The sequence below is a fragment of the Delphinus delphis genome, chromosome 1, assembly GCF_949987515.2.
Source record: "Delphinus delphis chromosome 1, mDelDel1.2, whole genome shotgun sequence".
NCBI lineage: Eukaryota > Metazoa > Chordata > Mammalia > Artiodactyla > Delphinidae > Delphinus > Delphinus delphis.
The window spans coordinates 33,230,117-33,300,455 of record NC_082683.1 but is presented as its reverse complement, the minus strand read 5'-3'; the positions used below and the strand labels follow the sequence as shown (position 1 = coordinate 33,300,455).

General features: G+C 55.8%; 1 protein-coding gene across 1 annotated transcript; it reads right to left on the bottom strand.

Annotated features, from left to right (window-relative positions):
- Positions 1 to 33,702: 33,702 nt before the first annotated feature.
- FOXO6 (forkhead box O6) lies at positions 33,703 to 54,319 on the bottom strand. Its single transcript, XM_060004093.1, has 2 exons — positions 53,497 to 54,319; positions 33,703 to 35,293 (listed from the first exon to the last, which is right to left on the bottom strand). Exons 1-2 carry the CDS (start codon positions 53,908 to 53,910, stop codon positions 34,028 to 34,030), a joined length of 1,680 nt encoding a protein of 559 aa, XP_059860076.1. The 5' UTR covers positions 53,911 to 54,319; the 3' UTR covers positions 33,703 to 34,027.
- Positions 54,320 to 70,339: the final 16,020 nt, after the last annotated feature.

The window sequence follows — 70,339 nt, the reverse complement described above, 5'->3', positions numbered from 1 at the left end:
CACCTCAGCCATAAATCTGTGGCTGCAGGGCTGGCCTGGCCCCTGGCAGGCTGCAGGGGGCAACTCCAGGGAGCGGTAGAACGTGCCACCCAGAGAAGTCTCTTCCCCAGCCTGCCCTGTGGCTGCAGTGCTGGCCTGGCCCCTGGCAGGCTGCAGGGGGCAACTCCAGGGAGCGTTAGAATGTGCCACCCAGAGAAGTCTCTTCCCCAGCCTGCCCTGTGGCTGCCTCTTGGGGGAGATCTAAGAACCAGGCCTCCCTTACCACCAGCTAAGGCCGCGCTTCACCAGGTTACTCTGGGGTTCCAGGACCTGTGGCCATACAAGGGGCATCCGGCCCAAAGCCCCTTCCCCAGGGCCTGTTCCCTGCCTGTGTCACCTTGTCGCCTCGGGTCTCAGCAGAGTCAGTCCGAGGCAGTGTGTGGGTTGATGGACGGGGGGCCGCTCCAGGCTCCATGCCTTCCAAGGCAGGCCCATGTCTTTGTGGAGATAGATGCCTGACGTCAAGGCCAGCCCTCTCCCACTCTGGCCCCATGAACACTGCAAAACCCCCGACCTTTCACTTACAGTGTAATGAGATGAGAGAAGCCAGCACTGAGCCAGGCACCCAGTAGGAGCCCGTCCACCGAGGCCAGTTCCTTCCATTCCCCCTCTGTCCCCCCGCTGGCACTAGGCACAGAGTCAGGCTGGCCAGGAGACTTCTGCATGCTTTTCCGGGGACACTGGGCCCTTGGCCGGAAGCGCCCTGCCTGGGCTTCAAGAGGTGGGTCCAGGGAGCTGAAAAGAGAGAGAGCCCGAAGGGACATGGGGTGGGATGGGGATGGGGGTGGGGCTACATGGAGTGGGGGGACACGCATGCCAGCCATGTGTCTAGGTAGTTTCCTGGGTGAACTTTCTACCAGCATCGCACCCCGCAGCTCCCGCTCCGTGTGTGGGCCTCTGGGGGCTCCTGGATTCCCCTTCCACCACTTGGCCTCCCTGCCCCCATACAGGCACCCCCTCCAAAGTGAGCTCAGGCCCTTTCTGGCGACACGACATTGTGCAAGTCACAGGGCTGTGCATGGGACTGATGTAAGATAAAGGAGCATCTGAGCTGCAGTTCTGTTCTGGAGACCGGTGAGGTCTTGGGACTCAGACTGTGTGTGAGAGACTGTGAGAGAGCATGGGAGGGTGTGGCCAGGCCAGCTGAGGGCGGGTAGATGTGAGTATGCACGTGTGTGCGTGTGTGCTCACATGTGTGTCTCTGTGCACACACACAACACACATGTGCTGTGTGCATTGCTCATGTGTATGCTCACACGGGTGTGCGTGTGTACACACAGGCATGTACAGTAGTGTGTGCACATGTGCTTGTGTACGTGTCATATGAGTACACCATGTGTGTGCTCTGTGCACATGTGTGTGAGTGCACGCATATATGTGTGGGTATGCACAGACATGTGGGGCTGCAGCAGGCAGGTCTCCCTGGCTCCCCTGAATCCCTCTGCGCTTTGATTCCTTGCCTCCTTTTCCCACCATCCCTCTTCCTCAGCATCCTCCACTCCTTGCTTCCTTCCGACCCAGAGGCCCAGCTGCCCGGTATCCAGACAGCAGCCACGATCACGCCGTGCGCTCACAAGGACCCTCTAATCCTCTTAGCTCTCACTTAACCCCCCTGCCCCCAGGTGGAAGCAGCCCCTTCCCACACTCAGCTGGCCTGGGGGCAACACGGCAGAGGCCAATGGACTCCCAAGCTGGCCCTCAGCAGGCTGATTGGTAACAATGAACCCCAAATCCTCACTGGGGGTTGAGAGGGACACTTGTCCGTCAGTAAGCCCCTTTCCTAGCCATGATCCCTTTGATCCCGACAACCTCTTTTGAGATGGGGATTTGAATTGCACGTTTGACAGTGAACGGCATTGAGGCCTTGGAGAGGGAGGGGGCCTTTCTTGAGGTCACACAGCAGGTCAGTGGCAAAATTCGCTCTGCTCAGGCCACTCCCATACCTGAGGCCTCAGGGAAGTGCACTGGGGTGCTCCCTGGGGGACACTCAAAATCCTAGGGCTCTGACATCTTGGGGGTCTCCTCCCTACCAGATCTCTGCTGAGCTCCTGGGGCTCCAAACCCCCAAGGTAGTCCCCTCTCCTTCCCTCTTGCCTCCACCCACCATCCCAAGGTTCCTGGCAGCCACCTCCTGGCAGACCTACCTTGCCTCCGTCCATCCCCTGGGGCCGTGGGTCCTGCTCAGGACCGCCGCGGTGACAGTCCAGCCTGCACGCCAGTCTCCCATGTGCTGCCTTGCCAGAGCCCCAGTGGCTCGTTTGGTACACAGCAGTCAGGCTGGCACTAATCTGGTCTTGCTGTTGGGATCACGGGGAGAGCCAGCACTGCCCAAGCCACACCCCATCTGCCCCCCTAACCCACCCACGTCAGCACCCTCTGCCTTCTCGTCACTCATGGCCCTCAGACACTCAGACCACCTGGTTTCTTTCTGAATTCTCATCACTCCCACGGTTTTCCTCTCCTTGTAGACTTTGCCTCCTCGGATCCCTGCGGCTAGAATGCCCCCTCCCTAAACTCTTTGCCTGCCAGACCCCTCAGGCCTAGACCTCAATGTCCTCAGAGAATCTTCCCTGACTCCCCAAGCTAAACTAAGCGTCCCTGTTATTCAGTCTCCAGGCATGTTTCACCATTGGCCTGAGTATAGCCCTTTACGTCTTTATTTGCTTCGTATCGGTCTCCACCACTAGAGCATAAGCTCCTTGCCTGAGGTCAACGGGACACGTATGTCCCTGTATGTCCAACACAGGTCATAAAGAAGCCAGGCACATAGTAGAGTGTGGGTAAATATTGGGTCAATAAATGAAGGGTGGAGAGAAGAACAGGCAAGATGTACCCCCACCACGCCTGCGTGAATGAAGAGCTGGGTGGTGGAGAGGGCGGGGAGAGCTGCCCGGGTCTGGTAGAAGCAGCCCTACTTCCAGGGGAGGTGGGGGGAGTTTTCACACACAGACACACACTCCCAGCCAGCTCTCAGAGGGGTAGGCCAGTCCCGAGGCCTACCATCGCCTCCTCAGGGCTCTCCTCCTTCCTCCAGGACCCCCAGGGGACAAGGCCCCTTTCCCCTAGACCCACGTAGACTCTGATTCTAGCCCAGGCCCTGACCCCAACTTGCTGTGTGGCCCTGGCACGTCCCTGCCCATCTCAGCCTCAGCTTCCTCACCCACAGAGCAGGGGAGTTGAAAAGGATGATGTCCCTCTGTCTAGCCAGCTTCCACGGAGGCCCCCAACTGTCACCCCCTGGTGTTCACAGCCCCGGGTAATCATTGAAGAGGGCTGATCAGGGTAAACGATGGGATAACATGAAAATGCGAGTGTGGCTCCTGAGGGACAGAAAGGCAGGGAGGCGTCAGCTGCTGCTTCTTGAATCACTCTCTCGGAGGAATCCAGCCACCATGTTGTGAGGACACTCAAGCAGCCCAGTGGAGAGGAACTGAGGCTTCCCGCCAACAACCAGCACCAACCAGCCGGGTGTGGGAGCTAGTCACCTTAGAAGCAGATCCTTCAGTCTCAGACAAACCTGCAGACGACCCCAGCCCCCACCAAGACCTTGTCTGCATGAGAGACCCTGAGCTAGAACCGCTCAGCTAAGCCAATTCCAGACTCCTGATCCATAGAAGCTCTGTGAGATAATAAATATTTATTGTTTTAAGCCACAAAGCTTTAAGGTTACTGGCTCCACAGAATAAAGTAACGAATACCCCTCCCAACCTCCACCCTCTGCTGCCTACCCTGATGGTCCGACTCACTGGCCTTTCAGAAAAGCCCCAGATTGATGTCGCCAATGTCAGACTCAACTAAGCTCAGGGGGGAGCTCATCATATCCCCCCATCTCTCTACTTCCACACTTAGCCATTGCCAACCTACTTCCCCCAGAATCAAAGACAGACACGTGGGTGTACCTTAGTGACTTCCTTATCCCCAGCACCCAGTCACTGACAAACCTGGTCTCTTTTATCTCCTGCACATCCCTAGAATCTTCCCTCTCTTGGCCATGCCCAAGTGCCCGGGCCCAGCTCAGGCCACGCTCTCACTCAGCTGTTCAGCAGCCCCTCTCTGGTTTCCCCGCCTCCATCCTTGCTGCTTCTACCAGCCAGCCATCCCCCACACTGGCCGCTAGCGGGAGGGACTTTCTAAAACACAAATCTGACCCTGTTGCTCACCTGCTCTGTGACTTTCTCTGGCTCCCCTGTGGCCTATGGTCCAGACTCCTCGGCCTGGCGTCGACGGCTTTTTATCATCTGCCCTTGCCCTTTACCTCCCCGGGCTCATCTCTAATTCCACTTTGTTTCAAATTAATGTTCCACTGATACTGAACCACCTGCAATTCTTGGAACACAAGAGTTTCATGCCTCCGTGCCTTTGCTCACACTTTCTCCACCTGGACTCCCTGCCCCTTCTTTACCTGGAAAACACCTACTAATCTGTCAAGCCCCAGCCATCTGATCTTCTGTGAAGAGCTGGTCTCTCTCTCGGCCTGCTGCATTTTGTTGGATTGCAACAATCCATTTACATGTCTTGTCTCCCACGGAGTGGCAACCTCAAAAGTAGGACGTGTCCTTTTCATCTCTATATTCCCAGTCCCTTGCTCAGAGTCCAGCATACAGAGTCCTTAAAAGTTCTTAAAATGGAAGAACTCTAGGCTGACCTTTAGGGTCAACACATTTAAAACCCACTTTGGATGGGAATATCTCTAAAAGGTATTACAGTCTCCCCTGCCTTTTTTAAAATAGTTTTGGGGACATGATTGAACCTTGCTCAAGTGTATGATTTGTGTCAATACAGACACGGCGTTTTTCAGAAGGAGCCTTGGCGGTCACAGTAGAGGAAGGACCTCAGGTCTGGAAAGATCAAGTGACTTGCCCAAGCAGCTTGTGTGATGAATGTTAATGAATGTCTGGCCTGCAAGACGGTGACCTCCCTGCTTTGCTGAAGGATTTTGAGCCCATGCCTCGCCCCTGCACTAAATGGCCCCCAATTCAGTGTCCTTTGGGTTTTTTGCATGTTTTATAATCTTCCCATTTCAGCACTGTGCCAGTATACCTGTTCCCCACCTTACCCTTCTAATATTTTCCTTCTGATCCGCTGGAGGCAGGAGAACCACGTGACCAAGCTTGACGGAGCCACATGGGAAGGAAGAGTTATGGCCCTGGCCTGAAATCTGGGAGCACCACTCCCCTGGGGAGCGTGGCGGGATGATGGGGCTTTGTGATGCCTTCCTGCCTCCACTGTGCCCCAGATATGACAGCTGTCGAGAAAAAAGACTGAAAGGGTTGGGGTGGTTCTAGCTGAGTGAAATGTCAGCGTAACTAAGAGATCCTGCAGGCAACCCCATCCTTGGGCAGGTGACTCCACAGGGGAGGGAAAAGAGTCAACTCCTGGACCCTGGGCTCCACCTAAAGGAAACCGCCTTCCCACACTCCCCTATCAGAGGCAAACCGCCTGGTGTGAGAGGTAAAAGGAAACAGTACCTCTGGGCCAGGGTGGGGAGAGGGGGACTGGACAGGTGAGAATAGCTCTGCTTTATCCTGGGAGCGACCGGATGGGGGCAGAATGGGGAGCAATGAACTAAGAGATGTGGATTCTGGTCCAGCTCCACTATTAACTGCATGCCCCTGCATGTCAAGGGGCAACTCAACTAACCCCTCTGGGTGTCAGTTTCAGAATGTGTGACATGGGGATATTCCCCACATCATGGGGCTGTAGTAGGATTAACAAAAATAACGTGTAAGAACTTAGTAAATTCTAAAGTGCAGCACAAGGGAATATGGCCTTCATTCATTCATTCCACAGATACTTACTGATCACCTACTATGTGCCAGCGAGGCAAAGTTCCAGGAACTGGGGATGTAGCAGTGAACACGACAAAGCCCCGGTTCCCATGGAGCTGACACTCTGCGGAGGGAGACACATGAGCGAGTAATAATTTACCAAGCGGTGTCTCAGTCAGAATGGGCGCAGTTATGCTGCCATCAGTGCCTTAAAGCCACTAAGAATCATTTCTCACTCACACTACATGCTCTTGGAGGAAACCCCTGCAGGCCCACTCCACACTGTCCTCATCTGGGGACGCAGGCTGAAGGAGGCTCCATTCCCAACTTCCACAAAAGGGAACATGGCAAATTGCACCAAAGTCCCAAAGCCCCCGGCCCCAGTCCTGGAAGTGCTACAGGACACTTCTGTCCCATTTTACTTCCCACCAGCAAGTCACATGGTCACATTCATCTTCTCCAAGGGGTGGGGAAGTGCAGTCCTACTCTGTCCCCAGAAGATATAAGTGCAGCATATTTGGTGGAAAGCATTAATGCCCACTATGGATAGATTCATGGCTAAGTACCAGGAAAAAAATAAGGTAGTGTAAGGAGCTGGGTGGGTGGCGATGAGGGAGTCTGAGAAAGGCCCTCTGAGGAGGTCACACTGGAACAGATACATAAATAAAGTCCAGAGCAATCCTGTAGGAAGAGCACAGGACATGGGAAGGAGGAGCAAATGTCCTGGGGCAGGTGGAGAGCCAGGAGTGCAGTGGGCTGGAGCCATGAGCCAGGGGCAGGGTTGGAGAGAGAGAGGCGTTCAGAGAAGGAAGTGGATCATTTGTCACACTTTGTTGGTCAGGGTTTGGCCTTTCCTGAGAGAGATAAGATGTTACAGGTGGCTGCCAGCAAGCAGTACCCTTAATGGATAAAGGGTAAACAGTTCCTGGAGCCAGAATGCCTGAGGCCAAGGCCCAGCTCCATCCCCTGCTAGCATAAGACCTTGGGCAAGTTACTTGACCTCTCTGAGCCTCAGCTTCCTCTCCGTAATAATTGAGGGTAATAAAAGGACCTGCCTCACAGGATTATTGTGATGATAACGTGCTTAAAACAGGGCCAGCGCATTGTGAGTACTCTAGCAGCACCGGCTATCACTGCAATCGCTTTCCTCCTCAGCCTGGAGAAGTCCCTCCCTTCCGCTTTACCCCATCTCTCGGTCACCACCAGCACCCATCTCTAACAGGGATCTCATCTTCCCTCTCTTGAGTCCCAGAGCCTGTGAGGCCTGAGTCCTTCCCCACCTCTCTGTCCTTGTGATGCTCTCCTCAGCTTCTGCATCTGCTAGGTGGGACCAATCCTCCCCTGCTGTCCGGGTGATGGACCCCACGCTCCCCAGTGAGCACAGACTCTCCCCCTGCCCCACAGGAGGTGGGTGCTCCTGCATGACTGCTGGATGGATTCCTAGCTGCCTGTGCTTTCCGCCACCCACCCTGGGCGGGGGGCTGGGAAGACTACGGGTCCCTCCCCTTCAGTCGCCCCCCACTACTCCAGCTCTGGCAGCCAAGCTCTCTCGTGGGCAGAAGCTAGCACCTCACCCAGGAGGGGAGAACAGCTGCAGAGATGGTGGGAGAATTCCTCCCGCTGCTGAATTTGTAAAACAATTGATTAAAGACAATGCAATTAATTATTCCTTGATGAAATAGTGGAAATTACCCAAGAAAATGAAGATTTCAGCAGCAGAACATTAAATCCCTCTAATTATGTCATTCCTAAAAAAGGGGGAGGGGGATAAAAAGGATAGAAATGGTGGGCCAGAGGGAGGAAAAGAAGTGTAAAAATAGATGGGGTGACCCTGGGGCTCATGCCAGGTGAGTGGGGGGTGGATGGAGGGCGTCACCACCCTGGTCTTGACCACCTTGTTCGAGGGAAAAGCCTGAGGTGACAGAGCTCTCTGCAGGGGATGGTGAGCAGCCTGGCAGGTAGACCCTGGGATGCATGCCCTGGGCGCATTGGCTCATTCTCTCACTGAATCCTGGTGCCTCATCCCCATTTTACATAGGAGAGCATGCGGCTTGGAGAGGGCACGTGACTTGTCCAAAGATGCACAACTACTAATTAATAGAGGCAGGACTTGAACTCGGGTCTAACTCCAGAACCTGTACTTTTTCAACCCCACACCTGCTGGAGTCTACAGCAGTAGGCACTGCAGATGTCCTTGGCAAAAGTGGCTCTGACTGTAGCCCCCTGAGAATCTCAGTGGCCCCCTGAATCTCAGGGCTGGGTGTGGGGGGAAGGGTAACTGCCAGGTGCTGACATCTCTGCCTATGGGAATTGGGCCTGAGGTCCCCTGGGAAGGGATCTTTCTAGACTTCCATCCCCTCTGATCCCTCTGGGTGTGCTTTTGCAGGCCAGGGAGGGGTGGCAAGTGGGACCTGCCATGGGCCTGGCCTGGCTCTCTCTCCCTGGGAGCTCCAGATGCTCCACTAGGGAGCTGATGACCTAGATTCCAATCTAGGAATGGCTGGGGTTGCCATATAGCCTTGGGCAAGTTCCCTTGCTTTCCTGGACCTCAGTTTCCCTGTCTGTAATAGTAGATATGGAGCCAGTGGATATATGGGGCCATTTGAGGATACTGGACCCAGCCCTACCCCAGCTCCAATGGTGAACTCAGTTCCAAGAAACCAGGATCAGCTCTAGAGTGGACAGGGGGAGGAGATGGACAAGGAAGTCCCAGAGCCAGCAGAGTAGGAGCTGTGGGTTCTAGCTTCTGGGGCTGGGCTAAAGGAACCAGGAGGAAGCCAGGGGCCCTGCAGTGGGCAGTGGGTGGGAGGTCGTCCAGGGAGGGAACTGGGGTCGGGGTGGGAGGAGGGAAGAAGAGGAGCCTGGAATGCAGTCAAACCACTCACCCCCATTCCTGCCTCCGGAAACCAATCAAGGGGACCAGTTGCCTGGAATGGCCAGGTCTGGCGGGGCCTAAAGCAAGGGACACTGATTCTTAGCACTGCCGAGGTTCTTTTTAGAGCTTGTTCTGTTGTTACCCTGCTCCTGGACCGTATCTGAGCATAGCCCATAATGCTTCTGGACACTCTCAGGCACTATCAGTCTCATTTCTTTTATTGGGGTATAGTTGCTTTACAATGTTATGTTAGTTTCTGCCGTACAATGAAGTGAAGCAGCTATGTGTATCCCTATATCCCCGCCCTCTTGGACCTCCCTCCCACCCGTCTGGGTCACCACAGAGCACCAAGCTGAGCTCCCTGTGCTACACAGCAGGCTCCCACCAGCTATCTGTTTCACACGTGGTAGTGTATATATGTCAATCCCAGCCTCCCAGTTCATCCCCCACCCCTTCCCCCGCACCGTGTCCACATGTCTGTTCTCTACATCTGCGTCTCTATTCCTGCCCTGCAAATAGGTATTTTCCAATCTAATCTAGCATCAGAATTTCAATTTCTCATTCAGTCTAAATGTTTCACCCTTTTTCTCTCAAGCTCAGGCCCAACCCAAGCTAAGAAACATTCAAAGGGGATGGGAGGCCTGGTCCTCCAGGAAGATTGGGGCTACCAGGCCCTCTCTGTAGAGCATTTCTTGTGGGTCTCTGGAGCTTCCCTCACTGGAATCCTTCAGCTGGTATTTCCCTGACATGGGCAATGAGTTCTATAGCTGAAATCTCACGACTGTCCCCAGCTCCTTCTTCTGGGGGCTCACCCCACTCAGTCCCCAAGAGGTCACCTGGCCTTGGCAGGCAGACCCTTCACGCAACATGTCTTGCTACAGCCTCTCCGACCCACAGAAGAGCCTGGGCTTGCCAGACTCTCTTCCCCACCGTCACAGACAGTTCCAAGCCACCACCTCCTTCTAGACTCTCTTCAAGCCAGGGTCAGGCCTCGGCCACTGTGCCAACCAAATTCTTAGGGACGCATGTCAGCTTTTCCAGATGCTTCTCCTGAAGGTCCCCTGCTCACCCAATTAAAGTGGGAGTAGGGGGGCACACCCCACCCCTCCGAAGGCATCCTCGCTGCCCACCGCCACCTGCCCCACCCTTGTCACTCTCACCTCCCTTTATATAGCATGGAAGTGGGCACTGAGGATCACAGAACCAGCCTGGGCCTGGCAAGGCCTGAAGAGATCTACATCTCGATTTAAAATGTGGGTGTTCTGGACACCAATTACTCTCAGAAGCCCTCCAAGCACGCCATGTCCCGTTCAGACAGCCTCATATGAAAGCAAGCCCCAGCTCCTCCAGCTGGTTCCGACTCCTTCTTTGGCCATGTCCCCATCCCTGTCACCTATCCCAGGCCCAGCCCCAACCCTCTCCCTGTGGCAGGACCCCATAGCCTCAAGTCCGCTGTTAGCAGCACCTTCACTCCAGCCATCCTACAGTGCCTGTGGAGACGGTGGCCCCGAGCAGACCAGCTGCAGAGCCAGGCCCCAAACTCAGGCGCCAACTAGCAGGCCAGTGCTCCTTCCACCAGCTCAGCCCCCAGCTATCGCTCTCCAGGAGGGATGAGCTTATTGATGGAGGGGCTGGGGCGGGGAGGAATCCCTTCCCTTCTAAGGCAGCAGCAACAGTTCCTGCAATAGCAAGGTTGGGAGCTGGATAGACTTGGGTTTGAACCCTAGTTCTCCTACTTTCCAGCTGGCTGATTTAAGGCAAGTCACCTCATATTTCTGCACCTCGGTTTCCCCCTCTGTAAAATGGGTATGATAATACTGAACCCAGAGGGTTGCCAGGAAGGGTGAGTTGAGATGAAGTCTTAGCCAGGCACTGGCACGAAGTGGGTTCGTTCCCTTAGGACTCCCCCCTTGCAGTCAGGACACCGGGGTTCTACTTCAAACCCAGAGACCAATTTTCTGGCCAAACTGGGTCTTGAACTTCCCATTTGTGTCCTGGAGAGAAAAGCTGCAGTGTGGTGAGGCAGATAAGTGGGGGCCTGAGAGGCTAAGGAGGGGCTTCTGGAAGAGAGTCTTTAGAATTAGGGGTGGTAGGGGCACAGCCCAGATGGGAAGGGCTGTTCCTCCCACCCATCAGCTCCCGGACCCCTCCCACCAGGGATGGCACTCTAGCCCCTCCCCCAGCTCCAGCACAGATGGCAGGAAGGAAATGCCAAGGCATGGAGGCAGGGAGGGGCCCCCCAGCCCCCAGAGGCTCCAGCCCTTGCCAAGCTTCCCACAGGAGAAGGAAGCAAAAGCCCCCTCCCTTGCTATGGCACTGCCCTCTGAGAGCCACAGCCCATTGATGCCCTGGTGCCTTGTATCCCGTTGTCATGGTAACCAGGACTAGCTGACGTGCCGACAGGCAGACCAGGAGCTGCTACCACATGAATCACTTGAACTTGATGTGACAGACACAGGCGGGTGGCCTGCACAGAGGTGGAGGGAGGTGGTGCCCTGTGGGCAGGGGAGCTCAGGCTGAATCTCTCCAACCATGACAGGTTTAGGGGCTCCAGAAGCCCGCGAGACCCTAGAGGTCCCCAGTGAAGGTGAGGCTGGCCCTCGGACCAGCCATGAATCCTCTCCAAGCCCCTATTTCCTTATTTGTAAAATTGGGAGAATGGACTGGATGGGAAAGATCAAATAAAATAATGAGCAGGGGCTTGCTTTGTAAATTCAAACCTGACACAAACGGCTGTTTGGGAGAGCTCAAAGGCTCGGTTCTCGTGCAGACTTGGACTTCAGTCCCGCTTCTGCTCCTTGCTGGCGCCATGCCAGCCCCAACTTTCTGTTCTGTAGAATGGGGATAATCCTGCCTCCCTCACTGGATTCAACTTTTCACTTAGCCATTTAAGATTTATCAACCCCATCTACATACCGAGCACCGCGTTACGTCCTAGGGACACAAGAGTAGACGAGGCAGACCCATTTCCTGCCCTCACTGAGCTTACATTCTAGTGGGAGGGGCAGACCCTAAACAAGTACACAGACCAACCAAATATCTCAGGTTGTGATGAGACTGAAGAATGCAGACGAGGAACTGAGCTGCAGAGCAAATGGGCTGAGGGCTTATTTTAGGAAGGATGATCAGGATGGATCTTCTGAGAAGGTGACATCTCAGCTGAGACCTAAGTGAAAAGAAGGGGCTGGACTCTCAAATGAAAGTGAGAGTGTTCCAGGCCAGGGACAGCAAGGCAAGCATCCTGAGGTGCGGTTGAAGCACAGGCGGAGGACGACTGTGGCAACAGCAGGGCAAACAGGTTAAGTGTGAACAGGGATTTTATCCCAAATGCAATGGGCAGTGGAAAGCCAAGGAGCTTTGAGTAAAGAAGCAATGGGACTTGATTTCCACGTACACGCTAAGGATGTTTTTGCTGCCAAGTGGAGAATGGGCCTCCCTTCGGCAGCCAGCCCAGGTAGAAGCCTGCTGCAGAGGTCCAGAGAAGAGAGGAGGATGGCGTGAACACCAGGTGGGGGTAGGAACAGAGATGGAGAGAAGCGGTCAGATTCAAGATAATTGTGGGAGATAGATTCACCAGGACTTGTTCCTGGTCCAGATACGGTAGGTGAGGGAAAGGGGAGAAAGAAAGATAACATCTGGGCCTCTGGTCTGAGTATATGGGGGTTGGTGATGTCAATTTCTAAGATGAGGAAAACTGATTCGTTTGTAAAACATCTGCAAAGATGGGACTTAAGTTCATGAGAAAAGTCCAAGGGACTGAAGTCCTCTCTCCAGGGGAAAAACCACACTCATAACAGAGCAGCCTTCGGACAGGCCACTTCCCTCCCCCTGTCCCCAGGGGGCTGCCCCAGCCTCTCTGGAGGAAGTGTTTGGAGAGCCTACGTGGCCAGGGGCCTCAGTTTGAACTCTGTTTTGAAAGTGACAGAAACGTAACTCCGACTTCCATAGGCACAAAAAAGGATTTAGTGGCTCGCAGAATGCAAGGAATTAACCCATGGGAACCTGCTCTGCTCTCTGCCTCTCCCCACAGGCCAGCTCTTCCATTCCAGCCGCAGACCCACTTCTTCCCCAAGGCAGCAAGCACGGAAACCTCCGGAGTTTTTAAAAAGAGAAATCAACTATTATTATTATTTTTTTTTCTCTTCAATAGGCCACCTTTGGTCTAAAAATATTAAGAAATATGACAATGACCTGTGTGTAGAGGGAAAAGACCACTCCAAAAGCACATATATTAAAAAAAATTTTTTGTCACTGTTCTAAAAATGATTCACATACAAAAGCAATAAAATTAATCTATAACAGGAAAAATATGAAAAAATTCATAATAGCATTCTCTCAATTTTTATATCCTATAACTTCCAATGACTCTCTTTCTAGCTGAAAAACTCTGAGAATTTTAATTGGTGAGGATTGCATTATGTACAACACTTGGGCCAATCAGCTATGCCAGGGGCTGGGTTTCTATAAGAACATGGCAGCTCACACTATGGCCGCAGGGCTGGAGGGGGCTAGGGAAGGGCTGTGATTCCCAAGAGACAGTGTGGAGCAGATAATACTCCCAATGTCTTTTACGTGGTATGTGTCAGCTGAATTCCCAACCAGAGAGATGGAAGGGAACCATGAGAACAAGGAAAAATTTGCAAAAGTTTGGAGAATTGAGCAGTTGTTACTTGGAGGCCCAGGAAGGGCAGCCAGAGAAAAGCCCATGGCCCCAAAGCCATCTACTGAGAGCAGAGGATAAAAACCATTGTCCCGATGGAGTTTGTCTGTGTGAGAAGCCAGAGGAACAGTGTCCAGACTCTTGGACTGGTTGGGTAGCGATCTAACTATGCATAACTGTAATATCTGGTAAAAGTTTGAGAAAGACCTTTATCTCCCCCAGAGACTGGGGCTGCCAGCAAAAGGGCTGCAGATGGACGCTGAATTTGCAAAGCAGACAAAAGTGCAAGTTAGTCAATTGCTTTCTAATGAGTTTCAGGCTCTGGAGCCACTCACTAGCTGTGCAGCCTTGGATAAATTAGATTTCACATCTCTGAGCCTTGGTTTCCTCTGATTTTAAATGGTGAATGTGTAAAAAAGTAAAAATAAATAAGGAAAATGTAAAGTGTAAATGCAAAGTGTAAACTGAAATCATGTATGAAGGAGAGTGCTTCTCTCATAAGGTCAAGTGAAGAGGAGATGATAGAAGGCAGGTAAAATACCTGCTCCAGAGCCTAGCACATAGTACGCGCTCAATAATATTATCTAATACTTTCATCACTGCTACAGAGGAGGTGTGTGAAGGGGGTAGGTCAGAGAGCGTTCCATTAACTTTCACGTGCCTCTGAGAGGACAGTTTCAATACAGGAGGCTTTAATTTGCGGCCATGACTCCACCCCAGGCAACTATAACAGCAACTTTACTCTCTGATCCCCTGCCATGTGCCAGGCACTCTGCTAGGAACTTTACTTCCATTATCTCATTTTTGAGCATTACCAGCAATGATTTGAGACAGTGTATCAGTTAGCTTTTGCTGCCTAATAAGTCACCCCCACATTCATAGCTTAAGACAACAACCACTTACAAAGCTCATGATTCTATGGTTGGGAAATTCAGCTGGGCTATGCTTCTGGTCTTGGCTGGGCCCACACAGGAATCTGCAGTCCACTGCTAGTTAAGTGGCTCCACTTCTGAGAGTTGCCTGGCTGTCATCTGGGTGATGGGGATGACTGAGCCATGTGTCTCTATTCATCCAGTAGGGTAGCCCAAGCTTTTTCACACAGCAGCTGGGCAGGGTTCCAAGGGAACATACGAAAGTGTGCAAGACCTCTTGAGGCTTTGGGCTCAGAACTGGCACTGGCACTTCTACTGCATTCTGTTGGCCAAAGCAGGTCATAAGGTCATCCCAGATTCAAGGGGACGGGGAGAAGCTCCAGAGTTCTATTGCATGGGGCATGCTCAGAAAGGGTGGAGAACTGTGGCCAGTCTTGCAGTCTACCACAGATAGGGACTGGTATTACTGCCATTTCACACATAAGAAAATTGAGACTCGAAGAGGTAAAAATGTCTTTTGCCCAAATTATGCAGCTAGTGAGCGTGGCAGAGCCAGGATTTGAACTCAGGGGTCTCCATGCTCGACTGCATTGTGACATTCAAACTCCATTCTCTCAGGGGAAACTGGCGCAATCCAAACAGCCCAATCTAACGGGCACCAGAGAGCTTGACTGAGATGAGGGTGGCGCAGGAGCAAAACAAGTTGAGTTGAGGCAGGACAGGACCGGGAGATTCAGACAGAGCCTGTGGCCGTGACAAGGATGCCAGTTTTGTGACATGGACTTCAGCCTGCCTCACAAAGCCACAGAACTCAACAGGACAGGCCGGAGCTGACCGTCTTCCAGGCAGAAACCTTGCCTGGGCCTCTTGCTGGCAGGGGCTCGCCGTGAGTCCTCGGTGAGGGAGCTGCCTCTGCTGTCTGCTACTGAGTTCCCTCCCAGACCACGGGTGGCAACAGCGCCGGCCAGAAGATGGAAGAGTCGTCACAGGTGAAAGTAGAGCTCTGTCCTCCCGAGAGCACACTGAGCTGGTCTCTGTCCGTGCCCAGGTGTGAGCAGAGGGGTACTGGGCTGGCCACGAGATGCCCCACCTCCTCACCTCCACTGTGACCGGCCCCTCCCCCGCAGAGATCCCAGTGCCAGGAGCACAGCTGTGCCCAGCCAAGCTGCCGGGTGCCAAGCCGGGCCTGGCGGACTCCCTCTCATCTGTCTCTCTTTACCAGGAACAAATGGGAATGAGGGAATCAATTAACAAGGCTCCTTAGCCAAATGACTGCTGCTCCCTCCTTCCCCAGCCTGTTAACCCTTTGCTTCCAAGGCCGGGAAGGGCTGCCTTGGCTGGCCGACCTCGCTCAGCCCTGGAGCCCCCGGCTGGATGCTGTGCTCCTGCCTTGGCTGTGACATTCAAACTCCATTGAACTTGGGCCCAGCTGCCAAGCTGAGGGACCAGAGCCAGAAACCTGCACTCAGCCTCGGTGGAATTGGGGTCCGTCTCCAAGGATACTCAGGGGCTCTGGCCCACAGGGCAGGCCTGGCCCTTTCTTTTCTCTCCAGAGACCTGGGCCCCTCTCCTGGATGAAAAACCCCTGAGAAGAAAGTTCAGGCCGGGAGGGTGGGTCACAGCCAAGCCTCACCTGGGGACCCCACTGGGAAAGGTAGGGGCCCAGGAGACAGGGCAGGACGCATCAGGCCGCACTCCGTAAGCCCTGACAACTCAAGCTTCAGAAGCAAATGGTCAGTCTAAGCATTCTCTCCAAGGAACTTAGACAGGCCACTGTGGTGGCCTGGTTGTCCGGAGTGCTGGGTTCAAGTTCCGGCCTGAGAACTGACATGGGGTCTGACAACGTTTGGAATGATTAATCAATAGGCCACTCTTTCTCCCACCTCCTCTCACCGAATGTCTTTATTTGTTCTCCAGGGGTCTTCCACCACCGCCACCGCTCCCTTCCCCCTACCCCACCTGCCAGCCTCGCGCCTCGCCTCAGCACTCAGGCTGTGGCTTGAGCCACCGCATTACACAATTCAGGGACTGCCACACATAGCCTGATCCACCATATGCTGTGGCATTGGGGTCACAGAGACACGTAGACGTGTGCTCTTGGCCTTTTACATCCAAAAGACACTCAGATTCTAAGTTCAGACCGAAAAGAATTGAATGCAGCTTGCATGGAGAGAGCTATCTGCGCCCACCCCCTAGATTGGATAAAAGACTCCAAAGGCTGGGAAGGGAGCGGTGAAAGGGACCAGAGAGGACAGGTCAGCAGGGAGGACCACCCACCGAGCCCTGACACTGGAGAGTGAGCTCTGGGCCCAGCCAAGGCCTGAGATACATGTCAGTTCACCCATTCGTTCATTCATTTCACAAATGGACAGTGAGTGCCTTCTGTACTCCAGACACTGTTCTGGGCACAGTGGACAAGTGACAAGGGCCCTGGCCTTGGGCAGAGCGAGGCTGAGGACGTGAGAGTCACTCAGTGATGGCACTCAGCCATTTACCCACCTATTGTCCAGGAGGAGTGAAGCCGTCTGTGCGCTGAGTCTTGTCTCAGCAACCCCCCACGTCATCCAATGGACACAGCCCCTTCCTGCCTGGCTTCTGTACCCCAGGACATTTGTGAGACCCCTGGGTGAAGGTGGGCCCAAGACAAGCCGGGAGCAATGGGGGAAGGGAGGAGAGGCCTGAGCTGGAGACTGCCCAGCAAGACAAGGTCATGCTGAAGCCACTGAGCTGCCCTTCCCTGCCCCTACAGTGTTTGCCAGTTTCCCTTCTTCCTGCAGAAGGGGATCTGGGCTGCTGAAAACTCCAGAAACTCACCTTGGGCCCAAGTTCAAAACTCTCAAGCCAGGGCTCCAACTGGCCCAGTGTGAATCATGAGTCCATCACTGAGCCAATCAGCACTGCCCAGGCGGGGGGAATCTGCAAAGGATGGCAGCTCCCATTCCAAAAGCAGGGTGAGCACAGTGGGGAAATGGTTTCCTGAAGACAAAACCACCGATGTCCACCACACTGACCTTGGGCATGTGGAGATACATTGAGCCTCACTCTTCTACCTCTAAAATGGATCTAATGAGAGTGCCAGCCTCACTGGGCTGTCTTGAGGATTAAAGGAGATCATTCAGATGAGAGTGCTTCTCACGCAGCAGGTACTGAAGAAATGGAAGTCATTTCTCTGGCCTCAGTCACACCGTCTCTAACATGGGTGGGTGTCCAGGTTCATCTCCCCAGCCCCGATGCCCCAAGATCCCATGGCCCCGAGCCTGCATGATAAGCGTGAGCACAGACCCTCCTCTCATAAAGGTCAAGAGCCCCCCTTTATTCCTCAGGACTGGGAAAGTCCTCCTGCTGCTCTGCCCATCCCCCACTTCAGACTCTCCACCTCCTGTGACTGCTCCCCCACCCTCTGAGTCCCTGCCTGGTGGGTGTCCTAGGGAAGAGCGCATGCAGGGCTGTGCAGAGCTGGACCACCAGAGTGCAGATCCCAGTTCTGCCTGTCGCTTAAAGGCTGGGCAATCTCGGTCAGGTTCCTTAACCCCTCTGTGCCTCCCCCATTTCCTCATCTGTAACAATGGGCGTGCTAACAATAGGCACCGCCCCATGGGGTCGCTGTGTCTGTGGCCGGCCCGTGTAAGTGTCAGCTATTCGAGTTCTCTCTCTGCTGGCTCCCACTCCACCCAGCTGCGGAAGTAGCTTGGATGGTAAAGAGGGAGCTGAGCACTGGGGACAGAGCGGTGCCCAGACTGACTGCCGCACCCCCGGCCTCCTCAGTCTCCTCGAGTTCCCTGCCTGGTGGCGGCAGACACATCAACAGGCAATTTCAGTGTAGCATGACCAGGGCCACTCTCTAGGGAAGCCTGCCGGGGGCGTGGTTAGTGTGCACAAGGAGGGGCCCGACCCTGAGGAGGGAGGCCAGGACCTGCTGCGGGGCAGGCGACAACTGGAAGACAGTACAAGTGGGCTGGGTGAAGGGGGTTCAGGGTGGCGGTCCAAGCAGAGGGGCCAACAGTACAAGAAACTCAACCATGAGGGTGGGCCAGGAGACAGGTTGGTGGGGAGGACCCAGGGGGTGGCAGCTCCCACCAGACTGTGTGCCTGGGTGTGTCTCTGTGTGATTGACTGGGGCCGTTATGTGTATGTGTGTGGCTGTGTGGCGGACGGTGCGTTTGTGGGTTTGTTTCTGTGAGGGACTGTGTGTGAGGGTGTGAAATGGTGTGTTTAGAAGTGGGGCGGAGCTTGGCATGCCTGTTTGAGACACTTTAGGGTGTGACCACTGCGGGGGAAGTTGTATGTGTGTGATTGTGTGTCCATGGGTGTCCCTAAGCTGTAGCTATGTAGCTGGCTGGCTGTGACCAGGAGTGTCTCTATGTGAGGTGTGTGTATGTATTGAATATATACATAAATGTCGCATGTGTGTGTCTGGGTGTGGGTAGTGTGTGTGTGTGTCTTTGTGTAGGGGTGTGTGTGTGTGTGTGTGTGTGTGTGTGTGTCTGTGTGAGACATATGTATACTGCTGTCTGTGGAGTCCAGGGCAATGAGAGCTGCTTCTCCTTCTTCCAGCCCTGCTGCAGAAGACACACACACACACACACACACACACACACACACACACACACACACACACACACTCATGGGGCTGGGAGGGGTGGCTGCCCGTCCCTGCCACAGCCAGTCAGAACTTGCTAATTTGCATGTTAATGAAGCTCGGGGAGCTTTCCAGCTCGAGACTGACAGGAGCCCCCGGCACCCCCCTACATCCTCCCCTGACGGGCCTGGGAGGGGGGAGTGGAGAGGGCTGAGAACCGGCAGAGGGAAGAAGAGGCGGAGGAGGCTCTGGGCTGAAGCTTCCCTTTCTCTCTCTCTCTCCTCCCCCACCCTGTGCAGGCCCCAGGCCCCTCCACGTGGCCGCCGGCCCCTCGGCCCCCCTGCACTCTCCCTCCTGGCCCAGCTTAGGGAGAGGGGGCTGGGACAGAGCCCTGGGGCGCTGGCAGAGGCGGCTGCTCAGAGGTCCCCACGAGGTGAGGTGAGGCTGCCCTCCCTGGCCCCTCCAGGGAGCACCCGGCAAGCCACCTGGGGCAGACGTCGTGGGATGCACATCTGAGAGCGAGAGCGGCTTGCTGCCAATACAGCCAGCAGGCCCTCCCTCCTGCCCCCCACCGCCATCAGGCTTCAGTGTGGCAAAGGGGGTCCCCGTGAGCTCTTCGGCCTGCACCTCTAGAGAAAGGGCTCAGTCCACGTGGGATCAGAGCTCCTGCCCAGAAAGGGAGAGAGGCGGACAGGGTGGGGGGCAGGGACGGGGACGATAAGATGTGTAGGGAGACTGGGGTACAAGTGGAGGGTGCCTTCCGCCCGGCCTCAGCCCGGGGTGTGCTCCCAGGGAGGGAAGGCTGGGTGGCAGGTGGGAGGTCAGAGCCCTCGCAGCTTTGATCAACAGGTCAGTCCTGGTTGCGAGGCTGTCTCCCGCTCAGTCCATCCCCTCTGCATTCTTGTCTGTCCCAGGGTCCTTCACCCCTCCCCTCCCCCCACACCCCTCCTGCCCGCTCCCCTCCTTCCTTTCTTAATCAGCCACCTCCCACAGGAGGCTGGGCTCTCTGGGGAGCCCTCCGCAGCAGGCTCCCAGAAACACTGTCTGGTTTTGTCTCAGAGGTGTGTCCCCTGCCTTGGCAGACAGACGGTCTCCGGCTGGGGGTCCTGGCTGCTGCCTCCTCAGCTTGGCTCCCAGCGGGCATTTCCTCCCCTTCTCCCCCATCACTCTCGGCCCTGGGTCTGGCCCGCTGCCCCCCCGTCTCTCCCTGAGCCTGGGTCTCCATCTCTCCCTCCTTCTCTTCCCTGAATGCTCAAATATTCATCTTCTATCCCTGCCCCCCTCCCTCTGCCTTGCCCTGTAGGTCCCTGGGCACCCACCCCTGCCCCTGCCCTGGCCCCCAGGTGTCCCTTCACCAGGGCTGGGAGGCAGAGAGGTGAGGCTGCCTGAGGCCCTGGGTCTCTGCAGGTGAGAGGGGAGCCGGGCAGTTGCTGGTGTTAATTGCAGGGAGGATGTCTGGCAGAAATAAGGTGGTTTTTCTGCTTCAGTGACGACTGTTACAATCAAATTGTCCACAGACAATTAGCGGAGTGGGAGAAATAAGAATTAGATTTCTAATTATTTTCCCAGTAAAAGCCGCCTGGACCCAGTGGGTGAGGGGGAAGGGCTCCTCAGTGGAGCCAACAGGCACTCTGGTGGGCCCCGCTCCCCTGGGCAGGGGGCGCCTCATAGAAGCTCCCAAGGCAGGAAGGAAGGGGCAAGACTTGCCCAGCCAGGGGCTGGAAAGGGCAGAGAATCTGGCCATGTGGGTCCCAGAGCCAGCCTCCATGGCCTTCGTTTGCTCGTTCCAAAATGGGGGAATCATCATTCCCAAGCAGCAGAATTGTGGTGAAGAGTCCAGGAGGTGAGGTGGAGACAGCGCCTGGCAGACATTGGCACGGCTCCGGCTCACACCCACGTGTGTGGACGTGCAAGCTCACACGCTCACCCCCACACGGGAAGCCTCTCCTTCCACCTCCTCTGCTTCCCTGCATGGCAAGGCCTGTGTCTGTGACACAGGGAGGGGGCTCTTAGGGAAAAGGGGACTGAACCCAAAGAGAGCCTCACACAGTCAAATTCCTCTCCCCGATCTGTGAGCCTCCCTCCTCCACTTCTCTCAGATGAGGCTACCGATGGTGCCTCCCGCCTGGGGTGAAGTGAGGGTTCAGTGACACTGGGGGTGAGCCTCAGGCCCGGCCCAGGGCACATGCTCAGTAAACACGGCTGCTGGTGAAAGTACTGTCCAAGGCAGCCAGACCAGGCCCGTAAGGCTGCACACAGGGCTCTGTTCGGAGTGTTCTGGGATCATCAGACCCAGCCTTCATCGGGGGCCCAGACGCTCAGAGAGACGGACAGAAGACCAAGCTGAGAAGGACCCAGCAACAGATAGGACAGTCCTGGGCTCCTGTCTGAGCTGTGCCCTTTCTAGCTAGTCAGACAGCGTCCACTTCCCCTCTCTGAACCTCAGTCTTCTCCTCTTTAAAGTGGGAAGAGAGCAGTGGCCTCCTCAAGGAGTTGCTTTGAGGCTGTGACAATAATTTGCTCCTGGAACGTGCTTTAGGGGAGGGAGGGGCTGGTGGCACAATCACCTAGACCCGAACACAGTCGCCCCTTCCCCCCACGCCCCGCCACCGTGTCCATGTCCTGCAGGCAGACTCGGGGAGCGAGGGTGGGAGCCTCTGGGCCACCCCCGGCCTTCAGGCCCTGCCCCTCGTGCAGCTCAGCTCACTAACGTCCTCAGGGCCCAGGCCTGGTGGCAGCCAACACACCTGCACGCAGAAGAGCCCATGCATGTGCCACACCTGATGGCGCTCTCACCGTCACGTTTGTACATGCGTCGCACAGGCACACACACACACCCCCTTCCCGGGGCAGCCAGAACGTCCCGGAGTGAACTGAGGGGAAACTCACGGCCGCACCCACCAGGGCTGTGCTGAGGCCGGCAGCTGCAGCCCGGCGGCAGGATCTGGCATGGGTGAGGGGAGCTGCCGGGAGCCCCAGCTGGGCGTCAGGCAGGAGGGGCTCTCAGCTGCCTCTTGGGCTCCAGGCCACCTTCCCACCTCTGGGGCCAGCTGGCTGGGCTTGGCAGGGTGGAGGTCACCTGCCGGGAGGTGGCGAGAGCCTCTGCCTGTATTGCTCTCCCCCTCCCCTATCGCCCTTCATTCAGCAACAGTGACGTGACCCCGCCCGCCTTCCCCCACCTTCGGTGCCGTCTTCCCCCTCCTCTCCCATCTCTCCATCTCTGTCTCTCTGACTCCCTCTGTCCGTCGCTGGGTCCCTGGATCTCGGTCTCTCTGGGCCTGGGTCTCCCCACTACCCCGGTGCTGGGCTATGTAAATGTGGTATTTCCCGTCTCATCAGCAGGGCTGCCTGCTTGGCTCACGTTTAATTTGATCCATGGCAGCGCCTCTGCGGAGCCACTCATCAAAGCAGGAAGACAATTAGGTGAATGTCAGGGTGGCCTAGGCCCCACGGGGCGACCAGGGCCTGGGACTGGGGCCCTGAGGGGTGAGGGGCAGGGGCCTGGCTGCAACCTTCGTCCCCCTAGGGGCCTGTCCATACTTGGCCCAGAGTCTGTGGGGTGGCCAGCTGCCTGGACGGCCCCAGCGAAGACCAGGCTCCCCTCTGCCCAGGACCTGGTGTCCCTGGACTTGCAGAACCCCCTCCCCACCCCCAGGCCACAGACGGCAAGGGGCCTGGGCATCTGTGTGACTACAGTCAGGTGGACTCCTGGGCTGGGCCCGAGTTGGGATCGGGAGACCGTCCGAGCTCTGAGCTAGTTCAGGGTCCACTGGGAAAAGCATACATTCTTTCCACAGGCCCTGCCCAGCCCGCCCATGCCGGCTCCGAGCCAGCAGTCCTCTCCTGAGCTTCAGCCTGGCCTTTTATCCTCCCTGTTCTGTCTCACTTCCACTCCTTCTGTCTTTAGTTCTCTGGTTATCTTTATTTCTCTGGTCTCTTCCCTCTCTCTGCCTCTTTTCTCAGTCTCATCCCTTTATTCCCAAACTCTCCCTGTTCTGTGTCTTATACCCACCCCCACCCCCCATCCGTCATCGTGTCCTCGGTCTCCTGGGACCTTCTAGCCTCAGCTACTTATCTATAATTCCCCATCCCTGTCCATGGCTGACCCTGCCCCAAGGGGTCACTTAAGACTGAACTTCTAGGTAAATCCCAACATGTCTCCAGCCTTGGATTCCTCCCCACTGCCCTCCACGCCCCTGTCCCCGGGGACCCCTGAGTATCTGACATCTCCCACCCTACTGGCTTCTTCCTTTCAGTCGTCAACACATTCAAGTCTCTCCCTTCTTAAAAACAATAATAATAATAAAATACATTTTAAAGAAATACTCTCCTTGACAGCCCAACCTCTTCCACCATGGCCATCTCTCTCCTTGCCCTCCAGGGAAGCTTCTGGGAGAGTTACCTACAGTTGCCTCTTGACCCACTGCAAGCTGGCTTCGGTACCCCTCGCGCCCTAGAAACAGTCCTCACAAAGGTCACCAGCAACTTTCTTGTCACTCATTCCCACGATCACACCTCACTTGGATGCCAGGACGGCATCAGAACCACTGACCTCTCCTCTCTTCTTGACTCTCCCTAACTCCCAAGACACCCTCCTGGCTTTGCCTCCACCCCTTTGGCTTGTCCCTTCTTGGACTCCACCTCTGCCCTGGCCTCTCACGGCTGCTCTCCATAGCTGTCCCAGATCCTCTTCTCCGTTAATCCTTCACATGACCCCCTAAGTAATTTAATCCATGCCTCACCACCCACCCAGGCTTCAGTCACCACTTGTGTCCACACCTCTGACCTTCTGCTCTAGCCTAGCTCTTTTTCCTGTGCTTGGGACCCAACTATCCTCTGCCTGCTGGTCCCTCCCTGCATGTTCCACGGCTCTTTCAAACCCAGGGCGGCCCAAACCAAGCTTTTCCTCTGACCCTGCACCCTGTTCCTCCTCTTGGTTTCCCCAGCTTGATGACTAGCACCTTCATCTCCCAGTTTCCCAAGTCAGAAACCTGGAGGGCAAGCCAGAGCCCCTTCCCCCACTACTTCCAAACAGTGGGTGATGATGGACAGCAGAGTCATCAAGTCTGCCTCCAAAACATTTCTCTTCTCTAAGGCCTTGAAAGTCCACCCTCACCTTCCCCACCCTCCCTAGGCAGACCTGCTCAAGCCAAGATGTTCTCTTTATTCCCTTGGAGGCATCTTATGCTTCTCTACCTGTAGGTGTTTACTGCTCTTTATCCCCACATGGAATGCCCGCTTTCTCTTCTTTGCCTAACCCATGCCAAATCCATCTTGCCCCTCTTCTTGAAAGCCTAGCTCCAGCCCCCTGCAAGGAAGTCTCTCCTCTCTGCCCCAGCTGGCAGGATCTTCTCTCACCCTAAGCTCCTGGACCCTTCTTGTCTGGTCCATGCCTGGACACACATCATCTTCACTCTTCCTCCTGTACACACGTACTTCTACATTTCCCAGACTCCTTTATGGTAAGTGAGTCGTGTGACTGATCCTGGCCAATGAGCTGTGGACAAAGGTGAAATGGGCACTTCCTGGCCAAAGCGTACAGGAGTTAGTGCACGACCTTCTAGCTGCTACAGCAACCAAGAAAGCCTCTTTTGAGATGATGGAGCCTCAAGATCAAAGCAGCATGGAAAGCTGACTCACCCCATGCAGGACAAGAGCCCTCAGATGCCTGGACCTGCAGCAGACTTTGCATAAGCAAAAAATAAACTTTCATCGCGTTTATCCACTGAGATTGAGGGGTTATTGGTTACCGCATCATACAGCCTCTCCTATCCAGACGAATACAGCCCTTTCTGAGTGTTATTTCCCCATCTCTAGCCTGAGGATAACCTTCTGCTCCTCACAGGGTGGTTGTGAGGATTAAAGTATTGAAAGATCCACACTCAGCTCCTGAGTTCCTGCTACAAGCCAGACTCAGTGTAAGTGCCAGACTATGAGCTATCCTAGCTGGGCATGTGTTATGAACTGAATGTTTGTATCCCCCCCCCAAATTCATATGTTGAAGCCCTAACCCCCAATGCAATGGTGTTTGGAGGTGGGGGGCCTTTGGGAGGTAATTAGGTTTATATGAGTTCATAAGGGTGGAGCCCTCCATGATGGTATTAGTGCCCTCATGAGAAGAGGAAACATCAACCATTTGCAAGCCAGGAAGTGTTCCCACCAAGAACCAAACCTGCCAGCACCTTGATCTTGGACTTCCCAGCCTCCAGATCTGTCAGAAATGTTTGTTGTTTGAGGCATCCAGTCTGTGGTATTTTGCTATAGCAGCCCAAGCAGACTACGACAGCAGAGTTCCATTTATCAGAGAGAAAAGAAGCTAGCTACATTCAGCTGCTCAGGTTGTGTACTGAAAAATTCCGGGGGTGGGGCGGGGGCACTGACAAAGATTATAATGTGGAAGCCACTCCCTGGAGCTGTGAACTGTAGTAACCCTGTCGTATTCCCAGTCCCAGTGCTGTTCTGAACCCACTGATAAACATGGAGACTAATTTTGCTATTACAAAAGGAAGAATTGGGGGTAGGGGGGCTTGAAAAGGGCGCAGGAGAAACAGGAACAATGGTTATAATTTCATTATATTAATATAATAATAATAATATCAGGAAAATTTCACATCATGCTACTATGTGCCAGGTACTGCTCCAAGCCCTTTACTTAACATTTATTCATTTATTTCTCACAACAACAGCGCTGCGAGATAAATATCATCTTACAGATGAGGAAATCGAGGTAGAGATAAGACAGGTAAATTACCCAACATCATGTGGCTTATAAGTAGCAAAGCTACGATTTGAATCTGGGCATTTTGTTTTCAGAATTGCTCTTAACCCTTTTACTATATGGGTTCCTGGGAGGAAGGCAGTGTGGGGTTCCTCAGCCCCCTCCACTCTTTACATCTTCCATCCCTGCAACCCCCATCCCCTGTTACCTTGGCCTTGATGCAGAGTCCGGGACCACTTTGGCATCCAAAGGGCAGGGGATGTGAAGTATCCAGAGGCCACCCCTTTGGCCTGGCATTGATAATTCATGATGGGAGGGATGGAGGGGAGAATTCTCCAAACATGTTCAAGGGTGGCAGATGGGCATAAACAGGAGTTTGGGCAGGACCAACTCCGAGCCTGAATCCTTTGGGCATAATAATAAAATAATAAATGCAAATGTGACCTCCCATGTGCTCGTAGGTTCTTCAGCTCTGTGACACATCATGCCACAGACAAGAACTCATTTAATTCTTACATCAACCCATTTCACAGATGAAGAAACCAAGGGTCAGAGAAGCCAGTTGCCCAAAGTCATTCAGCCATTAGGTAGCAGCGTCTGGCAGACCCCAGGGCTCAGGGACTGTCCACATCTCCAGCTACGCTCAGAAGTGCCAATCCTCCTAAGAGAACCCCCCATGTCCCCAAGGATACCTCCTACTGGGAACCAGGTCTCCTGCAGCCTGGCAGAGGTCTATCTGCCAGGGAGAGCCTCTGCCTCACCCGCCCACCCGTGCGCTAGGGACAGAAGGGGGACTTTATGTGCAATCTGCCTGACTCTCCAGAAAGCACTTAGGTTTACGATGTGCATGAGATTGATCGCCAGTTGGCGCAGCTCCCGCTCGCTCAGTGCCAGCCCAGCGCTGGCAGGAGGCTGCCCTCCCACCCCCCCTCTCAAGGAGCATCAAAGCCGCCTGCCAAGGCCCCTCGTGAGGGTCCTTCTGCACTAACAAGTGCCGAGTGGAGGGGGGAGCTCTGCCCAAAGGCCTTTCCACGGCACATATACCCCCGCCCCATGGTAGTTAAATAGCTCCGGGTTTTATGCCAATTCCTGCCTCTTCTGCTTCCCCTCTAACGAGCTGATGCTTTCAAAGGCCTCACTAATTGGTGTTTGCACCTCACACACCACGATACTTCGGTAGTCACTTAGGACGTGGGTCCATCCGTCACACCCGCGGTACAGAAGGTTGCTCACCTCACTGCATCAGGGTGCCCAGCCTATGTGCTTTTGCTCCTGTGTGCACATGGGGGCGTGCCCGTGTGCCTTGTTTCACACGTGAAGGACGTGTCTGCACAGGCACACTTATGTGCACATGTGTGTATAAATGCTCCTTTGGAATATCTCTTGTGTATCTACATGTTTGTATGTCAGTGCACATGCACAGGCAAACACTATCATCTGTGCACATGGAAGTATGCGCTTGTGTGTGTGCGCAGTTCCCTGGGTGGGTGTGTTTGCATGCATATGTGATACAGCTTGTGTGTGTTTAGGCATGCACTTATGTGCTTTGCGTGTGTGTGTGTGTGGACATCTGCTTACAGGCAGGCATGTTCATGCGAATTTTTGCAAGTCAACTAATAAGGTATATGTTCATGCCCAAGTGCATCTGTAGTTGTGTGGGCTTGTATGCCTAAGCACAGGGAAGGGTAGACATGTGCATTTGTGTCCATAGAGGTGGGATGCAGGGATGAGGGAATCTCTCGTTGGGGTATCTACGTGGCATGCATGTACTTGGGCATTTGTATATGACATGTGGAGAAAAAGTGTAACACAGGAGTCAAGGGCTCACAGGCTTTGGGTCTGAGGCCTGGCTCTGCCATTTTCTAGCTGTGTGACTTTGGGATGATCAAAGAACCTCTCTGATCACCAGTTTGCTCATCTGTACAATGGAGATAATAAAATCATCTATCTCATATTGTTGTTATGAGGATCAAATGAGATAATACACACAGAGGGCTAGTCCGATCTTCCCTGCCTGCTGGGAACACCCACAGTGTGTAGAGACCGCCCCCCACCAGCCTTGTCTGGCCTCAACACGGAGCTGGCTGCCCAGGAGAGACCCTGCAGGCACCTGGGGAGAGAAATGGCCAGGCAGGCCCAGACCACACAGTAACAGCTACAACCTCTGAGATCTTTGTCATAACCAAAGTGAGTTCACACTTTTATTACCTACCTTTGACAGGTGGGAAACTGAGGTGCAGGAGTAGGTAGGAGTTGGTGGCAGAGCAGGGACTTGCTGTCAGAAGACACAGCCTACAGCAGGGCTGTGGGAAGCCAAGACGTCCCTCATTTCCAAGGGAGAGGGGGCGGCTTCAAGAGGGCAGAGTAATGCACACCTTCGTGAACCCCATGCACCGATACACAAACCCGGAGCAAAGGGGTTTCCTTACCTGTCCCAGCCTGGGGAGCCTGCCTCAGGGGAGCTTCCCTGTTGGGGACTCAGGCTGAGTACGGCAACCCCCAAGGTGCCCAGCCCTGTGCCTTCTGTAAACACAGCTCTAGTGGATCCACACCATTTACTCACCAAGACACTGAGGCCCAGAGAGGGGAAGGAGTTTGCTCAAGCCCGTAGGACAGAAAAGAACTAGAGCAGAAGCCCCCAGGAGGCAGGCCACGATTCTCACGCCTTGCTCTCCTCATTCACCATGCAGCCTCCACTGGCACTGACCAGGCTGGTGAATCATGGGTTGGGGCAGAGACCTCCCCACGGGCAGGTCACAGGGCCTTCCAACCCATCTGGCGGTCAGCCCAAGAGTCCACCGTGTCCCCATTTGGGGGAACATGGCCTCGAGACCTGGGCTCCTGCAACCACTATGTGTTATCTTTTTTTCCCTCATATTTTGCAGGGTGATTTTTTACGTTACTTTTTAAATTTAACAAACATGAAAACTTAAAAAACAATCACAACCAGTAGCAGTAGCAGCACTGCACCCTTGCCAGTTGACGTTGCCACTGTCATTAACACCGCCATCCCCCAGAGTCATCACCACCTCCAGCATCAGTCTGACTGTGCCCCCCCCCCACCAATTCCCACCCCTTAGGCTGTCGCTACCCCCAGCCCTTCATTAATGACTCGGAATTGGTCTTCTGCCACCCTTTGCATTTCATTTCTCCTCCCACTCCCAGGCTCATTCCAGGATCATTTGACCTGAAGCCCTCCCCAGATCTGCATCCCTCCCTGCTCCCCTGAGCCCCTGGCCTCGCCTGTCCTGCAGAAACTGCGGGCTGGGCTTTGGCCCTGAAGTCCTCACTGGGGGCTGGCAGCCAACAAGGGAGCCAGGAGGGGCAGGAGTGCCGAGCACCCCCTTCCCCAGGGCTGGTGCCCCACCCATCCAGCCGGCGGCCTGTCTGCCTTCCTGAGCTCATTAACTGCAGGTCACCATTCAGCAGGAAAGACAAGGCGTGGGTTCTGCAGGCGTTCATTAGCAGTGAGAGGAACAGTGTGTGTGAAATTAGCAGTCACCTGAGGACCTCGATAATTTCATAATTAGGAGGCCTAATGGCTCCAGCTCTGGAAGCCAAATGACTTAACCCCTTGCCTGCTGGGCGCCTAACCCCCAGCCCAAGCCTGCAGTCCCCTCCCTGTGACCCAGGCATGTTCATTTCTGCCACCCCCATGCCCAGCACGAGGGTTGGCACAGAGGGAGTGTGAAAGCAAAGTTTATGGGGAAAATGAATGAATGAACAAAAGGGTATCTGAATGGGGAAAGAACTTCAGCCCCCGCTGCCGATGATCGGGGAGGAATGACTCTCCATCTGCAGGAGGAGGTGTGTGGCTGTGTGCGTGCCTGTGTGTGTGTGCGCGCGTGCGTGCATGTGCACACGTGCAGGCATAAGGGCACACAGACGTGTGGATCTGTGCTGTCTGCTTCTAAGAACCTTGTGTGTGTGTGTACACTCACATCTATGATATTCATTCTGCTGCCTCCTGTGCTCTGTGGGCGCTCTGTGATGGGGACCCACGTGCCTTCCTTGAAGCCAGACTCCCCTGGTACCATCTAAATAATGGCGACCCCATAATTTCTACAGGGGGCATTTGGTGGGAAAAGCAGGCCTAGGGAGTTGCCCTGAACCTGCATTTGCATAGCAAGTACACTATTTTAATTTAGACTGAATGTTCCATTTGGGAGTCTGGTGTTAATAAGGATGGGGGGGCACTAAAGTCACACCCTGTAGTATGTGGAGCTGATCCTGACAGCCTCTGAAGACCCCCAGCCTCTCTCAGCCTGCTCCCCTTCCTCCCAACCTTGCCCTGGTCCTGAAGAGGTGGAGGCTGAGGTGGAAGATGGGGTGCACTGGGTTCCGGGTTGGACCAGGCCCTCCCCAATCTGGGCACAACTGATTCTGAGGCTCTGGTGACCCTGCCTCCCTCCCCGAATTGTTGAGCAGTGGTTGGGGAAGAGGTGAATGTGGTGAGAGGGGAGGGGAATGAAGAAAGGGAGAAGAGGAGATGTGAGAAGAACAGGAAAGGGATGGAGAACAGGAGGGGAATGGGGTAGAAAGGCAAGTTGCAGAAAGGATGGTGAGAGAGAAGAAAAGAGGAGCGAGAAGATGGGAGGGGAGGGGCGAGGAGGAGAGGCAAGGAGTCTGAGAGCATTATCAGCACTTAAAAAGCGAGCAGCTCGGTTCTTCTTTGGCACAAATAATGGCTTTTTATGAATAAATCATGTGTCAGACGCCTCCCAGGGAGTGGGCATGGAGGGGGGCGCGTCTGCTGGGCTCCAAGTCTGGCAGGGAAGGGCCAGTTGCGGACCCCCAGCTGCAGGGGTATTGCCCCCTTTCTCCTGATGGGTCCCAGCAGGACAGAGCTGTCTCTGGAATTACCACTGGCCTGAGCCAGGCGGAGCTCAGCCATTACTCTGAGGTGGTCCCGCTGCTCCCTGCGCAAGAGTCTGGCCCATCCCAGGGTTGGGAGTGTTCCTCTATTCCTCTCCCCTCCCCTCCCCTCTCGCAGCAGATCTGCCCAGAAGATGCTCCTGGCAGGGGGACACCAGCTCTAGTCCACCCGGAGAGAGGGATGTGCCAAGACAGGCAGACACACCCAGAGAGGGAGGCACGCAGCGACGCAGCGCGCACAGCTCACACAGGAACGGTCTCCACAGCCCCGGGCACACATGTGGGCACACTGGGAGCTGCAAACACTGTCATTCCCACAACACACAGACACACACACACACACACACACACACAAATGCTCAGGCGTGCGCACACTCAGACAAGGAGACCCCAACCATCACTCAGCCTGCCCCCTCCCAGCATGTGCGCACGCGCGCACGCACACGCATGGGCCCACACGGACAGATGCGTATGGGGCTTCATGGACACACACAGACCTGCACACGCACAACAGCAGCCCAGCCTCCATCAGCCTAGGGTGGGGGCAGCTTTGCAGCCCAGATGGAGCCCAGACCCAGCTGGGCTGTCCCTGAGTCTGGTTGTGGGGTGGGGCTGAGGCATCACTCCCAAGGGAGAGCTCATCCCTGTGCTCACCACCCGGCGAGGACACCTACCACACCCCGCAGGGAGGTCTCGCCACCCTCCGCCAACTGAGCCCAGAACCAGTACAGGTCCTGCTGGCTCTGATCTCCTTTGTTCCTCTGCTCACAGCCACCTCCCCAGAGGTGGGCAGCCTGGCATTGGAGGTACACATTCGAGCAGGAACCCCAGCTCTGCCCCTCGCCAGGAGAGTGACCTCAGAGAATAATTCCAATTTTATTTGCTCCTCAAAACAAATCTGAGACTGGTGCTACTGCCCCATCGTTCAGACCAAGAAAGTGAGGCTCTAAGAAGAGTGTTGGGCACTCCTTTCTAGGACCAGGCCCTTTTCACAAATCCTAGGAGCCCACAGTGTCCTGGTCTTCCTCCCCTCCCTACACTGCTTCTACTCAGCCAGTGCATTTCCCTTCCTGTGCCAAGGTGCTCTAAGGTGTTCCTCTGAGCAGACCTGGCTCGCCTGCTCGTCCCACTCTGCACCACCCGCCAAGCCACTCCCAACACCTCCATGACAACCTCCGTACTCTTACTTCTCTGACCTCCCTCTCCAGCTCAGACACCTTCCTGGGCTTCTGAGCCCATTATCCAGCTGGACATCTCTGGGCCACCATGTTGCCCAATGCCAGGGGATGCCATTCACACAGTACATATGCTCCCAAACATCCGTCCCAAATCTCAAGGGGTCCCATGAGGCATAACTCAAAGTGAGCTTGTCTGAGGCTGAGCGCACCGTCTTCCCCAGGGCTCCTCCTGCCTTGAAGTTCCCCATCTCAGTGAATGGCCTTGTCTGCCCAAGTGCCCAACCAGAATCAGGCATCGTTTGATCCTCATTCCCCGTATCCAATTCACAACCAAGTCTCAGTGACTCTACAGCCAAAATATATGTGAACTCATCCTTCCCCCTCCAGCCTCACTTCCCTCCCCCGTCCCTCCTGGTTTGAGTCACCATCAGCATCTCTGGCTTGGCCACTGACCCTCTCCCATTGTTGCCCCTTCTGGCCCACCTGCCTCCCCATCATTGTTCATCTTTCCACCTCTGAGCTTTGGCCATGCTAAATTGCTTTTTGTTCTGGAATCCAAATGATCTCTTGACTCTGGATCTCGGATCATGCCATTCCCTCCATCTGAATCCCTTCCCTTCCCAATGCCAACTCATCCTTCAAGGCTCAGCTGAGACAGCACCCCCTCCAGGCCCCTTCCCTGACTCCTCAAGCCCGGGATGGGTGCAGCTGTCGCATTCATTCCCACAACAGCCCCCTGCTTCCTCCATTCTTTACATCTCTGATCTAAAATCGCCCATTTACTCATCTCTGTCCCCCTCGAGCCTCAAAATTCCTTGAGAGCAGAGATTGTGCCTCTGTTGCTCTCCATGGTAGCCCCAGTGCTTGGTATAAGACCTGGCACATAGCAGGTGCTCACTAAATTTTCCATGGATGAATGAATGATTGCAGGACCTGTGCTGCCACTTTACATATGTTTTCTCATTTACTGCTCACAAGAAACCCATGCAATAGGTGTACTAGCCTGTGGTCTAGACCAGGAAAGCAAGGTGGAGGCTGAAAACTTGCCCAAGGTCACACAGCTGGAAAAAGCAGGGAATAAATTCAAACACAAGTTTGTGTGCCTTCAAAGGCCTCCTTTCCACCATCGCTGCCTGCCTTCCTAAGCCATTTTCCCTCTCTGACCGTTTTCTCATCTGTACAACGGGAACAAAAATTATACCTAATACAGGACCTGGCATGAACACGTTCTCAGTTAATATCTGTGCCTTCTCTCCCAACTCTGAAGCTTATTCAGGACAGAATATCCCCAGGCCAGAAACTTCCTGCATGCACATGTTCACAGAAACAGGTGCAGAGCTCCACACAGGCACATCTCCAGCATCCAAAACTCAGTAGGCGCTTAACCAGTGTGTTGAGCAGACAGACATCAGTGAATGCTGACACAGACTCAGACACAAAGCCACAATGGGCTCGGGCACGGGGACCCCCGCCTCCATGATCCCTACCAATTATCCTCTTCCTCCGCAGCTCCCCCTACTAGCCCAAGGCGCGAGAAATATTTAAAACAATTTTATTCATGAAAATATGCTGTACAATGCACTCTACACGGCCTCGACACGGCACACACGCACACGCACACGCTGACGGCACGGCCACGGTACACTGCCTACGATATGCGCCGGGGACGCCGCGCCCACAGACCGCCCCGACCGGACACTTATAAATATGGGAGAGAGGAGCCAGGACTGGCACGGAGAAAGGGGTGTCGGGTTGGGGGGCTGGATCCGGAGCTGAGGCCCACTGGGGAGGCTGAGACCAGTACTGGGGTATGGGGACGGGCGGAAAGGGAGAGGGACTTCCACCTGGGAGGGGAGAAACTGAGGCGGGCAAGGATGGGTGGGCGGGGCTGAACTGTGGGGCTGGAGGTCGGAGAGTGGTTTAGGGCCGGAGGACAGCTCAAGGTGAACAGCCAATAGGTAGGTGTGAGTGTGTTTCCGGGAGGGGTTCCTGGCTTGGGGTGGGTGAGGCTAAAACCAGTGGGAACGTGTCAATTGGGAATCAGATTCGACTTTGGGGTGGGCGATTCGTCACGCGGGGGCCCCGCAAAGGAAACTGAAGATTCGGAGACGCCCCCCCACCCCGCCCCGCCTCCCGGTTGGCTTCCCAGACTAGCACGGCCCACCTCATTCCTCCCTACTCCCACCCAGCCCGGAATCCAACCTCCACTCCCAGGCTTCCCGCCCTTGGGAGTAGGGGGAGCGGGTCTCAGGAGTCTGGGCAAGAATGGCAGGGTGCCCCAGCCCCTCCCTACCACTTCCCTCAGCAGTCAGCTTCCGAGGGATGTCTCTAGCTGGGATGGGGCTGCCTCCTGGATCCCCTCCGTGGAGCGGGAATGGGAGTGGGGACCCGGGGATCAGGATGGGAAGACAGAGGCCCCTGGGGGGGGGCGGGGCAGGGCACCGAGGGCGCGGGAGGCGGCCCTCAGCCCGGCACCCAGCTCTGGTTGGGGGGCGGGGCCCCAGCCAGGCCGGGCGGCGGCGGCGGCAGGGCCGAGTCGAAGTTGAAGTCCATTTCGTCGCTGTCCATGAAGTCGTTGAGGATGATGGACTCGACGTCGCACTCGAGGCTCCCGCTGAACATGTCGAGGTCCAGGTCGGCCGGGAAGCGGTCGGGCGCGGCACCCAGCGGCCCTGCGGCGGCGGCCGCGTACGGCCCCGGCAGCGCGTCCAGCAGGAGGCCGCCGGGGGGGCCCCCGAAGACGGCCGCGTGGCCCGGCGGCGCCACTCCCGCCGCGCCCGCCTCGCCGGGCAGCGTCATAAGGCTGATGGGGTGGGCTAAGGCACTGCGCGAGGGCGCCGGCGGCGCGTACGGGGCCACCCCCTTGCCCGGGTAGGCGGTGGCCGCGCCCGCCAGTGCCAGCTCCCCGGGCGCGCCCAGCACCGGGCCGGCCCTGGGCGCGGGTGGCGGTGGCGGCAGCAGCGCGGGCAGCGCCCCCGGGCGGTAGGGCGCGGCGGCCGGCGCAAAGCTGGCCTGCTTGTTCTCCTGGATGGTCTGCATGGGCAGGCGGCGCAGTGCGCCCAGCGCCGGCGGCCCGAAGCCCCCGCCCCCGCCGTAGGCACCGCCCTTGCAGCCGCCGAAGTAGGCGGGCGTCCCGGCGCGGGCCCGCGGTCCGTAGGCATCCTGCGAGCCGTCCAGCAGCGCCTCGGGCAGCCCCGCCCCGCCGCCGCCGTGCAGGCCCAGCGGGCCCCCGAGCTCGGCCAGGCGGGTCAGCTCCCCCGGGCAGCGCGCACCCAGCGCGGGCGACAACGCGCTCGCCGGGCTCGGGTACATGAGCGGCGACGACGGCGCCAGGGCCTCCAGGGCCTCGTCGTCCTCCAGTTCGGCCGCTTCCCCGAGCAGGGGTCTCCCGCCGCCGCGGAAGTCGGCCCACGCCTCGTAGTCGTCGCTGGCGTGCGAGGCCGGGCTCGTGGCCCACTTGGCCGCGGCAGGCACGGGTCCCGGGGCTGGCGCGCCCTGGGGACTGTCGTCGGGGCTTCGCTCCGGTGCCTGCAGCTGCTTCTTCTTGCTGGCCTTGCCCTTAATGCGCAGGAACTTGGCCCCGTTGTCCATGGACACGGCCCTGCGCCGCGGGGTCTTGCCCGTCTTTCCGCCCTCAGGGTTCAGCATCCACCAGGAGCTCTTGCCTGTGCCCTCGTTCTGCACGCGGATGAACCGGGTGTGCAGAGACAGGTTGTGCCGGATGGAGTTCTGTGGCCAGAGACAAGGATAGGGGTGGGGAGTGGGAAGTGAGGGGGTAATTGATGGGAAGAGGAGTGGGAGAAAATAGAGAAGTGAGAGTATAAGAGAACGGGAGAGGAGCCAAAAGGCGGAGGGGGAGGAAATAGGGAAGATGAAAGGGTAAAGGGAAGAAGGGGGGAACAGGTGTAAGTACCAGGTCGGACAAACTCAGACTATCCATCCTCTACCCCAGACCCGCCCCATCCTTCCCGCTCCCCTGCCCCACACAGGCACTGTCTGTAGGGTGAGGCCAGAGCTTTGGGTCTAGCCTTTCCAGGGAGGCAACTGCTAAGGGACCTGCAGCGGGGGAGCAAAGACAGCCCCCCCCCAACTCAGCCAAGCCCCGCCCGGGGCTAGCCAGGCTGCCAGGGCCCCCTAGCAGATTATGTAAGGGCTCATGCCGCTGCGGCTCATTTGTCCGCTCCCCACCACCCTGCCAGCCTGGCATGGCGCCAGGAGCCCGAAAACCCAGGGCTCCAGAAATCAATCTCGCGGTGACTGATTAAGCCCTGTTTAGAACTAATTGCTCTTTCGTGTGTGGGGAGAATAAATTACCTGCTTTAATTTCGTGTCTTTAAAATGCAACTGCAGGTAGAGAAGACTATTAACCCTTTGCTGGGAGGGCCTGACCAGGGAAAGCAGAATAGGCTAGGTGTCCCCAAGGTGGGTAGAGGCCCAGACTTTCCCCCAACTTCTCTGAGCTTCTGTGAACTCCACAGAGGCCTTGGATCCCAGCAAGCCCCTCAAAGCACATCCACTGGCCATGAAGACCCCAGACCCCGCCTCTGCTCACTGCCCACCTTCAGGTCAGCCCAGGTCCCCTCTGGGCTGCAGCCCTCCCTCCCCTCCCCTCCCCACCCACCTGATGCAGAGTAGCTCTGCCCTCAAAGCCCCTTCCTGGTGGAACCTTCACAAAATCTCCACAAAGCACGTGGCATCAGGCCCATTTACAGACAAGAAGACCGAGGCTCAGAGAGGTGAAGTGGCTTGCCCAAGGCCACAGAGCCCTTCGGCTGCCCCTGGTCCTTCCCTGGGCTTCACCTTAGGCACACCTACACATATCCTCTTCTAAATTTCTGTTGGGCCCCATATCACTGCCTGCGTTTGCCAGGCCTGTCCTGGGGACAGAGGAAGGCTGGGGAGTCCACAGCTCCACTGACCTGGCTCCCCACAAGAAGCGGGAGGAGTAGAACTTCTGCAGGGCCTACGATGCCCCACCTCTGAGGCCTCCCTGCTGGTGGCCTGGACCTCCTGGCTCAGGCACTGCTGTGGAAACAGCAGGGGTTTGGGTATCTGCAGGGCTGGGCAGGATGCCTGGCTCTTTTCAGCCACCTAGCTATGTGACCATGGCTATTGACTCAATCTCTAGGAGTCCATGCCTCAGTGAGCGCCTCTGAAAAAAATGGGCGACATCCAGTAACCACCTCAGAAGGCTGTTAGATCATCACCTGAGATAACGTGTGTGGGTGTTTGGTGAACACACCAGGTGCCCATAAACGCTGGTTAAATCCCTCACTCTGGCCAGAAGACCTCACTTCTTAGCTCACTCCACAGACCCGCTCTGTCTCTACAATCCTCAGTATCAGGCCCTGAGTGTAACTGCGCTGGGCACGAACAACTCTGGGGAGCTGGCATTACCCCATCTCATGTACCAGGGCATGGAGGCCAGAGGCGTGATGTAACTTGCCCTCGGTCCCACAGGCGGCAATGCCAGGTACCACTCCAGATCTGCCTGGCGTACGGACCTGCTCTCATCCGCCCAGCTCCAGAACCTCTGATCCGCGAGGGCTCTCCCTCCTGCCTCCTTCCCGCCTGTCTCCAGAAGGAGGGGTCCTCCCTGCTGCCCAGGGCACCCTCCCACCCCTCACCCCCAGTTCCAGGTACTCACCTGACTCTTCAGGGCCCCAGGCTCCCTATCTCTAGCACTTTCTGGTCTTGGGAGATAACAGCTAGGGCTTCAAGGCCCGTCCCAGCATAGTCCTGCCTGGCTTCTCCTGGGGCCCTGAGAGGAGGGGAGCTGGACCCCCAGGGAGTGGTGCTCCCTGGAGTAGAAAGCCCCTCTCCTGCTCCCGCCCCTGCACCTGGCTCCCCAGCCCCTTCCCAACACCTGTGTTGGTTGGGGGGGGCCTCAGAGGCCTCAGTTCTCCTCCCCTGGGGGATTATCTGCCTTACCAGAGGCTCCAGCTCCCAGCTTCTCCAGCTGGAGGTCAGTCAGGCTACACCTCTTTATCAGTGTCACCACGTGCCAGCCCGGTTCTGAGTGCTTGGGGGTGGGGGGAGGAGGAAGGACACCGCCAAGTACGGGCACCTCCCGAGTACCTGCCAGGTCAGCCCTGAGTACTGGAAGTACTGATAGAATACATTCTATCAGTCTCCACACAACGCAGGGATTGTGAGCCCTAGTCAAGATGAGGCGAGTGAGGCTCAGAGAGGTTCAGTAAGTTGAAAAGATCACACAGTTTAAGTGGCAGAGCCAGGCACTGATTTCAGGTTAGTCTCGTTCTGAGTCTAAAGGACCTCACGTTCCACCATGGCAGAGAGAACAAGTCAGAGAACTTCCAAAGAATCTTAGGAAACCAGTCCTCCATTTCTTCTGAAAATTTCCATGATGTAACCAACCCTAGAAGCTGGCAGTATGGGAAGCTGGGGGCATGTTACAAGGTCAAAATTCCTATAAGTCTTGTGCTTCCTTTGTAGAATTCAAAGGAATCTTGCACTGTACTCCGTAATACTTCCAAATTTTCTGAATATCAATAAAAATGTTTTAGATACCACCAAGAACACATGTTCCAGGCCTATGAAGGTCTGCATCCTTCCCCGCTCTGTTCCCTGCCCAGCCAGGTATCCCTGAGCCCCAGCCCAAAACCACAGCTGGTCGGACCCAGAGAGAAAAAGGGACTTGCCCCAGTTCACCCAGGGATTCGAGCCCAGGCCTCCTGACCCCCAGCTTGGTGGCCCTCCTTCCCCGGCAAGCCTGACCTGGGGCCAGTCCCTCCTCCTCTCTGGGCCTGTTTCCCTCCCCATAAATTGATGAGATGGGCCACTGGATTCCAGGCACCTTTTCAGTCTGACAATAAAAAGTTCTTGGAATCATTCAGTCCAGAGGTTTTCAAACTTTTGTTTTTTTTTAAAGTAGTGGAACCTTTTTAGTGAATGGAATCTAATGCAAAACTTGAGTGTTCAACACTCAAGCCATCGGAGGTGGGGCAGGGGTACCTGGAGCCCTGCCTGCTCGGCACCCTCCCTTGGCGCTCTCACTGAAAACGAGGCCCTTGCGGAGGGATTCTGCAGGCCAGATGGATGGGGCAGTTGAGGCCTAGAAAGGTGCCGTGCCTTGCCCAGGGTCACCCAAGGAGGTGGCCCAGAGCCGGGCGAGGACCTAGGCCTTGGTCTGCTGAGCCAGGCTCTTCGTCAGGTGTGCACCAGGGCTGTGCCCCAGGAGGCAAGGCCAGGCCCTGCAGCCCATTCTGGGTACTCAGGTCCCAGCCACCTGGTACCCATCAGAGCTCCCGGCCAAGATCCAGTGGCAAGCGCCGATCACATCTCGCCCACAAGGCCTCCTGGGAGACCAGAGGCCAAGGAGGAGGTGAGGGAGACGCCTCTACCAGGCAGCAGTAAGCAGGGCTCCCTCTCAGAGTCACCTAGCAACCCGCCACCACAGCTACGGCCCCGGCATGCCCCGGTTCCCCTGGTGCGCAAGCTGGGCCCGGATTCTGGGGCCTCACACCTCCCACACCTCCATGCAGGCCTGGGGCAGGTTCCCAGGGGAGATGGGACCTCCCTGACTCAGTGCCTCAGAGACCATCAAGGGGCAGAGGGAAGGGACAGTAGGTGACATCCCATGCCCATCCTACTCTCCCTCAGAACCTGGGCGAGAGGCCAGCCCCCTGGGGCCTCAGGCACCAGGGAGAAGAGGCTGGTACGGGACAAAGAGCACGGGATTCCAGTCTTGGCTTCAACACCCACAAACAATGGAGCAAAAGATGCTTTGAACCTCCATTTCCTCAAACAGCTACCTGCTTGCACCCTGTTTCCCTCCAGGCAGCAGCTGGAGGGATCCTGTAAATAACGTGGACCACAACCAGTCCTGCCCAGAACGCTCTGATGCCCCCATCTCACTCCGAGTAAAGAACAAAGGCCTTGCCGTAGCCCACAAGCCCTTCCGTGACCTCCCAAGCTCCTGCCCTGACCCTGTCCCGCTGCCAGGAACCTGCCGGGCACCATCCCACCTTGGGGCCTCGGTCGCAGGGGCAACACTGTTCACCCAGATACTCACATCCATCTCTCATCTCCTTCAAGTCTCTGTTCAGATGTCACCTATGTGAGAAGCCCCATCCCACCCACTTTTTTAACAAGTGCTTCTCTGCCTTGCCATTTCTCGGCCCCCTTAGCCTGCTCTGAATTTTTCTAAAGCAATTAGCGCTTTCTAAAGTACCATATAATTTCTTTATATTGTGTTTATTATTTATTGTCTGGTTTCCCTTATATTAGAAAATAAGTTCCATGAGGGATTTTTGTCCCCCCTTTTTTCTTGTAACCGGACCCCATGTGTTTGGTATACGCTAGGCATTTCATAAATTTTTGCTGAATGAAGGAGAGACAGAAAAGTGGGGGAACATTGTATGGCAGGGAGAATTAATGAGACTGTCAGAGTGGCTGGCACACGATAGGGGCTTCTCCAAACTGGGCTGAGAGAGGGGAATACAGGCCGGAATGGGAAGCAAGCATGGGGCGGAGAAAGGCAGGAGCGGTCGGAGCCACAGAAGGAAGCGCAGAGAGGAGGGGCTTCTGTGCAAGGGGAAGAAGGGCTCCCAGGGTGAACAAGGCGGCTGCCCACCCCAAGCCCCACCTGCTCGCTCCTGCTCCCCAGATAGACTTGGGGAACCCAAGGCTTGCTGTGGCCAAGCTCTCTCACAGCCTGGACCACGTGGGCCAGAAGACGCTGCAGCAGCCCCTGTGGGAACAGAATAACCTCGCCCTTGCTGACGGTGCCTCCCTCGTGGACAGGGTCTGAGCCATTTGGTAGCGGCAGCTCATCTATCCAAGAGGACACCCTCATCTATTCCCAGGACACCCTTCGCCCACGAGCGGTAATGCATTCATCTGACAGCACAACCCCATTTATCCAGCAAGTACAACCTCATTCGCTAACAGCACTCCGTTCACCTGACGGGCCCCCTCATTTATCCAGCAGGACACCCTCATTTATCCTCCAAGTCAGAGGCTCTCCTTCCTCCTGCGGTGTGGCTGTGTTCTCTGATGGTGCAACCCGACTGATCCAGCGGGACATCATCTCTTCTACAAGTACACTTCATCCCGATAGTACAACCTCATTTATCTCATAATGCAGCCTCACCTTGCCTCCAAGTACCACCTCATTCCCTGACAGTACACCCCGTTTATCTTCCAGCACAACCTCATTTCTCCTCCCAGCATAGTTTCATTCCCTGATAGCTCAAAGCTCATCCGATCTTACTTCTCCAGCCAGAGCCCACCAGATCTCAGGGCTGAAGAGCAGGGGCAACGAGGGGGAGTCTGGAGAGAGAAGAAGGGTCCCACCATTTGCTGTCCCCTGCCTAAAGAGGGCTGCATGGCACGATGACTATATCCAATCTCCCCAGGCCCTAAAGGGCCCACGGACTTTGAGTTCTAGGTTGCTCGGCCCAGCCAGCCCTCGACCATTGCCCCACCTCCCATTTGGTCCCCTCGAGAGCTAAAGAGGGCCCACGGGATGGATCTCCTTCAGCTCTCCAACAGGGGAAAAAAACCCACCTGATTCGATTTGTAGCATTTGCTGATTTCTGTGGCATGGATACTCCCATCGTAGCCAATTTTAAGCTGGCAGCATGATGTCACTGAGTGCAGAACTGGGAAGAAGTGTGCACGATCAGCTCTCACGAGCCAGTGCAAGCCAGCTCTCACACACCACTGGCCCGTGCTCAAATACCGAGGCAGGAGAAGGGCACCACCTACGATGTGCCAGACCTAAGCTCGATTCTCTAGATACGTTTCTTCTTTGAATCCTAACAGCCATGCAAACCGTGAGTAGGTAATGCTATTTTACAAAGTGGGGTGGGGGGGAGAACTGAGGCTCAGGTGGATTAAATGACTCCTGAGGCCATGAAGCTGCGAAGTGATGGAGCCAGGTCTGGGTCTCGGGGCTGTCGGATTCCAAAGCTAAGGCTCTTCCTACCCACACCGCCAATGGGGCGGGGAACACTGCCCTGCTGCCCACCTCAGAGGCCATCCCTGCCCTGGTTCTCAAGCCCAATCTTCCTGGCTTTCATCAGAGACAGGAGACTCAAGTCTTGTGCTCCCCACCCACAAGCCCCGTGCTACCTCCTGGCCTCTGGCACCGAGGGGATTCCAGGACCCTCCCAGTTCAGTTCTGGGTCTTGCGTCCAAAACCAGGTATGGATTCCTCTCCAGGCTCTATCGCTGTCCAAGGTTCAGCCCGGCCCCTGCCTCAGGAAGCTGACCCCAACTGTCCAGTGGGGGTGGTGATCCAGCTCCACCCTCTAGTGCCTTCCTGAGCAGAGATCATCTCTGGGGTGCGTGAGTGCTCTGATCCCCTCCATGACTCCCATTTCCTTTCTCCCCGCTTCCTTCCCTCCTTTCCTGCATAAAGAAGGGTTAAGGGCTAGAGTTGGAATCCCAACTTCATCCATGTGACCTTGGGCCTCCCCCGTAAAAGAGGGTAACTATTGCAACGTCCGTGGGGGAGGGAGCGTGGCTGGGAACTGGATGAGATCCCACATGTCAAGAGTCTTCCTGACTCCCTGTCTCAGCCCCAGGCACAGCTCTGTACAACACCCCACCCCCTCTGGCCCAGGAACACACCTGACTCAGAGAGAGCCACAGACTCTGGGGGAGGGTGGCCAGCGCCGGGGGCGGGGGCGGGGGGGGGGGGAGGGTCACTGGCTCTGCTGCCTGGAGTACTCAGTCCAGACAGGATTCCTGGCAGAAGGGGTGGCCTGGATGACCTCAGGGCCCTGAGGCCACATGCAAACCCTTGGTACTAGGGTGTGTAGTGAAGGAAGGGTAGAAGGGCAGGTGGGGGCATCAGAGCCACAGGTGTTGACAGGTGAATGGGCTTGGGCTCAGCAGTGGAACAGAAGTGAGCAGCCAGGGGCCAGGAGGAACCAAATGTCCAAAGCAAGGCGTGAGGTCAAGGGACGGGCCCTGGCGTCCCCACCCCTGCCCCCGCAGAGACAACAGAACCCACACACCCAGCCTGGACAGTACACAAATCAGCAGCAGAAGTCCCAGCTCACCCCTACTCAAAAGCCCATGGCTCCTCGTGCCGCCAGCGCTTGCGTCCAACTCCAGACTGACATTCAAGGGCCCTCTGGTGCTCTCCAGCTTCATTACCTCCATTCCCTTAAACCCATCTGGGACTCCAGCCACCCTGCATGTCTCACATCTCCATGCCTTCACACACTCTGTTCCCTGTGCCCTTCCCTCACTCTCTGCTCAAGTGGTTCCTGCCGCTCCATCAGGGCTAGCTGTGCAGCATTTCCTAGCCCGCTCTGCAAGCCCCAAAGATAGCTGCTCCTCCCTTCAGCGCCACTGCAAAAATCCACCTGCATGCTGGAGTAGAACTCTAGGTGAGGCTGCCTCCCCACCTGAACTCTGTGGGGCAGTCCTTGGCTCACAGCAAGTCCACACATAGGTCGGAACTCTCAGCAGCCATGAACCGCTCAGGCCGGGCAACTCTGTGTCGTTTCTGTTCAACAAGACCTCAGGCCAGAGCTCCAGGCCTTGCCTCCTCCCTCCCGGTTTCCCCTCCGGTTCCTGCTGCCTCTGCCACCTCCCTACTTCTCCCCTGGCTTCTCAGGAGACTTCAGCAAAGTGAGAAAAGAAAGAAACTACCATTTGCTGAGCATTCGGTGCACTGTGCACTCAACAATTAAAATCTTACTGAGTATCTGTAACAAACCTCTGAGCTCGTTTATTATCCTGACTTTACAGATGAGAAACTGAGGCTTCAAGAGACAACTGACCTGCCCAGGTGGGTAAGTGTTGAGGCAGGAATTCACACCCAGGGCCCTTGCTCTTCCTCCTACCCTGAGAGGCCTGTAGGGAGGAGCCTAGGCCAGACAGAAGCTCCCCTGGGGAGGGGGTGCCAGGTGCTGTCCACACTGGCTCAGCAACCTCTCCACAGACTCTTCCCTCCCTCTTCCAGGACTAAAGGGAATCCGTAAATGCCAGGCCATTCAGGCCTCTCCCAGCCTCTCCTCATCGGAGCCTCCTCCCTCCCTCTGCCGGCAGCACATCCAACACCCCTGCCCCCGGCCCTGGGAGCAGCTGCGGTGACCTCACCCAGTCCTGCCCCGGGCCTGGCTCTGGGGAGGGCTCAGCAGCTGTGCCCCAGCCCTACAGGCTGGCTCCTGGGGGGGGGGGGGAAGGGGGGGAAAGAGTGGGCATGGTGCCAAGAGGACCATCTGCTCTCCCAGGGGCATGGCCACCCGCATAGACACTGCCCTCGTCCCCAGGGGCCACCCTTGGCCCTCTGTCCCCATGCCGAGGGGCTCCAGGAGCTCGGGGCAGCCCACCCAGACCGGGGCACCAGCCCTCATCTGCCATCTGTCTTCTACTGGAGCCCGAGAGGCCCTTGCAGGGCATGTTGGAGCACGAATGTCCGCTGAAAAATGAACAAGTGCTCAGGGTAAGCTCCGGGGGCAGAGGCCAGAGGCCAGGCCTGGGTGTGCTGAGCACTGCCTGCTCCAGCACCAGCCCTGCCGAGCCAGGAGCAGGTGACCCCCTAGGGGCTTGGGGGGGGGGCGGGCCTCCATCCACTCACATCTGCTCGGCTGGCAGGTGCCTCTGGCTGAGGGCAAGCCCTTTCCCCCACGGCCCCAGCTCAGGTTACAAAAGAAGGCAAGGCCAGCTGAGGACAGGGGGAGGGGACTGGAGGGGTGGAGGAGGCATCACAACTTCCCAGAGTGTTGGGGGAGGTGAACTCGGATCCCGAGATGAGACTGAGGGCCAGAGAGGGAAGGACCATGCCCAAGGTCGCAAAGCCCGCCAGTGGGCAAAGAGGAGCCAGCGTCCAGGGGCAGGCAGCCCCGGATTCGAGGGTGACCTTGAGTAAATCACTGGCCTCGCCTGTAAACATACAGTGCCTAAAACCTGCCTGCTTGCTTCCCAAGGCCATGGGGAAGGCTCTGTAGGCTAGAGAGCAGTGGTTGGACCTAAGGGCAGGATGAAGCTTGGACATCCTGATCTTCTGACACCCCAGGGACAGAACGGGAGGGACTAGAAGAAGAAATCCTACCCCCGACCCCAAACACATACACAAGTCAGTGCCTCTCAGGGATCAGGGCCCAGGACCCCTACCCTACACAGCATATGTGGAGGTATCTCCTTTCCTTTCCCAGAGCAATGAATACCAATAATGGTATTTGCTAAGATTTCACTGGGGACTTTACATGTAACTCTCCTTACATGCAATTCTCACGACAAATCTTGGACATAACTCTTATTATCATCCCACTTTGCAGAGGGGGAAACTGAAGCTAGGTTGCCCAAGGCCACACAGAGGGTAAGTGGCAGAACTAGGACTGCTCCTCGCTGCTTGCCTCCAGACTCCTACCCACACCACTCTGTCTTACCTCTGAGATCCTCAAGGCACCAAAGGGTGCTGCTTGGCACTTCAGGCATCTTGGAATCTTGGGGCCTCCACCCTCTCTCAGGCTCACCTTCTCCCCTGGACCCCAGTATTGGGCCCACATTGGGCACCTGAGCCAGTCTCTCCCCCCACCCCAACCCTGCATACCATCCTTTCTGCCCATGGCATTCCTCATCCCCCACAGCTTTGAGTGCCAGCTCCTTGGTGTGGCATTCAAGGCTATTCGCCATCTAGCCCCTGCTTGCTTCCCCAGCCTCAAGTCCTGCTGGGCTCCGGTTAACACAGCCAGACCCTGTGGGGCTCCTAAGGAGTCCTGAGGGTTTGACTCCTTTGCCTGGTTCTCCCCCCTCACCTCCAAATTCCCGTAGCTCATTATCTGGCCCTCCATCATGACCCTGGGTAGTTTTTATCCTCGTCTTATCTCCCCAGCTGGACCTGCAGGCATTTCGAGGGCAGGGAGCCAGTCCAGTTCCTCTGAGCAGTGCTGCACACTGGGTGCCCAGTGGGTGTAGGCCTGGATTAAAGTGAGTAGAGGAAGCGGCCATCAGCCCTGGGGCCTGCAGATGGAGGGGGGCGGACAATGTCAGCTCCCTCCCTCTGGGAGCTCTGGATTTGAGAAGGGGTACCAGGGATCCCAGAGCCACCCCCGAGGCTGGAAGCCCCAGGGCCAAACTCTAAAGGAAATCAGAGAGACAGTGCTAGGGCTGGGGGGCAGGGGGGTAGCGGCCAGCCCAGACTGGCCTGGCCAGAGCACTCGGTTAGGGAGGAGTAGCCCAGGGGAGTTTCATTTCTGTCCCTTCCAGTGGGATACTGTGAGAGCCACTTTGTTTCTCTCAGCCTCACTTTCCTCATCTGCAAACCGGGGATAGTAGCAGTACCAGCTTCACGGTTTGCGGTGAAAATTAAATGGAAGCACACCTGTCATGGCATGTGGTTGTTCCACCCTGAGCTGGAAGAGTTCTGTGTGGCTGAGGCAAGGGTCAGAAGACCGCTGGGGTGGGTGATGTGGCCGTACAGGTTGACTGGGGCCAGGTAGCCAAGGCCTGGACTGGCACGCTACAGCCCCAGGACTGGATCCTGTAAGACCAGCACCGCGCTGTACACATGGTCTCGCCTCCCCCATCAGACAGGGTTCTAGCAGAGAGCAGGGGCTGCGACTTTCCACTTCCTTGTGGGCCAGCGCCAGAGAGGCCTGCTGAGTACACGACGTTTCCCCTCCCTCCGGCAGCCTAAGGCTCTCAGTGGCACAGCACATCAGACACGGAGGGCAGGCGAATGTATTGTGGTGTTTCAGTCCCTTGGAGCTGACTGCATGGGGCTCAATTCCCTGGAGGACCCAGAAAAAGAGTGAGGAGGAGAGATGTGGGCTCAATCTGGGCAGCCTGTTTAGAGAAGAAGGTGGTCCACCCTGGGAGCGGAAGATGGGAGGGGGACTTCCCTGGAGGTCCAGTGGTTAAGAGTCCATGCTTCCACTGCAGGGGTTGCGGGTTCAGTCCCTGGTCGGGGAACTAAGATTCCACAAGCAGAAGCAGAGGAAGCTACCATCTAAGGCATCGGTTCAGAATCCGACCCGTCATCAGACAGACCTGTTAAAATATAGATTCCAAAGCCCACCCACTGAGAGTCTGATACAGAGGGACTGAGACAGGGGCTGCAGATTGCACTACCTAAAAGCTTCTAGGTAACTCTGCCAACAACTAAGGATTTAAGGCAGATTCTCAGAAAGACACACTGGGTTCCAGAATCACCTGGGAGGTAGGATTTTGTTCAAACTACCCAAGCACCCGCCTAGTTTCTGAGGGGTGTCCCCAGCGTTCAATCCATGAGAGTCGATAGCAGCCTTGGTGAACATGTAACAATGGCAGTGGTTTGGGTTGAGAACTCCAGTGTCAGGTATAAAGATGGCAGTGTGAGGGCTGCCTGGGATCAGAGGCAGCAGGGAAAGTGGGAGGGAGGGCAGGGTCTGGACAAGGCCGGCAGAGGGCCCAGGGGTCCAAACAGAGCAGTTTGGGCTTGGTTGGCTCCCAGGGGAACTGAGAAGCCCTGGAGGGCTCTGGAGCGAGCATGAGTGAGCCCTGGGGCAGGAGGGCTGGCTGGGGTGTGGGCTGATACTACACTGGCATTGGAAGATGGCGAAACATGGAGGAAACAGGTCTGCATCTAAATCTAGGCTCAGCCTCGTCTCAGCTATCTACCTTGGCCAAGTGACTTCATCTTTCTGAGCCTCCATTTCCTCAACTGCAAAATGGGGCTATTAACACATACCTGGCAGGAGGCAGGGAGGATGAAATGAGAGGATTTATGTGAAGTGCCCAACTGACTGCCTAGCATCCAGGCGTTAATCCTCTGAATTCTCATTCCCCTTCCCAAAAGAGGCATCCCCCTTAGAGACCAGAAAGGCTTCTCTGCAAAGAGGGAGGCCCGGGGCGGGGGTGGGGGGGGGAGGGTGTGGGAGGCCCCTCCCCCACACGCCACCTGGCCCCCCTCCCACCTCCACATATGGGTTGGGGGGTGGGGAGAGGCAGCAGACAGCCAAACCCTCCCAAACAGGAGTTGGTTTCCATGGTAACCAGGATGCCAGGAGGAAGGGGGGCGCTCCAGATCCAGCTGTCCCCCTGAGCGCCCTACCAGGGCCCCAGAGCCTCTGCTAATGCCCACCTAACACCCTGCACCCCCCATCTGCCTGCTCTGGTAGCCAGCTGGGACTGCCAGGAGCACTCCCTTCACTGTGCCCTGAGTTTGTCTGCCACCTGGGTACTGCCAGGGGCAGGGTAGGCAGCCCCAAGCAGGAGTTCCCAGTTTGAGTCCATCCACACCTGTACTCACGTGCTTCCACCCATGATAAGTCCCATTAGGTACTCTGTGCTCTCGGTCCCAACTAACCCCTCATGGCTCCTAGAACCAGAGGGTTCGTCAGTCACAGCCCCGAAAGGGCCACAGACTGAGTGAGTTAAGGCCCTTTGGACACAGATGAGAGCACTGCGGACCAGAAGGGGAGAGAGCTTTGCTCCAGCTCACACACGCTAGATCAGGGTCCCCTACAGGTGCTCTGCCCACCACTCACCAACTCCCGACTCCACAGCTCCAACAGACCCCAAAGGGCTGAACTAGGACACCCTGAGCGATGCTCCAGAGAGATGGGTCATGGCCAGGGAGAAGGAAGGAAGGCCTAACAACTTGAAGGTCTTGTCTAGCAACAGAACGGGCAGTCCCAGAGCTTGCGGGCTCCAGGTCCCTGGGAGTGTGTGAGAAAGGGATTGACCTGGGAAGGAGGCTTGGAAGCGGGTGATGGGCTCCACCTCTCTTGGAGATCCAAAGTCAGACTCAGGTGTGGAAGGAGTGGGCACCAATGTGTACCTGTTTCTCAGGTACCCACTCCCAAGCTGGGAGGCAGGCCACAGGCTGCAAATAGGAAAGGGGTGCTGAGGAGTCAGCCACAAGTTAAGGGGGACAGTGAGGTGAGGAGGGGGCTCCCCTTGCTATAGCTCACATCCACACACGCGGCCCGTGACCACACCCTCACCCTTCACAAGACATAGAGAGACGGGCTTCCATAGCCCCCAGGACCCCACGGAGTGGCCACCAGCAGCTGCCACTCAAAGATGGGAGAAGGTGGGCTGCAAGAAACAAGCCTGCACCCTTCCCAAATCCCTCCTCTCCAGTCCCAATGGCACAGGAGGAAATGCTTGAGTTTGGGGGACAGGACGGGGTTCAGTTCCCAGGTCTGCCACTTCTTAGGGATGTGACCCTAAGACAAGTCACTTCACCACCTGGGAAACCGGGATGCTAACACCCACCTGGAAGGATGGAGGACAGGATTTGAGGGGATGTGGGCTTGGCTGGTGGGCGCCTGCTGTCCGGCGCTCTGAGCCCTTCCCCCTCTCTGGCAGAGCCCCTCCACTCCACTCAGTCCTGAGCTGGGTCCTCAGGGCGTGCAGAGAGGGGAGCCCCAAACCGCAGAAAGTGGCGGCTGGGGGGCGCTGAACTTTCGAACCCGCACACACCTCCCCCCCCCAAGCGCCGTTCATTACCTTAACAGGAGTTAAAAATAACCGTCTCATCTCTTTAAATTAGTCTGTCTGCAATTACCGCCTGGCACGGCGCTGCCCGCCATCGTCCCGCTGGAGCGGCGCCAGGTGGCAGGCGGGGGCCCTCACCCTGTCTGTCGGTCTGTCTGTCTGCCTCCAGGTCCCCCCCTTCTCCCCGCAGAGGCGCAGCCACCCCAGGGGCCTCCCGGCGGCCCTGCCTCCCAAGCTCCCCAAGTTTCTGGGGAGGGGGCCGCCGGGCGGGCCACGCGGCGGGCAGAGTGTGGGGCCTTCGGGGAGCAGAGGACTGGGGGGGAGGGGCGCGGTGGCGAGGGAGGGGCGCCGGGAGGCCCGGGAAGCCGGAAGGGCCCGCCGCGCGCCAGCGCTCGTGGGTGGGTGTGAGCAGGTGGCCGTGGGAGTCTGCCGGGCGTGCCAGCAACTGTGCCAGGAGCGGCTGGCACGGGCTCGTGCCCAGGAGGCGGGCAGCTGCCAGCCCCCCGCTCGTGCAGCGCGGGGGGTGAGGACACCCCCCAACCCGGGCTCACACCGCCTCTTCCCGCACCTCCACCAGCCCTCGGGGCTGGGGATCCCCGGAGGACAAAGAAGAAGGAGGGAGCCCTGCTGGAACGGGCTGGGGGGAGGAGAAAAAGGGGAGCCCCTGCACGCACAACCACCGCTCAGTCGGGCTGTAGCAGGACCCTCCTCCCGGCCTCTCAGATCAGTGCCTCCCCTCTAGCCCCCACCCCACCTAGGACCTACTGGCCCGCCTGGGCCGGATGGGGGGGACACCCCCCCACCCGATCCCACCCCACAACAGCCAAGCTGCTCCAGGCACTGAGGGAGAAGGGAAATCCCCATCCACTGGGCTCCTCCCCCACCAGTCCCGTGGACAGGAATGGGAGGCACCCCAGCCTGGCCTGGGAGCTCCCAGGGGAGCTGGCAGCCTGGAAACACAAAAGCAGGCGGAATAACTCCAAGGGCGCTAAGTGGAAGGAGCACCAGGACCCAGAGCAGCCTGGAAGTCTTCCCGGAGGAGGCAGGTGGGGCTAGAGTGTCTGAGAGGAAGTAGGAGGCTCTACCTGGATGTGGGATATCCACACTTTTGGGACACTGGAGAGGGAGGGAGACTCCTGTCCAAGCCCTCGTCCCAGGCCTGGAGACCCTCTGCCCTGACGGCAACACGACCAGCCTCTCTGGTGGTGTTCCCAGCACCAAGCCCAGACTCTCTTCGGGTTTCAGCCTGTTGGGTGCCTTAGGCCTGCTGTTGATCTTGCCTCCTCCAATTCCTCTCTGCAACACCTCTGAACTATCTTCCCACATCACAGGTGGGACCACAGGGCAAAGGCCAAGCACAGGGCCCTCACTCGGCCTTTCCCACGCCACAGCCCTGCTATCCCACGCTCCTAGCCCTGCCCAGGAGCCCTTGGTTCCAGCCTGGCACACCCAACAGTCTCCCAAACCCAACATACGCAATTCCACCTCCTTGCCTTTGCGTATGCAGTCAATATCCCTTGGAAGACTTTCTCCCCAATTCTACCCCCCCCCCGACCCAGAGAAGACAGACCAGATCAAGTGCTCTCTGTGAGGGACCTACCCCACTCTCCCCACACCCCTACTCCCACCCCCACTCCCCGGCCCCCAGTCCTGCCTGCAAGACAGAGGGCTTGCGTGTGGAACTGGCTGAGCCCTGATGCATCCTGAAAGCAGGTGCAACGCCTTCCCCTTCGGTCCCCCCACTCCATCTAGCACAGGGTTCGGTACACTCCAGGGACTCAAGTGCAACACTTACGTGGGGGAGGGGAGGGAAGAAGGAACAATGGGGTCCCTGGCCCCAGCCCTGGCACCTGCGGTGTACCACAGGCTCTGCTAACCGGAGGGTGGCTGGGAGTTGGGAACAGCCCGCCACCAGGGCCCTGGAGGGACTGACTGGGAATGGGGGAACAGGCATTAGGAGGGACAGGAATGAGAGGGGAAGGAGGCTCCCTGGGGAGCTGGATGGGCGGTGGGGTAGAAGGAGGACAGCCACTGAGGAGATGAGACGGGAAAGGCCAGGGGCCTCTCTGAACAGCCCTCCTCCAGTGCCTTGGGGGTCTCTGCCAGGGCCTAGGTCAGGAGCCCAAGGCTGAGGCTCCCTCACCAATGCCCTAGCCCAGGACAAGCATTCCTGAGCCCAGGCGCAGGGAGAACCAGTGTGTCCCCAGCAGCGTGGTGCAGTGGAAACTGCATCCAATGGGCAGGCGGGAGGCCTGGGCCATCATCCAGGGCCTGCCGCTCACTGATGACCTGAGAAGAGTCCCATTCTCTTCCAGGGCCTCAGTCTCACAGTCTGAGAAATGAACTCATGGGACTAAATTATCTCCAAGTACCTTCCCAATCACAGTCTAGGATTTAGATCTGCCCCTGTTTGAAAGCTGTCAGTGTCCCCCTCCCACATCCAGTGCCAGCAGGACACTATTCCAGAGGCTCTGGGTCCCTGGAGGGAGACACATCTGGACTGGAATCCAGTTTTCCCATCTACTGACTGTGTGACCTTGGGCAGTTCACTCCTCCACTCCCTGCCTCAGTGCCCAGCCCTATAAGTAGTGACAGTAAAACCCACCTCAGGGACTGCAGACAGCATTAAAGGAGACACCTGGCACAGATGCCTGAAGGTGCCTGGCACGGGGCTTGGCCCTGAGACCCTCAGTGAACTGCAGTTCTCTCCCAGCTTCAAGCCTCATGTTCCCTCTTGCCATCTTCCCCATCATCCCTCACCCATCAAGCCCAGCTGGAGCTCTGCCTCCTGCAGGAAGCCCTCCTGGCTTATTCTGGCCCATAGTACCCTCCCTGGCCTCAGCACCCTCTTCACTATCCACGTATTTCTTCACTCTTTTACCAGACATGCACTGGTAGTTCCCAGTGCCAGGCTCTATGCTCGGAGCCGTGGGCACAGAGATTGTTCTGACGCTGCCACTGTCTTCCAAAGCGGGTGGGGAAGGGAAATGAGACAGGACACAAAAGACTAAGCCCTATGACAGGTAGGGAGAGGGCCAGAGAAGAGGGAGTCCTGAGCTAGCTAAAAAGGGTTAGGGAAGGCTTCCTGGAAGAGGCATCTGAACTCTGTGCCCTTGAGGACAGGGACTATCTACAGGGAGAAGTGAAGGGTGGGACAGTACATGGGAGGGAGGTGGGAGCAAAGCACAAGGGCAGGACCCATTTAGGAGGAACAAGTGTTCCGGAGGGGGCTGAGCCCAAGGGGACCGGAGAGAGGATGGAGAAGGAGACTCATGTGGGCCCCTCCAGCCTGTGTCCCCACCCAGTAGTGGCCACAGACAGACAGAGAAGCTGCCAGCGTAAAGCCTGAGAGCCATGGGCTCCCAGGGCAGAGCACCGTGGCCCCTACAGTGCAGCCCCTGGGCATCTTGAGCTGTCCATGTCCGCAAGCCTCCCCTCCTCCCCCAGCACACCTCCTTCCTCTGACCCTGCCTATAGGCACCACCAGCCAGAGCCCCTTCCCTCCATTCAGGCATGCCTCCCTCATAGAGACCCCCCTCTCCCACAGGGAGTCTCAAAGCTCACAGGCCCTAGGCATGGCCCGACCCCCACCCCACCCCAGTCTGCTTTCCCCCAAAGGCATCGACTATCCCCACGCCCCAACAAGTTGGCCAGGGGAGGGTCTGGAGGCCACAATCCCGTCAAGACCCTGTCGTCGCCCAAGATGGCTCCCCCCTTTCCATTGGTTGGTACTGAGGCCTCCCTGGGGTGCCCCTCCCCTCTCCCCCTCCCCCAAGTGCATCTGGGCTCAGAAAGCCAGGGAAGTGGAAGACAGCCTGGGGTGGTCATGGGCAGATCCCCAGGTCTCAGTACCTTGCCCTCACACCAGCAGGGATCGTCACCAGCCCACCAGGCTGAGCCAAGCAAGGGGGGCAGCAGCTGCCCCATGGAGAACTCAGATCTCAGGTCACCTGACCAGTTCCCCACCCTAGGCTGGCTGGTGCCCTAGAGTGAACTCCTGGCACCACAGAAAGAACTGTGGGCCTAGGGTCGCATTCCTCACCCTGCGGCCAGCTCCAGGGAGGGCAGTGGGAAAGATTTGGGAGGAAAGCAGCCACTGGCCTCAAGTCATTATGTCAGCTCTTTAAGGAGGGTGCCCTGGTGGAGAGGGTAAAACAAGAGTAACACAAAGCAAACTCGTGGGGTTAAGAGGGGGGTCCCCAATGTACGAGGCCCGAGAATAGGTTCTTCTGCTATGCCCCCAAGGATGGGGTGAGGGTGTCCCTCGAGAGTGCCTCAAAGTGGCAGTCCCTTGTCACCCCACCAGACCTCCCAGCTCGCATCCAGAGCGTGCACACAGCTGCTCCCAGCACGCCCCCGCCTGTCTGCCGGCCGGCCCCACGCCCTGGGCACACACTCTGTGACTCCTGGGGGTGCCCCAGGGCCTCCCTCTAGACCGCCCGCCGGGAGCCCAGACGCATCTAGCAGCCCCTGGAAGCCCCAGCCGACGACTCCAGACCCCCTCCCCTGCCGGACGCCCCCACCTTCCAGCCGGCCGAGCTGTTGCTGTCGCCTTTATCCTTGAAGTAGGGCACGTAACGGACCATCCAGTCGTAGATCTGCGAGAGCGTGAGCCGCTTGTCCGGGGCGCTCTCGATGGCTTTGGTGATGAGGTCGGCGTAGGACAGGTTCCCCCACGCGTTCCGCCGGGAGCTCTTCGCTTTCCGCAGCGGTCCGACCTCCGCGCCCAGCGGCGGCGCTGGGGCCATCGGCGGGGCCGTGGCTCGGCGCTCCGGCCCGCAGTCCTCAGCGCCCTCGGCAACCCCTGAACCCAGCGCTCCGTCCTCGTCGCCGACCAAGTCTGGCTGCGGCAGGGGCCAGGTACACGAGCGCGGCCGGCTCTGCGGCGCGAAGTCCGGGTCCACGTCCACCTGATGCGCTCGCAGCTTCGCAGCCATGGTCCCGCCCGGCTCGGGCGAGGAGGGGAGGGGGGCTCCGCGGATGGTGGGCGGGCGGCTCTGGGATTTGCGCGCCCCGGGGAGGCCCGCGGGAGGGGTCCCTGGCGGCGCCGGCTCAACCGCGGGGCGCCATGGGCCGGGTCGCGGAGACAGGGGGCTGGACGCGCTGGGAAGCCCGAAGGGAGGGAGAGATGGGGGCAGTGAGGGAGCGGCGGCCCCGGAGCCCAGCGGGCACACACCTCGCCCAGCCCCGCTTCTAGCACCTGCCGCCTGCCTGCGCCTGCAGCCACCACCGCCACCGTCTTTGCCGCCGCTCCCCCGGCGCCGGCCCCGCACGCGGGCCCCGCTCTCCCGGGACGGGGCCGGATTGCACCATGCCGGAGCCCGAGCCCGTGCCGGAGCCCGCGCCGCCGCCGCCCCGTGAATGCCGCCGCCGCCGCCGCCGCCGCCGCCGCTCCGGCTCCAGCGCCAGCTCCCGCGCCTGCCGCGCTCAGCGCCGGCTGCACCTCGGATGGGCGGGGGACGGGGAGGGGGCGGGCCCGGCGCGGGAGAGGGCGGGGCGTGCCCGCCCGCGGCCGTGGAATCCTCGGCCGGCCGGGTGCCCCGCCCGCGGGCTGGAGGTGGGGGGGCGGGGCTCCCGGACGGGGGCGACCCTGCCGCAGCCCCAGCACGCAACAGCGCCGCCTACGGAGCAGGGGAGGAGCGGCGGGTGCGACCCCGCCCCCTACTTTGAGCTGGGGGAGGGGGCGCGGGGGCGAGGCCCGAGCGCTCTCATTGGTCCGCAGCAGGGCTGTCCCGCCCACGGACTCGGCAGGATCCCTCCCCGAAGCGCGTCAGCCGGTTATTGTTACAACCCGGGGTTTCCCGGGGCAACGGGGATGGGGCGGGGCTCAGAGCACTTGGCTCCGCCTTCTATTCCTGGGAGGAATGCCCCGCCCCTGTTTCTAGACACCCCCCATCACCCCCACCCCCACCCCGCCCCGGTGTTTCCAAGTCTTCATTCCAGAAACCTGGTGGGGTGGATGATGGAGCTCTCCTCTTCTTTGTGCCCTGGGCTGGAGAAAGGGAGAGGGTCAAGAATACCTGTGTTCTGGGTCAGGCTTGGCCACAATTTTGGCTTCTCCATCTGCAAGTTGTTTTTCGTGGGCTTTCAGGGTGCCTGAAGTTTAACGTGTAGTAGAATCAACCTGGCAAGCTTGTTAAAACATATTGCTGTGCCCCAGTCTGGTAAGTCTGGGTTGGGGCTTGAGACTCTGCATTTCTGAGAAGTTCCCAGGTGATGCACCCTGGACCACACTTTGCAAACCACTGCTTTAGAGTCTGTGGGAGGCTCTTGCAGGGGCTGTTGGAGCAAACACTTGCCCCAAATTTCATCCTGTTTGGGGAGAAGTTGCTCGTTCATTTAACAGTTATTTATTGAGCACCTTTGATGCACCAGGCACTGTTGGGGCTACTAAGGCAAGAGCAGCAGCAGAGACAGATGAGGTCCCTCCCTCATAGGCTAGTGGAGAAGTCAGATGTAAGTCAGATCATCATACAGCCTCAGAAGGAAGAGGTCGGATGAGCAGTTGGGCAGCCCATTACCTCATCCCACAGGGCCCTAGGCTAGGTTTCCAGGCAACACTCCACCTGCCAGCCTTTGCTTGGTGCATCCCCTCTGCCTAAAACACCCTTTACCCTCCTCAAGGTCCTCCGAAGATTTTCCCATTCCTCAAAACTCAGCTCAACTTATCCCTGACACCTTCTTTAACCCAGCTCCCAGCACTTGTCCTTGTCCCTTGCTTGCCCAGACCACTGCTGCTCTGCCAGTAATATCTATGTCCCTTTAGCCCAATATTTCTCTTTTGCCAGTCAGGAAACTGAGGCCCAGAGTGGGCAGGTGTCTTGCCCAGATGGAATGGCCAGAACTAGAATCTAAGCTCACCAGCCAGTACCACATTCCTGGAGAGGCTGGAGACTGCAACTTGCAGAAAGTTCTCTGGGCAGTGGGAAGGCTGGTCCCAGACCACAGGAGACACCCCTCTCTCAAAAATTTCTTCCTTTCAGCTTAGGTCCCAAGGAGTAGGGCCAAGGGTGAGGGTGCGGGCAGGGCTGGAGGGGCCCCTCCTCGCCACCCCCCCCCAGGGTGGGAGCAGGTCCAGCTTGCAAATGCCTGGCGTGGCATCTGCCTGAGTCACATCCCGAAGGCAAGGGTGCATGGGAACCATTGGCTGTCCCCTTTCTGCTTACATATACACACACACCCTCCAGGTGGTTCTGTTTAGAGTCAGAAGGGCCCTGAAATCACTGCTGGACCCCCTCCCACAGTTCTCATATGCCCTCCCTGCCTGGGGAGCCCATGCTGAGGGCTGCCCCCTCAGGTACCCTGGAAGCCAGGCCGGCCTCCTGCTGGTCTTCAGCCCTGGCGTAGCCTGCTCTGTGAGACGGGGCCTGCTGGGGGCCATACCAGAGCTGGGAGGATCCTTAGCTGGGGGCCCTGGCACAGGCTGCCACTGCGGGGCTGGGAAGCCAGATTGGCAGAGACGCCCTAGAGGCTGACTCAGGCTCTGCTCCGGCCCCTGCCCCTCCCAGTGTCCACAGCTGCTGCCTGGAATCTCCTCTGGGACCCACACTGGCACACTCAGCCCCCGCTCCCCCCCTGCCACACACACACACTCACACCTACCATGCACACCAATGCTCATTTTTCTCTACTCACAACTTGGTTCCTGCTCACATGTTCATTGTAAGGCTGTATAACATAGTGATTAAGAGTATGGACAAGTTCCTTAATCGCCCAAAGCCACTATTTCCTAATCTATAAAGGAGCATCATCATAGCACGAACTTCAGAGGCTATTTGAAGGATTCCGTAAAATCGTGAAAGTCAGCACGAGGCTCAGAGTAAGTGCTCAATAATCCTAGCTGTTATTATTACTGTTGGTGTAATATCTTCCCTCCCTATTTGTCCCAAGTCACACTGTCCCACCTGCTCTCACCACGCACGCACTGGTGTCCCCTCACACACTCGGGCTCACTCGCATGCACACTTGCCTATGTCCCTTACACGTGTGTCCCAATTCTGCAGACCCTCAAGTTCCTGTGGTTCCAACCCCAGGGCCCTCCCACTCCCCTTCCCTCCTCCACACTGGCTCTCAAGCTCCCAGTTACCCTCCCTACCACTCCCACATTCATTCCTGCTCACAGACAAGCCCCCACTTGCTCACCCTCGCTTTCCTCCCCCTTCCACACACAGGCACGTTTGCTTCTGCTCACACCTTCCCTTGTACTTAAACTCACTCACATTCCAATGCACACACACTCGCTCACTCACACACAGACACGTGCTTTACCCGGTCAACTTACACTTGGATCACAAAACCTGTGCACATACACCCGAACGATCCCAGGGCACGCCTTGGTACCTCAGTTGTCCATCCCTCCCAGTGACAAGCAGGCACTACCCACCTCTCCCGAGGCACACTGCCCTCGGCAGACCCCTTCCTGAGCCACGCACTGACCCCCCCAGCCCCGCAGGACTGTATCCTCCCAGCTGCTTCCCCTCCTCCAGTCTCAGCTCCCCAGCCCCTCCCAGCTCTCAGAATAGCCCCTGCCACTGTCGCCACCGCCACCTCCACTGCTGCCACTGCTGAGCTGTCAGGGCCCGCCAGAGCCCGCTTCCCCAGCACGGTGCCAGCTGTCTCGGCTCACTCGGGGCAAGTGAGGACAGAGGACAGGCTTCTCTGAGGTCTGATGGGCGTAGCTGCTCTGCACCCCCAAGAACCCCCTTCCAGAACCCACCTGGAAGACAGTCAGCTTTCGGGGGAGCCCAATGCCACTTGCCCAGCATTTTCCCAGTCCCCAAAGGACTTTGCCTGTGTCCCTTTTGGTCCTCAAAAGCCCAGAGAGGGCTGCCTCTCCTTCATGGCTGAGATAAGCCGAGGTCTGGGGGGAGGGGTTTGGTCAAGGCAGAGCAGTGAGTTGGGAGCAGAGCCAGACCAGGGCCAGCCATTCCTAGCCCCTCCTGGGGGACTTGAGGGGACCCTCCCCTAAACTGCACAGAGAGCAAGAACCACCCCCCTGCCCCCACCTGCCGGTACTGAGAGCAGAGCCTGGTTGACATTTGATGCCACAGTTGTCAGGAAAAGAGAACAGCACAGGGGTGATGTCTGCGGACGCCTCTGGAGGGGGAGGGGCTGGTGCCCAGCGGAGGCCTCCAGGGGTAGAAGGGGGAGCGTCTGCAGAAGCCAGAGGGGACATCAGGACAGCTGGGAGAGCCTCCAAGGCAGGCTCAGGCCTGGCCCAGGGACAGTGTCAGGGAGTGGGCGGGGCTGAGCTGAGGCTGCTGGCTGAGGGGGACAGTGCAGCCAGGGAGGGCACTGAGGCAAGGCCCGAGGCGCCTTCAGCTGCCTTCACAGTCCAGGCCTGGGCCAGGGAGTCCTGCGGGCTCGGGGAGGCGGCTTAGACCCGTGGCTGCTCCGTGCCCAAAAGCGTGGGGCCCAGGTCAAGAGGGCCTTGTGTCCCCCGGGGCCAGGAGTCTGTACCGCCACCGACAGTGGCAGAGAAGTAGTGCTGAAGTGAGCTACTCTTATAGGCCAAGCCTGTCCCATCCACCATCCCACTTAACGCTATATCCTTATCCCCCTAAGTTTTATTGAGCACTTGCTAAGTGCCAGCCCCTGCGGAGTACCTGCCAGGCATGATACTCCTTGGGAGCAAGAACTCTGCCCATCTCGTTCACGGCTGTGTCCCCAGGAGCCAAAGCGGGGGCTGGAACAGAGACTTTCAATAAACATTTGTGGAATGGCAGGATAAATGCATTGTATTCTCACAACCACCCAAGAGGCAGACGCTATTATTCCCATTCTCTAGATGAAGAAAGGGAGGCTCAGAGTAGGGAAGTGAGTAGCCTGCTTCCCTGAGACTCAAACTGGAGTCTGGGTTTGCTCCTTGCACAGCACTAGAGGTAGGGGAAAATGAGCTTCGGGGCAAATCACTTCCCTTCTCTGAGCCTCACTTTCCTCATCTGTGAAATGGGAATGGCTATACTTACCTGTAGGGGATGATTAATCCCACCTGTATAAAGTGCACAGCACGGAGCCGGCAAAGAGCAAATGCCAGACAGATGTATGCCCCCCTCATCCTACTCCATGTTGGGCTTGCCTGATATTCTAAGTTTCCACACAACCACACCTGGTATCCATGATGCCTGTAAGTCACCCCTTTTTCTGTACAACAGGAAGGAGGCGTATGAGTTTGCTGGGGCTGCTGTAACAAAGTACCGAAGCGGCTTAAAGGAACAGGAATTTATTGTCTCACAGTTCTGGAGACTAGCAGCCTGAAATCAAGGTGCTGGCAGTGCCACGCTCTCTCTGAAGCCTCTAGGGGTGAATCCATCCTCCCCTCTTCTAGCTTCTGGTGGTTGCTGGCAATCCTGGCATTCCTCATCTGATAGACACATCACTCCTCTGCCTCCGTCTTCAGCGGCGTTCCTTTCCGTCTCTTCTCCACGTCTTCACATGGCGTTGTCCTCTCTGTGTCTGTCTCCTGCTTGTGATGACACCAGCCACACTGGATTTAGGGCCCACCCTACTCCACTGTGACCTAATCTTAACTAATTACATCAGCAAAGACTTTATTTCCAAAAAAAGATCCAATGCTGAGGTTCCAGGAAGGGCGTGGATTGGGGGTGCGGGGAGACACTATTCAAACCCAGTACAAGAGGTGTAAATGGAAAAGGTGTAGGATTTGGAGACCCACAGGACCAGGTTCGAATTTCACCTCCTTCACTAGGAGGCTGTTTGACTGTAGACTTCTCTGAGTCTTGTTTCTTACCCATGTAGAGCGAGGACAGCAACTCTGACCTCCCAGGGATGTTGAAAGGAAATGATGAAATGAGCGCTTGACAGCCATGCCCAGCAGAAGAAGACCCGCATCTCACTGTGGCCTCACTGCCCTGGCCCGCCCCGTCCTGCCCACGTGACCTCTCCTCGGGATTGTCCTGACCTAGCCTGTCATTTTCCTGATCCAGTGATCCTGTCAGAACACTGAGCTGCAGTGTTCTGCTCCTGGCCCTGCTAAGTCACTTCTCTGTTCCTCAGAGCCTCTGTTTTCTGATCAAACAGGTGAGAGGCCTGGAGCAGATGATCTCAAAGGTTCCATCTGAAGCTGAGGCTCGCAGAGCCCTGATACCTCCTCACAGAATATTAAAGTAGTCTGGAATTCTATAGAGCCGTGCCTGTTCAGAGAAGGAGTCCTAGGGAAGGGAGTGAGGTTTCTAGGAGAAGGTTGCCTCTTCCAGCTGCCCCCATCTTACCAGGTCCCCTGCAGCCCACCAGGCCATGGAGGCAGCAGACTTGCCCAAGCCAGTGAGACTCTGCCTGTGAGCAGCCCCCAGAGGGCCGCCCACGGCCTGCTGGGTTTGCTGCTTCTCCCCTCGGCCGCAGCCGCAGCCCCATTGCTGGATGACAGGTAGCTATGGAGAGAGGCAAGTGCCAGCCCCATCAAGGACTTCCTGTGCGACCCTGGACTGGCCCCTTACCTCAGCTTCCCCATCTGCAAAATGGGGATCACAACACTTACCTCCGGAGTGGGCAGGAGAATGAAAGGAGATGATGTGGAGAAAGAGCTACGTAACCTCTGGGGCATTGTGAGGATGTCTCTCTCTGGCCTTCAGCGTGGCCTTGCCCTCTGTCTCCTGGGCCCATGCAAACATCACTACCTCCCCAGCCTGACTCTCGGCCTGAGGACCCACAGCATGAGGTGTGCTGGGAAGAGAGGCTGTGGAATCCCAGTGAATTAGGATAATCAGAGCAACCAGTCCCCCTGAGACGCCGGCTGATAGGAGGGTGGAGGCCAACAGTGACAGAAGGCCTCCTGTGTGCCAGGCACCGGGCCATGTGCTCTCACTCATTTCATCCTGACAGCCACACTCTGGAGCCATCGGCACTATTCCCATTTTGCAGATGGGGAAACTGAGAGCATCTGCTAAGGAAACTGAGGCAACAGCTGCTGGGGAAACCTCACAGCGTGGTTGTGAAAATGATATAATAATAATATTTAATAAATATCATCATCGGGGACTTCCCTGGTGGCGCAGTGGTTAAGAATCCTCCTGCCAATACAGGGGACACGGGTTCGAGCCCTGGTCTGGGAAGATCCCACATGCCGCGGAGCAACTAAGCCCGTGCGCCACAACTACTGAGCCTGTGTGCCATAACGACTGAGCCCGTGTGCCTAGAGCCCACAACAAAGAGAAGCCACCGCAATGAGACGCCCACGCACCGCAACGAAGAGTAGCCCCCGCTCGCCGCAACTAGAGAGAAAGCCCGCGCGCAGCACCGAAGACCCAACACAGCCAAAAATAAATAAATAAATAAAGTAAATGTATAAAAATAAATAAGTAAATAAATATCATAATCATCATTATCAAGTGCTTACTTATCTTACTTATTTATCAAGTGTAGCCTCTATGCTAACTGATTCCATGGTTCTGCCTTGAGCCTTAATTAACCCTGAGAGGTTGGAAGGGGCAGCAGAGGCTCAGAGAAGTAAAAGAACTTCTCCCAGGTCACAGAGCCAAGAGCTAAGACAGAGTTTTCCAACCCCAAACCTGATGTTTTCACCACTGCAACTGCTTTCTCTCACCTCGTTGCTGCCTACACAGGTGAGTAATGCCACGTAGTGGCGGCACAGACTGCCCGAGCCAAGTGCAGCTGACAGGGCAGCAGGGATGGGATATGCCATCGTTTCTATCCATGTTTGGTGAAACATGCTCAGCCCACACCCTTAATTTCTACTTTTTAATCATTGCAATTTGATACTTGGACGAAGTGAGGAGAAGCCAAAAATGTAGTCCATGCAAATGATATCACTTTCCTAAGCTCTCATCACCCAGGAGCCCAGATATGGCCCCCTCAGGTAGCCCGGCCCTGCCCTGCCCAGCACCCTGGGACCTGGGTCCGGGTCCAGCCCCAGCCTTCCTCGCAGCTGCTTCTCTGCAGCTCCTCTGGGTGCTCTGCATGGCCCAAGCATGGCCTACACTACAATGACTGCCACTCTAGCTGCAGGTCCAGGCCAGCTGAATGTATCCACGTTCTGCAGCTGCCTTTCGGAGACCTCCTCACCCAGTAGAGGGACCTAATGCCATATACTCTCACCCCAGTCCTGGCTGTCTTCTGTGCGCTTGTCCTTAGCCTTCATTTTATCTCCTGGACTCCCCTTCATGGCTCAGCATCAAAAGAGCCCAGGAATTGAGCCCAACAGGCCCAGGTTAGCTTCCTGGCTCTAACTCGGTGACCTCGGGCACTTCTTCTCCCTGAGCCTCAGTTCCTTATCCTTAGGCAACTTTGGCAATACCTACTTCACAGGACTATTGTGAGGATGATGACAATAATGACCAAGATAATAACAATAATACTTGTCAAGGGCCTAACAAGTGCTAACTCTATGCTAAGTGATTCCATGGCTCTCACTGATCCTTTATCAGCTGGAGAGATTGGTATTATTTTATTGTCATCCCCATTTCACAGATGAAGACGTAGTTAACAGAAGTTTCCGGCATCTATTAGGCCCTTGACAAGTATTAGTTCTGTCTTACAGCTCTTGTTTTTTTCAACAGTCAAAATTCATAAACTAAATCAGCTACGTTCAAGCCGTGCTGGGATACATAGCCATTGTTCCCACCTAGGACATCTATACGTGTCCAGCTTGCTCTGTGACTCCAGCCTGGCAAACTGCATGCCTGGACTGTTCCTTGTTCTGAGATATCTCATCCTCAGACCCTCCCAGCTGAACCTGTGAAGAGGCTGCGTGGGGATCAGGAGACGTGGCCCCAGGGCCAGCCCTGCTAATGTTTCTCTGCACCTTTTTGTGCCTCAGTTGCTTTGTTTATGTCTCAGGGGAGGGTGGTTGGAAAGGAGTGGTAGACAGCAGGTGCTCCGAAACTGTTGGTCCACAGCCTCTCCATCCAATTTAGTCATGTGAATCAGTCAGAGTTAAAGATCAATCCAAAATACTGACCAGCCCAATACACAAGCGAGCCATAAACACAGGGAACCAACCAAGGGTCAAGTGTGGAGAGGAGGGGGCATGGGCTCTACTTGTGGGGCTGGACGGGCCCTTTGTGCCCACAGTGCAGCAGGTGCAACCCACTTTGCCTGCTGGGAAGCATAGTTACCCCTTGTATTCTATTGGAGTAACTATCCTCAGTTTAGGTTTATGGTTCATCTCTTCTCCCATTTTAAAACAAAACCCTTACTCCTTTCCCTCAGTTGATTGTGCTATTGTTATCGTATGTGCCATTTTATATAAACTGGAATCTCCCCCAAGTCCCTTTTTTGGAAGTGGACGTGGAATGAAGGATGGATGAGGGCGAGAAGCACAGGTGCAGGAAGTAAGTCACATGTAGGGTAAAGACGGAACCAAGGCATCATCCACTCCCACCCGACAAACTCCCAGCATCCTTCTTCCTCTGAGAAGATTCCCAGACCCCTGTGGGCATACCAGTCCTTCCTCCTCTGTTCCTGGTGCCTGTTTCTTGTTCTGCTCACGCTGGGCTCTACTTATCTGTTCCCACATCTGTTTACTGGTCTGTGAGGTCCTCTAGCACTGGGTCTTATCCTACTCATGTCTCAGATCCTGCACAGGACCTGAATGGGGGGAGGGAGGGGGTGGGGAAAGGGAATAAGAGAGGCTTCACAAAGGTGAAACATTTGAGATGGGTCTCCTGATAATTCCCTGAGCACTTATGAGATGCCAAGTGAGCTTTCCAAGAATAAGAATGACATATCCAGAAAAACATGTACCTAAAGGGCCTCCTACAGAGACAGGCACGTGATAGGCACTCAAGAAGTGACAGCCATGGTTACAGTAGGGAAACACTGGAGGCCACCTGGAGGAGATGACGTTATGCCACAGCCACGCAGAGGAAAACTATGTAGCTCTTAAATAGAATAAATAGCACCTCTAGGTGCTAACACAGAAAGGTGGCCATAATGTGACATGAAGTGGAAAAAGTAGTAGTGCCTACAACATGCCAGGCACTGTGTATATTATGATTCTGTTTCTATCAGTTCTACACATGTACATTATATTTGCATGTACGGATGCACATATATAAAAAGTGCTCTCTATATATAAAAAGGATTCTCCCAAATTGTTAAGATTAGTTAGTTCCAATCAAGAGCCAATATTGGGGGTTGGGGAGAGCCTTCCGTTTTACTTTATATAGTCTTACATTATTGAATAGTTTTATAACAAATTGAGAACAATGAAGGAAAAAAGAAGTAAATGCTATAATGAGTGCCCCAGGAAGAGTCCAGCTGACAACCCCAGTGACTTGGCAAAGGGGTCCAGCAGCCTGGTCTCTATGCCTCCATCACCTCCATCACCTCTGCTGAGTGCAGAAGGTAGGTAGACACTGAGTCTGATGGGGAGGCCCATAGGAAAGGTTCCAGGGAACCAGGGAAACCAGAGTTAGGTAAATTGCCCTCCACTGAGGAGGGATGTGACTGGTGACCCCTCTGGAGACACAGGGGTCAGGTCAGATCCATGAGTACCAGCCCCAAGCTTAGGAGACTGGTCCTGTGCTGGAGCTGCGCCCTGCTCTCTCTGTGGGCCTTGAGACAGAATCATGAGGACAAGACCCCATGCTCTCAGATCAGGCGGGAGCCTTAGAAATCATTAAGCCCATTGCCCCCTCGTCCCATTATCTGGATGGGAACTTAGTCCCTGAGACGGTGTAAGGCATCTGGGTAGGGGCAGAGCTGGCCAGAATGGAGGCATCATGATTCTAAATGGGAGATCTTCCAGGCTCCCTCAGAGCCTCCCAGGTGGGAGGGGCATGTTGAGTAGAAAGAGTATGGCTCTTGGAGACAGACAGACCTGGTTCCGGACCTTGATGCCTACCCTTGAGACCCTAGAGCCTCAACCGCCTCCTCAGGAAAATGGAGACGACACTGCCTATCTGAGGGTAATTGTGAGAACTGAAGACAAGTTTAGTAGGATTTAACATGTGGTGTTAGGGGTGCGTGGTGTCTTTAAGAAGAGATGGGAATTTATGGATAAGGACAAGGGTAGCTGGAGATTTGCACTCTGGTCTTTAGGGTTCACGGCCTGATATACCTTAGAGAATAAAATCTACACCCAGTCCAGGCAAGAAAAGGTGGAAGAGGGTAGCAGTTAAGAACTCGGGTCTGGAGTAAGTCCCTGATGCTAATTCTAGTTCATTTCTAATCATGTGCCATCTCTAGGCCTCACATTCTTCATCATAAAAATGGGGATAATAGCAGTTCCTACCTTTCAGGCTTATCATGAAGATTAAATGAAGTAATGCATGTATTAGTAAATTACCTAGTACAGTGCCTGGCACTATTTAGGGTTATAAGGCAGAGGCTCTCAAGCCCTTTCTACCTGCGAGAAAAGGATCCAGAGTTCCTAATAGACATCAGGTTATGGCTGGAAGAAGAGACCATCAGAAATAGGAGGTGTGTGGCTTTGGCAACCACGAGGTGGAGTGGTGCAGAGGGCAAAGGCCTAAGAGTCAGACAGATTCGAGATGAATACTAGCATCGCCATCTTAGCTGTGTGACTTCTAACAAGTTACTGCACTTCTCCAAGCTTCAGTTTCCTTACCCCCCAAAATGGATTGCTGTGCCTGTTACTGCTTGACCAGAACATATGAGAGTAAAACTCCAGATTCCTTTGCCCAAGCCTCCCTCCCTCCATCTCCTTCTTCCCCAGCTCCTCCCTCCCGACCACCATCTCACAGTCTCCAGAACAGAGCACTGGGCTTGGAGTCTCAAAGACTTGCTTTCCAGACCCAGAACATCAGCTGTTACCTGTGGGACTTTGAGTAAATCACTGTGCTTGGCAGAACCTCAGTTTCCATGTCTGGGATGGGGAGATTCCTCCGTCCTCGCAAGGTTACTGTGAGTAACAACTGGAGCAATAAATGTGAACATATGTGAACGTGCCTCACCCAGTACTTCGAATAAATGTTCACTGTGACTGAATCTTTACAGTATTTTTTCTTTGGGCCACTTTTACGTTTTACAAGTCAGTTTAAGAACAACTTAATCTTATTCTCCACAGCCAAAGGATCACCTTGAAACTGAACATGGAAAGAACGTGTATATTGAGTCCAGGGCCTGGCTTCGATCTTGGGTCTAGCTCGTAGTCTTGGCCAAGGCCCTTCATCTCCCTGAATTCTAGTTCTCTTAGCTATAAAGAGGCACTGAATTTATCTGAAGGAAACCAAAACACTATTTCAAAAAGATATCTGTACCCCCATGTCCATTGCAGTATTATTTACAACACCCAAGACATGGAAGCAAGCTTAGTGTCCACAGGTTGAAGAATGGATAAAGAAAATAAGATGTGCATGTGCGCGTGCGCGCGCGCACACACACACACACACACACACACACACAGAGGAATATTATTCAGCCATAAAAAGGAGGAAATCCTGCCATTTGTGACAACGTGGATGGAACTTGTGGGTATTATGCTAAGCGAAATAAGTCAGACAGAGAGAAACAAATACTGTATGAACTCGCTTGTATGTAGAATCTAAGAAAAACTAACTCATAGATATGGAGAAGAGATTGGTGGGGAGTGAGGGGTGGGCAAAATGGATAAAGGTGGTCACAAGCTACAAACTTCCAGTTATAAGACATGTAAGGTACAGCATGATGACTATAGCTAACAATACTCTTGTCTATTTGAAAGTTGCAAACAGAGTAGATCTTAAAAGTTTTCATCACAAGAAAAAATTAGTTATAACTAGTGTGGTGTGGGGGGTAACTAAACTTACTGCAGGAATCACTTTGTGATGTATCCATATATCAAATCATTATGTTGTACACCTACAACTAATACAACATTCTATGTCAATTATATACTATTTTTTTAAAAAAAAGAGGCAATAATAATACCTACTTCACAGGGTTGTTGTGAGGCTGATAATGACAATAATAATAATAACAACAACAGATGTAGGAGAGGGCTGGGACCTGGCCTTACAATCACCCACCAGGGTAGGCCAGCTCTGGAGCGGTAGACCAGATACCCAGGCAGATGGAGGTGTTTCCATCGAGCAGACCATCACTTGCAAACACACCTAAAAACATTGCCATCACCTGTGCTTCAGCTGTTACTCCAGGTGAGAGGGGGAGCAGGCTTGGGGGCTGCAAGTATGAAACTGGGTTCCCAGGTAACTCTCGGCACAGCCTCTCGGCAGACAATAACTGTCTCTTGAAGCAAGGTCTGGAGTTTGGCTGGGAGGGTCTGAGGATGAGATATCTCAGAACAAGGAAGCAGCCCGGGCATGCAGTTTGCCAAGCCGGAGTCACAGAGCAAGCTGGACACAAGCAGATGTCCCAGATGGGAACAACGGCTGTGTACCCTGGCTTGGCTTGAGCATAGCTGATTTAGTTTACGAATTTAGACTGTTAGGAAAAAAACGAAAGCCATAAGACAGAACTAGTACTTGTCAAGTGCCTACTGTGTGCCAGAAACGTCAGTTACTACATCTTCACCTGCGAAATGAGATGACAGCAAAATAATAGCAACTTTGCTGGGTTGATTAAGGATCAGTGAGAGCCATGGAATTACTTAGCATGGAGTCTGTATTCCATGAGCTCTTGGTAGATAGAAGCTCATATTATCATAAGGCATAGGGCAACCGGGAGGTGGTTCACTGAGCCAGTGATCACAAGAAGGGGTGGGAACTTCAGAGGAAGTGATGGATTTGGTTTGGGGGCACTGAGTTGGAGGTGTCTGTGGGACAGCCAAGGAAGACATCTGGCCGGCATTGATGTAAAGCCTAAAGGTCTGGGATGAGGTGGGGACAGGAGATGCGAACTTGGGAGCCCTTGGCACCCAGATGGAGAAACCATGGGAGGGGGTTAAGACCCTGGGGTGATGTGAAGCAAGATGTGAAGACAGCAAAGAGCTGAAAGATGCCAGCATATTAGGGGGAGCAGAGCAAGGGCAGACTGTGAAGGGCTCCAGGAACTGCTAAAGGAGCCTGGGAAGGAGCAGGCAGGGAGCTAAGAAATGGTGGACTCGTGAAAGCCAAGAGAAGAGAGTAGTTAGAGAAGAAGGAACTGGTAAATAGTGCAAATGTTGCAGACAGGTCAAGAAAGCAAAGCTTAAAAGAATGTGCTACAGTATAGGTTTTCTCAGACCAGTGCAGGCCAAAAAGTGAGGCAGCTGCTGCTCCCAGGGAGGGCGAGGCCAACCTCTAAAGCTCACGTAGGAAATCCTAGCACACTTCCCTGGTGGTCAGTGGTTAAGATCCTGCGCTTCCAATGCAGGGGTGTGGGTTCGATCCCTGGTCGGGGAGCTAAGATCCCATAGGCCTTGGGGCCAAAAAACCAAAACATAAAACAGAAGCAATATTGTAACAAATTCAATAAAGACTTTTAAAATGGTCCACATCAAAAAAAAAAAAACTTTAAAAATAATTTTAAAAAAAGAAAAAAGAAATCCTAGGTCGTCAAGGGGCCTCGAAGTGGAGCCCAAAGGCCCTCGAGAGGCAATGTAGAGGAGGGAGGTGCTGAATCCCTCTGCATGAGGCCTTGCCATGTCTCTAAACAGCTCTGAGCCTCTGTTTCCTCAAATATGAAGAGGGGGTAATATGCAGACTTTATAACAGGGTTGTAAGAATTGGATGACATCCTTTTATAAGATACCTGGTACATAGTGAGCACTCAACAAAAACTAGTGCTTTCACTCCAAACCAAGAAAAGTTAAATTCAGGTCAAGTATCCTCTTTGGGGGAACACAGGGAATACTTTAGAAAGATTCACACTGTCACACCTGTCTTACTTCCAAAGACTTGGTGATGGGGTACCCCAGGCATGACCGCCAAGCTCCCCTCCAGCCCCGTCATCCCGTGCTCTCCCCAGAGAGAGGTGGTCATCTGTGGATGATCCGTCCATTCAGAGGACAGTGGGGAGCCTGCCTGGCCAGGCTAAAAAGCCCAACGCCTGGGGAAAAGGCAAGAAAGCTGTGCAGAGTGTAACAGAGGCGCCCAGGCGAGGTCCAGTTTAGGAAAGTAAGTTAAGTTGTTCTTAAAATGACTTGTAAAGATTCGGTCACAATCAACATTTACACCAAGTACTGAGAGAGTCACGTTCACATGTATTGTCTCAGTCGTTACTCCCACCAGCTTGTGTGGAAGGGGGAATTCTCCCTACCCCTGACATGGAAACTGAGATTCTGTCAAATAAAGTGATTTGCTCAAAGTCCCACAGGTGACAGATGATGGCTCTGGGATTGGAAGGCCAGGAAGGAGAAGCCAGCTGGATTTGAGAAGCTAGGAAGGAAGCAGATGAAGGGAGGGAGACTTGGGTGATGCGATGTCTGGGTTTTACTATAATAAATCCTGGTGGAGTGGGAATAAGTACAGGGAGGGGCAGGGACCTGACCACACAACCACCCACCTTCATGGGACAGCTTTGCAGAGACAGACCAGACACCTGAGCAGGTGGAGGTGTTTCCACCTAGCAGACCGCCACCTGCAAATACACCTCAAAACACTGCCATCACCTGTCCTTGGTCTGCTACTTAGGGAGGGAGTCGTGACAAGGAAGGAGGCAGGTTTGGGGGCTGCGTGCCTGAGATGAGCCCCACTGGTATCCGTGGTGGCCAAGAAGCCAGGAGCAACCAGCCCACCACAGGCCCTCCGGAGGGGGGAAGGGGTCAGAGCTCTCTGAGCTTAAGTGTCTTCACGAGGGAAACTGAGATAAGATAGCCTACATCACAGGGCTATCCCAAGAAATATGTAAGAGAACACATAAAGGGCACCTGGAGAGTTCCTGACATAGAGCATGTGATTCTCTTTCACTTCATACTTGTCAGATGAGGAAACTGAGGCTCAGAGAGGGGCAGTGACTTGTCCACGGTCAGATATCTAGTGAGCTGGTGATGGAACCAAGCCTAGGAGCCAGATCTCCTAATATCCAGGGGCCCTAACCCTCAAGCAGTAGATTATTCTTTCCTCCTGGATGGGGGTGATGTGTTAGCCACAACACCCTACCCATTCAGACCACATTAACAGAGGTAGAGTCTAGACCTGCCTCACACCTGTGTCCAATACCATAGCCACTAGTCACAGGTGGTTACTAAGTACTTGAAACGTGGCTGTTCCCAAAGAGGATGTGCTCTAAGTGTGAAAACACACCAGAGTTTGAAGATTTTGTATGGAAAAAAAAGTTTGATATCTCATTAATGATTTTTATGTTGAAGGATTTATGTTGAGATAATATTTCAGACATATTGGGTTAAATAAAATATAGTTTTAAGTTCATGTTACCTATTTCCCCTTCCTTTTCTTTTTCTTTTTTTTTTTGCCACACAGCTTGCGGGATCTTAGTTCCCCAACCAGGGACTGAACCCGGGCCTCCAGCAGTGGAAATGCGGAGTCTTAACAACTGGACCACCAG

Bases quoted from the DNA above. Each gene is read 5' to 3' on its own strand.
- FOXO6 (XM_060004093.1), bottom strand. From the start codon at position 53,910: ATGGCTGCGAAGCTGCGAGCGCATCAGGTGGACGTGGACCCGGACTTC. The intron at 35,294-53,496 runs GTGGGGGCGTCC...CTCTGGCCACAG, and splicing joins ACAGCTCGGCCGGCTGGAAG to AACTCCATCCGGCACAACCT.